Source organism: Anabrus simplex, chromosome 4, assembly GCF_040414725.1.
Source record: "Anabrus simplex isolate iqAnaSimp1 chromosome 4, ASM4041472v1, whole genome shotgun sequence".
Taxonomy (NCBI): Eukaryota; Metazoa; Arthropoda; class Insecta; order Orthoptera; family Tettigoniidae; genus Anabrus; species Anabrus simplex.
The window spans coordinates 413,735,258-413,807,346 of NC_090268.1; positions in this window are offsets into that span (position 1 = coordinate 413,735,258).

The window sequence follows — 72,089 nt, forward strand, 5'->3', positions numbered from 1 at the left end:
GCGATTCCAGAAAAACACGCAGATATCGGAAAAGTGAAATAAATAAATAAAGAAAGAAAGAAAGAAAGAAAGAAAGAAATAAAGAAATAATACTAATGCACTGTTTTGGCGTAGAATATGCCTATTGTTTCGGAAACGTACGTGGGCCAGTAAGTGTTTCAAAAACTTGAAATATTTAAAATCGAAATCATTTCTAGACAATGTAGGACCAAAGTGCTCAATATCTCATCATAGAAAAGAAGGACCAGTTCATCTAACAAACACAGGCTGAGCTCGGTTTTAAGCCATCGGATGATCCAAAGCGCCACCAGCATAAAATACTAAAATCGCCATACCAAACTGCTCATAATTAACGTAGCTGTGGCTTCCAGTGTTGTGGCACATCGTGTGAGGTGTCGTTTGACTTCTCTATGCGAGTTATACAAGTATATTACAAAAGACATCAAATAGTTGTTATATGAGATAATTGGGGTGTGAGAAGTTGCGAAAAATATTCTCTTGCGCAAAATATCGCGACATATAGGCAATAAATGGCTTCACAATTATCGAAAATGCATCAATAAGGATAGAGTAGCTTGTTAGAATTCCAAAAGGTACAAAGTCTTTAATGCTAAACATCAATAATAATAATAATAATAATAATAATAATAATAATAATAATAATAATAATAATAATAATAGTATTTCTACGCCCTACTGAATACGTTTGATGGTTTTCAGAGACGCCGAGGTGCCGGCATTTTGTCCCGAAGGAATTCTTTTACGTCCCAGTAAATCTACCGACACGACACTGACGTATTTGAGCACCTTCAGGTACCACTGGGCGGTATCGAGTCTGCCAAGTTGGGGTCAGATGGCCAGCGCCTCAAACGCCTGAGCCACTCAGCCCGGCAAAAGCGTTATCGAGAGCGACTCAGAGTGAAGGTGGCCGAGTGCTCCGTGCTATTGGAGCTCCAGCCGAACAACTCTACCGCTCTGGTAGACTTGTAACTCCCGGGTGTGGATAACGACCACAATTGTGCGATAGTCTTTCCCTGAACATGTGTACATATGTTTAGAATATTGTATTATTAATAGTTAACATACTAATGGACCGGTTCCGCGGTTTAGGGGTAGCGTGCCTACCTCTCCCCCCGAGGCCCCGGGTTCGATTCCAGGCCAGATCAGGGATTTTTACCTTGATCTGAGGGCTGGTTTGAGGTCCACTCAGCCTACATGATTACGATTGAAGAGCTATAGAGCGGCTCCGGTCTAGCTCATTCGCTGCCTGATCGAGTACGTACTCGGACTCTCCAGTATCGCTGTGCGGTGTGAGCCCGAATACGTACTCGGACTTGTGCATCTTGGCCTTAATTGATGTGATAGCCTGTATACTGCATATAACGTGTTCTGCCCTTAGGCAGGTCTTCACACAGCCCCTCTCCATGCAGTCTTGTCTGCAGCCATCCTCTGAGTTTCTTCGTAATATCCTGCTATTTTAACACAGTCCACCATCTGGTACCTTCTCCGTCCTCTCTTATCCTTCCGTTTACCGATCCTTCAAGAGCTACCATTCAAACACTCTCTTCGTAGCTAGGTCCTCTTCCTTGTATGGATGGTTTGTAATAGCTTCCTTTTTTCTCCGACTCTCTCCAGTACCTGGTCGTTCCGTACCGTTTTCACTCAGGAAGTCCTTTCCATCCTTCTCCAAAACCACATCCTAAATGCTTCTAGTCACTTTTCATCTACCGTCCTTAGCGTCCAGGTCTCTGCTGCATATAGTGCCACAGTCCAAACAAAACATTTCGCCAGACTCTTCCTTGATCTCAAGTCCAATCTTTCACATAGAGTTTCTTCTGCGATGGAAATGCGCGTTCTTACCTCTCTACTGTTCCTCAGATCATCCGCTATTATGCTTTCTAGATATTCCAAGGTTAACACTTGTTCATATCCTTCTGGTTTATCTTGACGTTTACCTTGTTCTCTCGTACGCTCATCTCGATACTCCTTGTCTTGTCCTTATTAATTTTTATTTCATATTGCTCACAGGTTGCATTCAGGTCTTCTAGCATTCCGGTTAGAACACTTTCATTCTCTGCTAACAACACCATGTCATCCACAAATCGAATATCATCTAGTCACCAGTACTTATTCCTCTTCTTCTATCTAGGCATTTCCCAATATCCTCCAGGTAAATGTTGAATAGAATGGAAGATAGACAGCATTCTTTCTAACGCCCTTTCCAATTCTGCTTTCCTCGGCCATCTCATTCTGTACCTTTCTTCCGACCTTCTCTTGTAAGGAAAGGCCTTTTATTAGTCTTCTACCCCATGTGGGTGGGGAACGCAGACAAAGAATACGCACACGGTATTCCCTGCCCGACGTAAGAGGCGACTAAAAGGGGCCCCAAGGGCTCTCAACTTGGGAGCGCGAGTTGGTGACCACGGAGCCCTTAGCTGAGTCCTGGTATTGCTACCACTTACTTGTGGCAGGCTCCTCACTTTCATCTATCCTGTCCGACCTCCATTGGTAAACACTCGTTCGTTTCTGACCCCGAGAGTATTAGAGCAATCGAGGCCTCGAGAGTATTTCATGTTCACGCCCTTCGTGGCCTTTGCCCTGCTTTGTCCGGTACTTCAATTTTCGAAGTGTCGGATCCCTTCCTGTTTTCTTTTCCCTGACCCCTGTGGGTGGGGGACGCAAATTAAAAATACACGCATGGTATTCCCTGTCTGTCGTAAGAGGCGACCAAAGGGGGCGACCAAGGAATGATTGAATTAGAACCATGAGACTTCTTGTGATTAGTACTGCACCATATCCTGCCTTTCGATCCGACTACCTCAGGAGGTGGAGAAGGTGTAGTAAACATTCGTTAACTGGGCAAAGAAAAACTCTGACTAAACTTATACTGAAGAGTATATTGACAGGATAAATAGTGATATATATTTTGAAATGAGAACATAAAATAAGGGGGTAAGATGGATTTATTGTATCCATAAAAACATAAAAATTGGTCCATGCTAACTTGAAAATTCAGATAAAATGGAACAAATCGACCTAAAATAGCCGTGGAATTGCGATATACACATAAATGAACACTTTATATTAAAAGAATTAACAAAAGGTAAACGAATGCGAGCAACGACCCCGAATCAAAATAAATTACAATGTCACTTTACAAGGCAAAAACGTTGATAGTTATGTATTAATAGGTAATTGCTCTGGATAAGTGCGGATATCCATAATTTCCCGTGGGCTTCGACGAAGAAAATCGTTCCTGTTATGAACCGGTGAAAACTAATACATTGGTCCAATAGCTATAACACAATATTTACATTCCGGCTATACATGAATAATCACTATGGCATAATGTGGTTCCCTATCCTAGCTTAAAAATTAGCACTGAATCTACCATGAGCCCGTGCTCATACAAAAATATACCAGGCAGAACTGGTTATCAATAAAACTCAGCTAACGAGCTGATAAACCAAAATTAAACAATGCATGACAACAAAATCACAAATATCACAACAAAATCACACCTGTGGAAAAAACATACATATATACAACACATAAATAAATCAGAGATATCAGGGATCGAACCTGACATCGGCAGGCTACTTTGGTTATGCGTCTACAAGCAGACACAAATGGTCTCACATATTTCCGTGTCTTCAGTCGGTCAGCTGTAATAGAAGCAAACAAGTATTGGCAGGCAGGAGAGGTCGTAGTCAGGGAGACTTAACGGGATTTCCTTACACAATCTCTTGCCACGAGAGGAAGAAACAGCTCTATCAGCTGAGCATCTTCACTCTCAATGAAGCTCAATGGGGCAGGCCCTTGCCTATACAACAAATATTCATTCCTTTCTCCGCTCGACCGTTGCATTTATTGCAACTTCACGGCCGGCTATTTATTTCATATTCAGACATAGCTCCCATTAATAACATGGCATATCTTGCCTAATCACATATACATGGCCCTAAAATCATCCCTCTGGCATTTCAAGCCTTTCACATTATATATCATAGGTTCAATCCCCTGCCAGTTTCCCGGACTCGCCTTCCTGCTAAATTATATTAGCCTTTTATATCCCAACGATATACACATTGTCACTGCAGATTTAGTAGTAGCTGAAATAATACATTCCGCATGCATAGAAAATACCTGACTGAATTTATACTGTAAACTGACGTAAATATAACCAACGCAGAAGGCGTATAGCTGGCTTGAAAATAAGGACTTTTACCCGAATATCTTCAAAATAATGACATGAAATAACACAGACAACACTACATTAGCAAATTCAATAACTACGTAATTCCTAGCATGTTCCCTTGATCCATCTAACTGTAATATATATACAAATAGCCTGGGCTAAGAACATGCATGCCAGCCTTAGCCATCATTTAACTTTAACTGAAATTAAGACAAATCTCCAGCAAAAGGGGCTGACATTTAATTTTATGAAACACAATGAAAAATTCCCTTACCTAATGTACACTGACTGACAGTGACAATGCAACACCAAGGAGGAGTGGTTCGAAAGGGATGAAAGTTGGGGAAAAAACAGAGACGGCACGGACGAATAATTGATGTTTATTTCAAACCGATATGCAGGTTACACAATGCGCACGGCATCGACTCAGTAGTATGTAGGACCACCGCGAGCGGCGATGCACGCAGAAACACGTCGAGGTACAGAGTCAATAAGAGTGCGGATGGTGTCCTGAGGGATGGTTCTCCATTCTCTGTCAACCATTTGCCACAGTTGGTCGTCCGTACGAGGCTGGGGCAGAGTTTGCAAACGGCGTCCAATGAGATCCCACACGTGTTCGATTGGTGAGAGATCCGGAGAGTACGCTGGCCACGGAAGCATCTGTACACCTCGTAGAGCCTGTTGGGAGATGCGAGCAGTGTGTGGGCGGGCATTATCCTGCTGAAACAGAGCATTGGGCAGCCCCTGAAGGTACGGGAGTGCCACCGGCCCCAGCACATGCTGCACGTAGCGGTGGGCATTTAACTTGCCTTGAATACGCACTAGAGGTGACGTGGAATCATACGCAATAGCGCCCCAAACCATGATGCCGCGTTGTCTAGCGGTAGGGCGCTCCACAGTTACTGCCGGATTTGACCTTTCTCCACGCCGACGCCACACTCGTCTGCGGTGACTATCACTGACAGAACAGAAGCGTGACTCATCGGAGAACACGACGTTCCGCCATTTCCTCATCCAAGTCGCTCTAGCCCGGCACCATGCCAGGCGTGCACGTCTATGCTGTGGAGTCAATGGTAGTCTTCTGAGCGGCCGCCGGGAGTGCAGGCCTCCTTCAACCAATCGACGGGAAATTGTTCTGGTCGATATTAGAACAGCCAGGGTGTCTTGCACATGCTGAAGAATGGCGGTTGACGTGGCGTGCGGGGCTGCCACCGCTTGGCGGCGGATGCGTCGATCCTCGCGTGCTGACGTCACTCGGGCTGCACCTGGACCCCTCGCACGTGCCACATGTCCCTGCGCCAACCATCTTCGCCACAGGCGCTGCACCGTGGACACATCCCTATGGGTATCGGCTGCGATTTGACGAAGCGACCAACCTGCCCTTCTCAGCCCGATCACCATACCCCTCGTAAAGTCGTCTGTCTGCTGGAAATGCCTCCGTTGACGGCGGCCTGGCATTCTTAGCTATACACGTGTCCTGTGGCACACGACAACACGTTCTACAATGACTGTCGGCTGAGAAATCACGGTACGAAGTGGGCCATTCGCCAACGCCGTGTCCCATTTATCGTTCGCTACGTGCGCAGCACAGCGGCGCATTTCACATCATGAGCATACCTCAGTGACGTCAGTCTACCCTGCAATTGACATAAAGTTCTGACCACTCCTTCTTGGTGTTGCATTTGCTCTGTCAGTCAGTGTATTAGATTTACCGGAACATGCCTAGAAATGAATTATCGTACTTATCTATTAGGTGTCATTCAGCACGGCCCACATGGCCGCAGTGTCTCAGTAGTTTAGCTCATCATGATGATGGTGAGCCGGGGTTGATTGGTGCTGGCGTCGACTCCACGTACAGCCATGGTCTTCTTTACGTCCCTGGAACTCTGTATAATTTGTTGATTACAATCACTTCTTCACTTCTTTGCGTGCACGAGTACACAAATTTGACTCTAATGCTGGACTGTAATTTGCACAGCCCACGCTCAAGTATTAGTCCGACTTCGGTGTCATTAGATCAAGGGTCTAGGCCCCGTCAATTTAAGTCCTTCGCAGCGGTAATGCATAAGCGGAGCGCACACGATGCATATATGTCTCTCGATCGCGTACCGATATGAGATACTGGTCAGTGTCCGAAATGTGCATTTATCTCATCCGCGAGTCTCGAGCAAACATTACTCTCGGATTGACAGAGTTATTAAATCCGCAGTACCAAACCGCACGTGGTCTATCAATGTTACTCGAATCACATTATTAGGATATGGTAATTATCCTGTAAACTTCGGCTCGAGAATAAATATTAACGTGCACATAGCGTGTAACCGTTTTTAGTCAGTACAAAGAACTTTCACCACTCGTGCACAACGTGCAGTTCTCACCAAGTACAACAGATGAATGGGCTCGCTCCCCCACCACGGGTCTTCAGGTAAACTCACTGTCCCTTGTTGGCAGCATGTGAATCCCCGGCAAACATTAGAGGCTGTCAGTTAACGGACTCGGGCTTGGCCCAATGGCTTTCCATTCAAATAGAATTACTCTGTAAGTACACAATTAGTCATTGTTTTTATACATGAGTGATTAATAAATATGTATGCAAGTGTCATGCAGTTCGGACCTGTGGAATTCTAGCTTAGGGGCGAAAATAGCTATGTAAATGCTGAGATCCCAGTCCAGTAAATTCGAAGTTGGTCATCCTGAAGTGCTGTTGAGGGGTTCCCTATATTTGAATCTAACCTCCCCCAAGCTCGAATCACTTGAATTTGAAAGTTGGAAGGGGGTTGGCGTGCGTAGTTACCAAGGCAACGACTCGCTTTGAATTCAAAGCGCTCGGTGTTTACTGGAAAAATACAAAGTGCGCCTTGCCTATAACGGCGGTTAACTGCCCCCTTACTTTGTACCCAGCTCTCTGCATATAATTACATACAGTAGATATGTCCATAGTGTTATCATATTACATATTGAGGCATCCTGGGGATGGTTCAGTACCATCACGCGTGGAACACCATGGGTCGACTGTATTTGCCAGCAGTACCACTATGTGAGGCACACAATAGTTTGTGACTTGTAGCAACATGGGCGGATCACTATGGGTGTACAGTACTCGTGATTAGTACCACTATATTCGGAACACCACGGGCTTACCTTGCCTGTGATTAGTACCATTATGTGAGAAACACCATGGGTCTGGGCGTTGCCTGTGATTACTACCACTATATTCGGAACACCATAGGCTTACCATGCCTGTCATTAGTACCACTATGTGAGGAACACCATTTGTTGGCGTTGATTATGAGTAGCGCCATTATGCGAGAAACACCATAGGTGTGCGTTACCTGTCCGTAGTACATTACCTATGAGTAGTACCGCAATGAGTGGAACACCGTGAGTCTACGTTATTTGTGGTTAGTACCGCCACATGGGAAATACCGTGGTTCTGCTTTATTAGCGATAAGTACCATTGTGAGGCGCCGTTGAGCTTGATTTTCGACCCCATTAGACCATACGCATCATCGATTCAGGATTGTGCTTTGGAAGCAGCCCCATGGTCAGTATATCCATTGTTTGAAGTTTATTTCTACGAATGTGAGGCATTGCGGGTCGGACCCACTGATTGTTTTAAGTTCATAATCACTGTTCATCGTCGCGTTTTTTTAATTCTAGTCGGTGTGCTGTTTTTGGAATTATGTTTAACTTTCAGCAATATGAGTTGGATCCGCTGATTATTTTAAATTCATATTCATCCATTCATTCTTCATCATAAAGTTTTTAATTCTGGCCAGTGGGTGAATTTTGGAATTTTAAAATTGTCTTTACATTTAGTGTCATTTCGTACCATTAGGGGCTGAGACCTAAATGTTAGGCCCATTTAAACAACAATTATCATCATCATCATCATCATCATCATTATCACTGTCACCACCACCAGTCTTCTGTCATTCCAGTTCACTCCTTTCCTCATTCAGCTTATTCCATTGCACTCTGTGATCGCTTTGATTGTAGCCAAAAACGAACTCGAATGTGATCTGTTGCACACTACTGGAATATCACTGCTCTAATTATTTATCCGCCTTACGTGGCCGAGCTAGAGACAAAAGAATGACTCTATCCGCCGTTTGTTTACACTATGGCTTCCTCATCGTGTGGTGTTTCGTGTTCTTTGCTAACTGATGATACTGAAAGAGAATTGTATCGTGATAATGATTTATGTAATGATAGCTGGAGTTTAAGCGAACGGACGTCGGCGATGTGTGCAAGAAATCCCAACGTCCGTATATACGGACGTTGCGTATATAATGTTTCGAAAATATAATACGCTCTCAAATATATGCGTAACATACACCAAATTAATAGGAAGGAAATGTTCTATTCATATCAACCGCTTGAACAAACTTTAATGTAGTATACAGTGCCGAAAAAAGCGAGCGAAATCTAAAAGGCATTGACCTTGTGCGCCAGCTGAATACGTTGTTGGAGGGAAGTGAACGGTGTTGTTTTTAGTTCTGCAATTCTGTAGTTCTTAAATTTATTGGTTTTGTTCAGAAATTTTTTTAGTGATATGGGTGGTTGGAGGCCAGCTACTTTTTGTGCGTTTGAAATTTTGAAGAAATGTGAAAAAATTAAAAACTCCATGATTTGGTCAGTAGATATTGGAAAAATATATATATTTTTGCATTACTACTTACTTTTAGCATTACTATCTTTTACAGTATGGATTTACAAAGAAAACATTTAAAAATTGGTCAATTTGGACAATAAATAAATATGCATATTTTAGTAATATAGGCTACTACAATAAAGCAAGAAAAGGGCCTGGGATTTCTTAAACATACCCTGAAGAAAAGTCTGGGATCGAAAGGGCTAGTGATGATGGAAATAAAATTATGATAAAGGCGAGAGTTGTATTGTGATTTTGTTTTACCAACAACAGATGGTGGTGATGACACTTCACACTACCGTAATTTGCCCCAGATTTGTAAACTCTGTTCCTAAAACTCGATAATCTACAATATTCACTGGGCAAGCAGGTTTAAAAATAGATATTTCCGAAAATGTTATGGAGCTGGACTTCCTCGAATTAATTTTTTCGAATGACTTCTATAGTTTTTAAAAATAATTTTCTATATATGTCTGTATTTTTGTTTATGTCCGTGATTTTTAGAACATTGTGGAGAAAGCAAGGCAGTCTAACAGAGTGAAAGAGGTAGAAAGCCAAGAATAACGGCCAAGAGGATTCGTCGTGCTGACCACACGACACCTCGTAATATGCAGGTCTTGGGGGCTGTTGCGCCATTGTGTTTGGTTTTGATTTATTTACTAAAGACGATGCCCTGTCGATGCAACCGTGTCTTTCAGCTTCAGGTTTCATTTTATGACAGGTGGTATTTCTAAGATTTAGCATCAAAACGTGAAAATATTTGGTCTATGACTTCCTCGCCCTTTCTTTCCCCGAACTTTTCCTTCAGTAATGTTGATCACGAAGCTGTTACGTCTCAGGATAGTAGAACAACTAGTACGTCATCTGTTTAAGAATATACTCAACCCTCTACCCTTCCTGCCTTTGAAATGTGGTGCCGGCTCGAGACATCCCAGGGTCGCTGACTGGGTACTACCCTCAGAGATATCTTCAGATATTATAAACTAACCTTAAATTAATCAAGCGGGAAGGATAAAAGAGAAGAAATAAAATAATTAAATAAAAATCCGAATGAGAACATTTACGAATGCAAAATTTATTGAAAAGGCTAAACTTTGGCAAAGCAAATATACTTCTATACAAACAATAAACTCTTCGGACCAAATATTGTTCACACCCTCTATCACCCTCGACTATAACATATCAACCTCATGACTCATAGATTTCAAATCCTTCTAAACACATTACTTCATCTTTATTACAATTCCCTTTCATCTTATTCATCAACTCTACTTCAGTACTTCAAAAATTTTAATCCAATTCCATTCCACTCATATTTTGGTACCACCATATTTCAAAATTTTCAATAATAAAATATTATAATAATCTATCATCATGACCTTTGTTAATTTGTCAAAGTACCTTTTTAAAATGTTAATACAACCAAAACTTCTTCCGTTCATTCTTTGAATAACAAATTCATATTTGCTCTCCATGCCTTTAAGTTATTTCCTCACCATTATAAACCTTGTAGTTACCATTCACTAGATACCAAATTATTTATTTAAATACACTCTTAAAAATGAAATGTATGAGGCTGTGTAAATTCATTAAGCAACATCCGCCGTGTAATTCACAACTCATCTTTTAATTAATTAAATCCATTAAATTCATTATAATTTACAAATTCGCAGTTATCAATGTCGGTATAATTGTTACCTTGAAAATCATAAATTTATCCAATCACGTTTGTTAGATTTGGTAATTCAATCCAAAATTTTATATATCATAAAATTATTCATCACAAATTTTATCTAAAAATAATCCCTATTATTATTTGAGTCCGAAACTATTTAACTTATTCTTTCTCGGTACCATCCTCCCCTCATATAATACTGATAATATGGAACGCACGCACGAAATCGAAAAGTAACCCTGACATAAATAAATTAAATTAATTTACCGATTCATTAAAATGATAAATATCTCACATATGCTTAATTAGCTGTTTTATCATACACAAAACATATGCCTACCCTGTAGCAAGAAACCCTATACTATAATGTTAAATACATCTTAACCTACACTGATTCTACAGACAATGGGATGAACCTCATTGCCGCAAGTATAAACAACCATCGTGAACTGAATTCAACATCACAAGAAATATTGCAACTGCAAAATCAAAATTTGCATTGCCCACATATTGAAGAACATATAACATAAACAAACACAACATAATTTCAATCATATAGTCACAGGGGAAATCCTTATCCACTGACTCGGCCGGGCAACGAACTCCGACCCTCAACATGGCACCATTACAGTGACCTATCATTACACTTGCCGCAATGATCTGTCACGAAGTCTAGCTATCATTATTTAATCTAATTGTGCTGTCCTGAGTTCCACAAACAGAATTTTCTTACGGATGAATGCGATATTTTGTTACTTATAAGACCTTACTACAGCTGCCATAGCCTCTCTAATACACAACGCGCCGTCCTGGTCTGCTGCCTTATCTCACGTCCGACTCATTTCATTGACACGGCATTCTAACATGTTCGCACCCACTTAAATTCTCTCTCTCTCTACTCTAAATGAAGCCATATGTTCCTCCACAATATCATGCGCCTGTGCGAACAGTTACTAATTATATAATACTCTCAATATATTTTATTCATTTCATATTTCACGTATTATTCTACATTTCTCACTCCATTATCAGGAACACGTATATCATTATGCCGGTATTTACATATATATATGGCGCTACACAATCATTGGTTCGACTCTTGCGGTCGGCATTTTGTGTCTTAGAGGTCCCTATTTCAACACTAGCTAACTACTTCTCGGAAAAATTTTAGGATGACAATTATTCCCTATAGCACAAAATTTCTCATGATTAACGGTGCACGTTACTTACTAATGACATATATTTTCCAAAATCACACTGTAATGTGCCAGACAGTCCGGGTTCGAAACTTGGGTCAGTGAAAATTTTCTTGACGAACTTTTCATGCGACATGCCAGGTTAATCTATCTATTCCCTCTAACTAATCCTTACTGATGCCTCCTACGTCATTAAATATTCACACACGCACACGCTAATATTTGCTAGAAGATCACGCACTGAGAAAAAAAAAACCATGTTTCACACCCGTAATGGAAAATCATTATTTACACACATTATTTCCACACTCGCGAAGACCATATTTTAACACACGCTAATATCACAATATGTACACCCCCCTGGGCATCAGCATAAAATAAAACCTAAAAAAAACCTAACTATCCTTGCTACAGTACTTATAAAGGAAAATAAACAAATAATCATGCATTAATTTATTTACAGTTAACAGCTAATCATGCACATGCTAGATAATGAATCAGGGTACTTATCGACTCGGCGACGCTCCATACTCAGCTCCACGGCCTCATGGTTTCAGGTCGGCCCCATGATGTACTTAAGCCATCATGCTAACGGCCTCAAAACCTGAACCCATACCATTCTCCACAACCATGGTCTTCACTCTCGTTGCTTTCATGAAATCACACGCTCATCACTTCTTACTACACTAAAATACATATTAAAAAAAACACAGATATAGTTAAATTATTCTAGAACATACACTTATTCACAATTGTAATATACACTTTGTCTCTGCTTTCCGCGAGTTTACACGTGGCACTGCGATGCGTCCTTGTTTGATCTCGCTCCGATCCTAATTTTTCAGTTAATGTTGTAAAAATTCACCTTCTTGAATTTACAAAAATTTCGGTCATTATTGAGTTAAATGCAAAGTCTATCGGACCCGTAGTATCTTCGACAGCTAGTTATTTGATAGGAAATGCTCTAGATTAGGGTTCTCGTGAACCACATACACGTACGTCCGACACGTTCAAATTTCCGTAGCAGAGTGCCTGTTCTTAGCGGCTCGCGTCCTCACCATGCACGCCGGATTCTGGATATGGAGCTCGGGGAACCCCATTAACAATGATGTAACATCCCGTCACATATGCCTGCGATTATTTATTCCAATAAATTGTTGCAAATACGCCGTCTTTAATTATTGTTCTCAAAATGGTTTAATCTTGTTTTCACCTTATCCCCTGGTGGATTTAATTATTTTAGAAGTCATTTATGTGGCACCCATCTTTAATTTACCCCCATCATTCCAAAACCTGCTCTGCTGCGATTCGCTGCCTGAAAATGTTGCCAACTTAAATCTGGTGACTTTTGTCATCACACCTCATGGAATATTCCAATGCTTTCCATTTCATCACAAGATGACCTTGACACGTGGAACTATCTTTAAACCTGGGCAAGCGAAATGGCGCCACACATTCGGCCTACAATGTAACTGCGGCTATTCCCTCATATGCCATTTTTTTAATTTCTAATATTTTTAAAGACAATGATATGAGCCAATTGGGCTCATCTTTCCCCCACTTTCTTTTTGGAAAAATTACTGACAAGGGATTTTTCCTACCACACATCTTCCAAATATATCATTGTCTTTCCATTATTTACTTAACAAATCCAGATTTTAGACTCAAATTTTCTTCCTTAAGACGAGTATTATTCATTGTTAACTTAGTAACCACCTTCTCCATCATTCCTCTTAATTCAATTAATTCTTCACAGGCACATTCTCCGCCAGAACTTTCGTTTTCATCCATTTCTCCTCTGGGCATCTCGTATGTAGTATCGTAGGTTAACATAACATCTTCTTCTTCTTCTTCATCTTCCATCTCATCGTCTTCTCCACCATCTTCTTCTCCTCCTTCATCTTCTTCAGGATGTCCTTCAAGATCGTCTTCGTCAACCATTGTTTCCTGGTCAATATTTCTCCTTGTGGGATAATATAATTTCAAATTTCCAGCATTATAAGTGCTTTCGACTCCTGTCTCTAAGTTTTTGACTTTATACGAATTATTCTCATAGTCCTGTATGACTTCATATGGCCCAATATAAAGTTCAGCAAATTTATGATAAAATTTTGAACTAGGATTTGAGACTGCAGGTTTCTTCACGAGCACCAATTCTCCCACACGTAAACTTCGGTGGAACCTCTTATTACGCATTCTTCGTAAACGTCGTTCAGCTTGTTCCTTGAGATGCTGAGATGTATTCTGGACGCAAAGCTCGTGTGAAGGTCTTGGATCACTTGGTAACGGGATTATACCTTCCCATGGTCTTTTTGGATACTCATTATGGTGTACGACAGCGGGTATCTGGCCAGTAGATTCATGTATCGTTGAATTAATACTCTCAGTTATGATTGGCAATACTCTGATCCATTTCCAATGTTCATTCCGACAATAAATTCTACAAAACTTCCCAATCTCTCTCATAATTCTCTCAGCAGGATTTGACTGGGGATTTCTAATTGAACTGAGTACATGTCCTATTCCCAAATTCTGAGTATCCCTTTTAAAAATTTCGGACGTAAACTGAGTCCCATGATCCGTTAGTACAAATTCCGGCTTTCCCATCTGAGGTATAATTTTGTTCTTTATTTGATTAATAACGGCTTTCGTAGTTGCTCTTTGGATAGGGCATAATGTCACAAATTTTGTGAACACATCAACGCATACCAGAATGTATTTTAATCCTCTACTTGCACGTGGCAAAGGGCCGTAGAAATCCATTGCAAACAACTCTTTAGGCTTAGAGGGTAGCACTGGCCTAGGAATTTGTCTCATTAAAAATGGACAAGGTTTAATTCGCTGACATATATCACATGTCATTATGACTTTCCGCACCATGTCTTTCAAATTTGGCCAAATAAAGGTTTCCTTAATGGTCGCCGTCACCTTATCAATCCCAGCATGTCCTATCGAATGATGTGTAAGCCAGATCAATTCACATCTCAACTGTGGTGGTACAACAATTCTCAATTTCGTGTGCTCTTCATCAATGAATTTGTGAAGTATGCCATTGAAGAAACTGTAATTTATAGCTTGTTTTTCTGCTTCTCTATATTCAACTGTTCCCGACTGCAATTTCTTCTGAAAATAATCCCTCAATTTCTTGGTCTCATCCCACAACTCTTGTGCTTCCGAAATGTTCCTAAGTTTTTCCAAAAACTGATTATCCTCTTGTGTAATTTCAATCAAATTTACTTCTGCTTTTCCAGATTCAGGATTTCTACTCAACGCATCTGCAATCACATTTAACTTGCCAGCACAATGTTCAAGGGTAACATCATACTGCTGAACAAATAAGCCCCATCGGCTAACCCTCTCGCTTGACATAGTTGTCTTGAAAAGGAAGGTTAAGGCTTTATGATCCGTCCGAATGATAATAGGATAGCCATAAATATACTTCCTCCAATGTCCCAATGCTGTAACAATGGCAAGCATCTCCAACTCCGTCGTAGTGTACTTAATTTCGTGAGACCGCAATTTGCGACTCATAAAAGCCAAATAATTTGCTTGGTGATCTTTGTTTTCCGACTCTTGATATAAGACCGCTCCAATTCCCACAGCTGAAGCATCTGTCTGAACTATAAATGGTTTTCCGAAATCTGGGTACCCCAATTTCACACTATTAGCCAATAATTCCTTCGTCTTCAAAAATGCATTTTCACAATTTTCATCCCATTTCCATTTCTTATCCTTCTTTAACAAATCCTGAAGAGGTGCAACAACTTCCGTATACAAAGGACAATGGTCTGAGAAAAAGTTACACATTCCCAAGAACTGACGAACATGTTTGATTCTCATGGGTCTGGGGAAATTTTGTATTGATCTGATCTTTACAGGACTAGGTTTGACGCCATTACCGTCCACAATATGACCTAAAAACATAATACTTCTTTGACAAAAGTGAGACTTTTCAAGATTTACTTTAAAATTTGCACGATTTAAATTTTCCAAAAGTTTGTGCAATACATCAAAATGCTCTTCCAAAGTCTCCGTTGCAATCATGATATCATCTACGTATCTGACCGTAGAATCTTTGACTTCCTGCGTTAAATTCTTATCTAGGGCTCGGATCAAAGCAGAACCAGCTGTCTTCAAACCAAAAGGTAATCGGTTAAAGATATACGTCTGTTGGTCGAACAGAAATCCTGTCAAAACCTTAGTAGCTTCATCCAACTCAATATGGTGATACGATGACGTTAAGTCAATAGTCGTAAAATAATGTTTGCCTCGGAATTTTCTCAACAATTCCTTGATAGGAGGGGCCTTATCGTATTCAGGCACAAGTCGTTGATTTATGGCCCTTGCGTCCAAGCACACACGGATGCTTCCATTAGGTTTTTCAACAATCACCAAAGGATTCAAAAATGGTGTAGGTTTTTTAGATATTAAACCGTTATCCTCCATTTCCTTGATTACTTCTTTAACTTTAGGGTAAAACTTCTCTGCTACTGGATAAGGTCTTTGTTTAAACGGTTCCCAACTATTTACTTTCAGCTCATATTTATAATTTGGAATCTTCCCCGGTTTGGATCCGAATACTGTTTTATGGTGGCCTAAAATCCCCTTTAATTTTGACTTATCTTCTTCTCCTATCATGGCTTCTGATACTTTATTTTTGACTTTGTCCCCGAAATCTGGTAACTCAGTCTCCCTTTCCAATGCGAAAATCATTTCCTCAAATTCTTCTAGAATAGCATCCTGATTTTGATGTATGTTTCTAACTATCTCTTCCACCGATTGTTCTGCCAACCAAATTCTTTCTTCTCCCTCAACGTTTGGTAGTTGGTTTAACTGAATTTCTGACTGATCATCACTGAGATTGAAGCTTATTACATCCTTTTCCATATCAATAACTGCCTTAAATTCTCGGAGAAAGTCAGCCCCTATAATCATGTTGAATTCCATTCGGTTCATTATAATGAATGGGTGAGACATGACATTACTTCCAACTTCTACATCTACATAAGCTTGACTTTTACATGTTGTAACTTTGTCTGGTATTATGCCTCGAATTTTAACTGATGCTACTGGTATAATTGGTATTTGACATTTCTTCTGCAATTCATCAACTAAAACTTGTGATACCACACTAACGCTGGCTCCAGTATCCACCAAACACCTGACCCTCAGACTCCCAACTCTGACATAAATGACAGGTAACTTCTTTATTTCATTATTTACAAATCTATCTTTATCCTCTACAAGATCTTCTGGTCTAGCTATCCAAGAATCAATGGTTGCAATTGCCCATCCATGATTATCCTGATGGCGACGTCCTGCGGTTGCACTATCTTGGAATACTACATTTCGGCTTTTTTTTAGCTCCACTTCCCTCCATTGAAAACCTCGGGGCATTTATATTTAATCCACCAGATTCCTCTCTACGTCTATGAGCCTGATATTCCCTACTCTCAGCTCCATGACTTCTGTCCTGATTCCCTTGTTGAATCGCACTCTTCCACTGGTCTGACGATACTCCTTTCGTGGCCAACTCCTCAACATATCTTCTAGACTCATTCCTGCGTTCTTGAAGATCCATTCTGTCATTTTCTTCTCTTCTTGGTCGACCTCTTGCATCACCTGATCTATTATATGGTGGATATGGTCTTCTCATCTCTCCAAACCTTCCATATCTATATCGGTACCCTTGTCTTCTGTTTCCTCCATAATTCTGATTATAATTTGACTCATAACTTCTATCGTTGACTCGTCCTCTTCCAAAGGATTGAGCTTTCCAATTTCTTCCCTGGTATCCTCCTCGATACTCTCTGTTCTGATTATCATCGTTCTTATTGTTGTACGTGTTGGTTCCCTGGGTCTTCTTCTCTGATGAATTCTCTTCCTTGGTCAAGTCAATAGTATGGACTGCTTCAATATTCCGATTCCTAGGATGATACAAGTTCGATGTTTGATCTAATTGCCTCAACAATACTTCGGCCTCTACAGCTGTTTTCACGTTCGCAGCTATCAATGTCCTTTGCACATCCACAGGTAACTGTCTTTCGATTGATGCGATTAACTCTTCTTCTGGAGGCGGACAGTCTAACTCCCTAAGCTTCAAAAGTTGCCCACTGAAAAAGTCTGCGTATCTCGTGGGTACTGTGCTCTGGTATTTTCGTGAATACAGTTCAAGTCTGAGTCCTTGTTGAACCTCCTGACCCCAGTATTTTTGTAAAAAGGCACGCTTGAAACCTTCGTAGTCATCAAAACAATATTTGAATGCTTTAAACCAGATCAATGGTTGTCCATCTAGAAATAGCTCTACAATCCTCAACTGTCTATCCGGATGAATTCTATTGTCCTGAATATATTCTGTCATCTCTCTAAGGAAACTTTTCGGTGTTATCTCGGGTCCGCCAGTGAATTTCCTTGGCTTTCCCTCTGATAATCTCATCAATTCAAAATATGGAATTGGTCCCATAATCTGTGGCGTTGAAGTTCGTTCTTCAAATGGTTGGTTGGTAGTTTCAGGTAAACGGGTCTGATCTACTCCATTTCCCAATCCTACACTACTAGAATGGCTTCCTGCTTGCTCTAAGACATTTTGTTTATTTATCATCGATCGCATGAGCAGTTCTCCCTTAGTCTCCTGTAATTTCAATATCTCGACATCTTCCTTAAGTCCCTTGATTTGTCCGATCTCCTCTTTCATTTCTTTCATTAATTCTTCATGTATGTCCACCTTCACTTCCGTCTTATGGCACTTATGAGCCCATTCACTAATTTGCTTCGTTACTTCACAACCTTCAGCTCGAAGATCCGCTTGCACTCCATTTATTTCCTCCAAGAGTTCCTTCCTATTTTCAGCCATCTCTTCTTTCAGTTGGTCTTCTACCTTCTTAACTTCTCCATGGACATTATCTCTCAATTGCAACAACCGGTCATTGAATCCCTCGGCAGTCTTAACAAACGATTCATGTGTTTCTATTTGTAACTTGGTAACTTTGGCGTCTGTCAATACAATAGCTTCCTCGATATCAACCATCTTATCCTTGATCGAATTTACGGCTTTCTGTTGACCCTCGACGTTTATTTCGACTTGACTCAGTTTCTCCGACAACCTGGCATCTACTTGCGATACTGTTAAAGCGACCTGATCTATCTTTTCTTCCAACTTGTCACTGCGGGTAACTGCTTCCATTCGGACCTCTTCTATCTGCTTCTCTAATCTTTGAGCATTCCTATCACAGCCCTCTTTAACTATAGTTATCTCTGTCGATAGCTGATCCTTGATACTGACCATCTGGTCCCTGACTTCTTTAAATTGTTCATTGACACCTTGAAATTGTTCATTCGCACTCTCCTTAACTTCCCTAAATTGTTCATTCGCACTCTCCTTAACTTCCCTAAATTGTTCATTAGTGCTCTCCTTCGCTTCCCTAAATTGTTCATTAGTGCTCTCCTTCGCTTCCCTAAATTGTTCATTCATGTCCTCCCTCAGTTCATTCATGAGTTCGGTCATAAGACCCTTCATCACCTCCACATCTACCATATTATCTTTCTGAGAAAACGGGCCTTCCCTCTAACCATGTGCCGTGGATATGAGAAAGAATAAGTTCAAATTTCCATAATTATTATCATATAATTTAATTCCAGCTTCTTTACTTTACGTTACGTGGATAATATCAATCAAAAATTTGGCCAAACATTGCCATCTAGAAGCTGTCCCTATTTCATCTACATTTTGCCAAAGTTCTATACAAAGAAAACTAAACCCGGAAAAAAAAATTCACAAACCACTAATTAACACAGCCCCAAAGAAATTTAACATCGAACCACCGAATATCGCGCTACTATCATTGGGCTTTCGAATTATTAAGTACTTCACATACAGTACATGCCAGTATACAAACACATGCCCTCAGCATTACGGCGGATATGACCGAAACAATGGTCCATATCGTCGTAAACTGACACCATAACATTTGTCACTGCCATTTTCCACAACTTGAGATCGAGGTCATCTCATCCTTCCACGAAAATCTACAATTATTCTTAACTATTGCCCCTGGCTGAATTTATTTGAAGAATAAACCAGACATTTTTAACCTCGTTTGGATTTAACACAATCCCTCTATTCTTTTGGGCATTTCTATTAAGTGACTGTCATGAGCCTATGTCCATAACAATGGTACTCACGATCTGTTCTCATTCAGTTTCACAAAATAATCTACATTTACATGTCACTCATAAAATATCTAACAAAATCGTGAAACCCGAAATTTAGGATTTTTCCAAAAAATTTTCCAAAATTTCTATCATCACCATGATCAACTTGGTTCCACTTAATGGGTAAACACACAATCGTGCCCCACGTCACGGGCGACAACTCAACCCTCTACCCTTCCTGCCTTTGAAATGTGGTGCCGGCTCGAGACATCCCAGGGTCGCTGACTGGGTACTACCCTCAGAGATATCTTCAGATATTATAAACTAACCTTAAATTAATCAAGCGGGAAGGATAAAAGAGAAGAAATAAAATAATTAAATAAAAATCCGAATGAGAACATTTACGAATGCAAAATTTATTGAAAAGGCTAAACTTTGGCAAAGCAAATATACTTCTATACAAACAATAAACTCTTCGGACCAAATATTGTTCACACCCTCTATCACCCTCGACTATAACATATCAACCTCATGACTCATAGATTTCAAATCCTTCTAAACACATTACTTCATCTTTATTACAATTCCCTTTCATCTTATTCATCAACTCTACTTCAGTACTTCAAAAATTTTAATCCAATTCCATTCCACTCATATTTTGGTACCACCATATTTCAAAATTTTCAATAATAAAATATTATAATAATCTATCATCATGACCTTTGTTAATTTGTCAAAGTACCTTTTTAAAATGTTAATACAACCAAAACTTCTTCCGTTCATTCTTTGAATAACAAATTCATATTTGCTCTCCATGCCTTTAAGTTATTTCCTCACCATTATAAACCTTGTAGTTACCATTCACTAGATACCAAATTATTTATTTAAATACACTCTTAAAAATGAAATGTATGAGGCTGTGTAAATTCATTAAGCAACATCCGCCGTGTAATTCACAACTCATCTTTTAATTAATTAAATCCATTAAATTCATTATAATTTACAAATTCGCAGTTATCAATGTCGGTATAATTGTTACCTTGAAAATCATAAATTTATCCAATCACGTTTGTTAGATTTGGTAATTCAATCCAAAATTTTATATATCATAAAATTATTCATCACAAATTTTATCTAAAAATAATCCCTATTATTATTTGAGTCCGAAACTATTTAACTTATTCTTTCTCGGTACCATCCTCCCCTCATATAATACTGATAATATGGAACGCACGCACGAAATCGAAAAGTAACCCTGACATAAATAAATTAAATTAATTTACCGATTCATTAAAATGATAAATATCTCACATATGCTTAATTAGCTGTTTTATCATACACAAAACATATGCCTACCCTGTAGCAAGAAACCCTATACTATAATGTTAAATACATCTTAACCTACACTGATTCTACAGACAATGGGATGAACCTCATTGCCGCAAGTATAAACAACCATCGTGAACTGAATTCAACATCACAAGAAATATTGCAACTGCAAAATCAAAATTTGCATTGCCCACATATTGAAGAACATATAACATAAACAAACACAACATAATTTCAATCATATAGTCACAGGGGAAATCCTTATCCACTGACTCGGCCGGGCAACGAACTCCGACCCTCAACATGGCACCATTACAGTGACCTATCATTACACTTGCCGCAATGATCTGTCACGAAGTCTAGCTATCATTATTTAATCTAATTGTGCTGTCCTGAGTTCCACAAACAGAATTTTCTTACGGATGAATGCGATATTTTGTTACTTATAAGACCTTACTACAGCTGCCATAGCCTCTCTAATACACAACGCGCCGTCCTGGTCTGCTGCCTTATCTCACGTCCGACTCATTTCATTGACACGGCATTCTAACATGTTCGCACCCACTTAAATTCTCTCTCTCTCTACTCTAAATGAAGCCATATGTTCCTCCACAATATCATGCGCCTGTGCGAACAGTTACTAATTATATAATACTCTCAATATATTTTATTCATTTCATATTTCACGTATTATTCTACATTTCTCACTCCATTATCAGGAACACGTATATCATTATGCCGGTATTTACATATATATATGGCGCTACACAATCATTGGTTCGACTCTTGCGGTCGGCATTTTGTGTCTTAGAGGTCCCTATTTCAACACTAGCTAACTACTTCTCGGAAAAATTTTAGGATGACAATTATTCCCTATAGCACAAAATTTCTCATGATTAACGGTGCACGTTACTTACTAATGACATATATTTTCCAAAATCACACTGTAATGTGCCAGACAGTCCGGGTTCGAAACTTGGGTCAGTGAAAATTTTCTTGACGAACTTTTCATGCGACATGCCAGGTTAATCTATCTATTCCCTCTAACTAATCCTTACTGATGCCTCCTACGTCATTAAATATTCACACACGCACACGCTAATATTTGCTAGAAGATCACGCACTGAGAAAAAAAAAACCATGTTTCACACCCGTAATGGAAAATCATTATTTACACACATTATTTCCACACTCGCGAAGACCATATTTTAACACACGCTAATATCACAATATGTACACCCCCCTGGGCATCAGCATAAAATAAAACCTAAAAAAAAACCTAACTATCCTTGCTACAGTACTTATAATGGAAAATAAACAAATAATCATGCATTAATTTATTTACAGTTAACAGCTAATCATGCACATGCTAGATAATGAATCAGGGTACTTATCGACTCGGCGACGCTCCATACTCAGCTCCACGGCCTCATGGTTTCAGGTCGGCCCCATGATGTACTTAAGCCATCATGCTAACGGCCTCAAAACCTGAACCCATACCATTCTCCACAACCATGGTCTTCACTCTCGTTGCTTTCATGAAATCACACGCTCATCACTTCTTACTACACTAAAATACATATTTAAAAAAAACACAGATATAGTTAAATTATTCTAGCACATACACTTATTCACAATTGTAATATACACTTTGTCTCTGCTTTCCGCGAGTTTACACGTGGCACTGCGATGCGTCCTTGTTTGATCTCGCTCCGATCCTAATTTTTCAGTTAATGTTGTAAAAATTCACCTTCTTGAATTTACAAAAATTTCGGTCATTATTGAGTTAAATGCAAAGTCTATCGGACCCGTAGTATCTTCGACAGCTAGTTATTTGATAGGAAATGCTCTAGATTAGGGTTCTCGTGAACCACATACACGTACGTCCGACACGTTCAAATTTCCGTAGCAGAGTGCCTGTTCTTAGCGGCTCGCGTCCTCTCCATGCACGCCGGATTCTGGATATGGAGCTCGGGGAACCCCATTAACAATGATGTAACATCCCGTCACATATGCCTGCGATTATTTATTCCAATAAATTGTTGCAAATACGCCGTCTTTAATTATTGTTCTCAAAATGGTTTAATCTTGTTTTCACCTTATCCCCTGGTGGATTTAATTATTTTAGAAGTCATTTATGTGGCACCCATCTTTAATTTACCCCCATCATTCCAAAACCTGCTCTGCTGCGATTCGCTGCCTGAAAATGTTGCCAACTTAAATCTGGTGACTTTTGTCATCACACCTCATGGAATATTCCAATGCTTTCCATTTCATCACAAGATGACCTTGACACGTGGAACTATCTTTAAACCTGGGCAAGCGAAATGGCGCCACACATCCGGCCTACAATGTAACTGCGGCTATTCCCTCATATGCCATTTTTTTAATTTCTAATATTTTTAAAGACAATGATATGAGCCAATTGGGCTCAATACAAAGTTCATATGTCTATTGCTAGCTTGGTGTTGCATTTGTGAGGGAACGGCACACAAACACCCAATCCGCGAGCAGAAGAAATTAATCATTTAAGATTAAAGTGCCTGACTTGGCCGGGATTCGAACCCGGGGACTTCCGATACAACCCCGTTCGAAATTTATGTGAGACGCGACAAAGAAGAGCTGAGATGAAGAGTACTTCTAAAAGTAAACTGATTGGCTAAAGATTTGAGGAAGATGACGACATCTGGACCACCAAACTACAAATTTAGAATTTAATATCCGAAAAAATATCTCCCTCGGCGACGAATGGAGTTTCGAAGTGGTGTTTTTGTTTCAAGTGCCTTTCCAAGATATCCTGCCTTCTTAGATCACCAGCCATGGCGTAGTCCCGCTGTCTATCACGACATTCACCCATACAACAAATACGGAGCTTTTACAGCTAGCGGGTAAGGTTTCATCACGATATACAATACAGTAGGTACCACCCTGCTCTTACAGAGTGATGCCAACCAGAAATTTGACATTTATCTTAGTACCACATAGTTCCGGAAGGCTAGGCTAGGTGGTGCGGTATGGAGGTTTAAGAGGTGTTAATAACTTCAGGGGAAGCCATGTGGTACGTCACACATTTTAAGTTCAGAAAATCACTTCTTACTTGCGAATTCTGGTTGTGATTTCAATACCAAGCTAATGAAAAACGGAAGTCTAGCATCAGTCGATTTACCGGCACGACATTAAACTATATCCAACACCTCGGTACCCCCAAAACCGGATATACAAAATATTATCCGCACCCGCATTAGCGAATGATTATCCACGGATATTGAAAATATTTAACTATATGTGTTAAGATAATAGGTACAATACGCCTGACCCCCTAGAGTCACAGGTTTATGAGGGATTTCCCCTTGCGAAAACTACCAACGTGTTGAACGGTTCCCTTTCACAAACATTGTTCCTTCCTTCCTCTAATTGTGGGCTAGACCCAGTTAGGCTTAGGTCAGATTTACGGCTTTATGGACTCAAGGCTCTTTATATATCACCATTCTCGCATATCAATGTCAAGGTTCATTGGCTGAATTGTAAGCGTACTAGCCTTCAGTTCAGAGGGTCCTGCGTTCAAAATCTCGGCCGTGTCGGGAATTTTAACCTTCATTGGTTAATTCCAGTGGCTCGAGGGCTATGTGTTTGTGCTGTCCCCAACATCCATGCAACTCATAGACCACACACAACGTATAACACTATCATCCACCACAATAACACGCACCGGGCGAGTTGGCCGTGTGGTTAGGGCCGCGCAGCTGTGAGCTTGCATCCGGGAGATAGTGGGTTGGAATCCCACTGTCGGCAGCCCTGAAGATGATTTTCCGTGGTTTCTCATTTTCACTCCAGGCAAATGCTTGGGCTGAACCTGAATTAACCTGAATTAAGGCCACGGCCATTTCCCTTCCACTCCTAGGCCTTTCCTATCCCATCGTCGCGATAGGACCTATCTGTGTCGGTGCGACGTAAAGCAAATAGCAATAACACGCAGTTACCTACACATGGCAGATGCCGCCCATCCTCATCGGAGCGGGCTGCACCCGACTAAAATAGCCACATGAAATTATTATTATTATTATTATTATTATTATTATTATTATTATTATTATTATTATTATTATTATTATTATTATTATTATTATTATTATTATTATTTCAAGTTATTAAAATGTTGGAGTTATAAAATCTATATTTATATTTTAATATTATAAAGAGGAAAAATTTGTTTGTTTGAAACGAATAGACTCAGAAACTACTGAACCGATTTTAAAAATTACTTCACCTATAGAAGGCTACATTGCCAGTGCGTAATACGGGCTGTATTTTATTTTCAAGACAATTCGAGGTGGGGGCACGGGGGGGGGAGATATAAAAATAATAGGCTAATATAGGCAAAATATCGAATTTGTCGTATAAGGACGAGACAAAGCTCAATTTAATCCCCTTGACGCAAAGAACAAAACTCGGTAAGCCCGACGGGCCCGAAAACCATGTTTTAAGACCCTAAAACCAACCGTTACGGAGATATTGGCACCACACTACCCCTGCTCTAGGAATCGGATAAAGTAATGAACTGCCGTAAGCATGGCAACGTCAGCTCCAGGATTCTACAGCAGCGAAATTATCTACAATAAGTCACAAGGACCTAACATGTTACAGACATGAAAATTGATATTTTGAATCCCATTTAAAAGTAAAAGAACACAAATATTTGTTTTCAGAAAATCCACTTAATGGCGGGAGGGGTGTATGAAAAGAAGTGAGGAAGGAGTTGAATTATTTAGGCTATATGAGGACACATATATCTCAAAAAATGAAGATGTTACAGACATTAAAATTGGAACTTGGAATCTCCTATAAGAATGGACACAGTCTTTTTGGAAAATCCACTTAAGAGGGTGAAAAGAATAGAAAATCGGGTGAATTTTTAAAGTGAGTATCTCCTTCTTCTATCGCTTTACCCACACGTGTGGGGTTGCGGGTGCGAACTGTGTCGCACATGTAGATTTGACCATGTTTTACGGCTGGATGCCCTTCCTGACGGCAACCGTATGTGTAGGGATATCATCTATACTTCTATACTAATATTGTAAAGAGGAAAATTTTGTATATTTGTTTGTAACGGATAGACTCAAAAATTACTGAAACGATTTTAAAAATTACTTCACATATAGTACATTGCCAATGAGTAACATGGGCTGCATTTTATTTTCAAAACAATTTGAGGCGGGCGACGGGGGGAGATAAAATATTAAGATAATAGGCTAATATAGGCGAAATCGAATTTGTCGTACAAGGACGAGACAAAGCTCATTTTAAGCCCCTTGACGCAAAGAACAAAACTCGGTAAACCGTTCGGGCCCGAAAACCATGTTTTAAGGCCCTAAAACCAACCGTAATGGAGATATTGGAACCACACTACCCCTGATCTAGGAATCGCATAAAGAAACGAACGGCCGTAACCATGGCAACGTCAGCTCCAGGATTCTACAGCAGCTAGATTATGCATGTACGTTTGGGCATAGCTGCCAACAAAAACTGATACACATACGTCTTACTATCTGGAAAAAATGACTGTTGAGTAAGACGCTCATAGCACTCCTTTGGGCGGGGATGGAAAGGGAGTGAAGTATAAAAACAATAGGCCCGGAGATCTCCGTAGTACAGCGACCAGCGGTTGCCGACGGGCCTCCGTTTTTACGTACTGGCTTAGGTTTCAGCATTTTTCGGAGTCTGTTACCTATAGTTTAAACTATTTTCTGTCAAATCATGGAGTAGTAGGATCACTGATGTTATTAGTGCCGATATTCTGGTCCACTTTTACGATCATTGTAACCATGAAAATAACCTATATACTGTACACAATTTATACTCAGATTCATTATATGATGTGCGACATGAGTGACAAGCCCTGAGAAGTATAATTCTCGATAATTATAGTAGTTTCTTTTATGCATCGCGTATTTCCTTGATCATTTGTAATAGTTACGAAATGTCGGATCAAACAAATAAATTCAATAATATTTATATTTGTGGTACTATCTAGCGGATGTATACTTACACTAAACCTGCAGCTTTGTGAAGGGAGCAGGTATATCTATGTGGAATGAAGGTAAAACATGGTAGCAAAAGATCTTAGAGGTCGACGCTAATTAGGAACTAATGTTTAGAGGCCACATGGAGAAAAGAAGAAGATACATTATAATTATGACAAATAATTTCTACGTACTTAATAAATACACCAGTGATATAAATATCTAATGAAGTCAGTCACGCCGATAGTATGGGTAACCAAAACCAGTTTCTGATAACCCGTACGAAGAACGGGTTTTCTGCTAGTATTCAATAAATATCGAAAATAAGCTCTCGTAATGATGTGTCCGGTACAATAAAGCCATTCCAGTACTTACACTGTAATAAAATGATGTGTCTGCCTTATAAGCTGGTTCCGTTACGAGCGGTTTTATATTAGGACGCTGTAAAACGCCAGAGCTGATAAATAACCATGGATAGCGGTGGTTCTCCTATTTGAGCGTTACGGAGAGTTTATTGCTTCAGAGAGTGGAACGTGTAAAATGGCTTTCTGAGCACTACCAGATATAATTTTAAGACTGGTAAAATGTATATTAAGTACAGAGGTAAAGATTATCATTCCTTCGTCTTTTTCTCTTTCATTTTCTTCTACATCGTCTTTTTCTTCATGTTGCTAGACGTTGACGATCACTATGACAAATACAGCTAGAACTTGTCAGGTGGAAAAGCTGTTGAGTGTTTTAGGTGTCTGTCCATTTCTCCGTGTAATGGAACCATGACTTCCTTCTGCATACCACTCCAGGACGACCAACGATTTTCCTTTTGAAATGTAAATACCTCATGGAAGGAATTACACTCACAGTGATCAGCGTGGCGTCCGACTACGGACGCTTAATGTTCGCGGTTACTAGCGTCTGACTAGAATTATTGTCCTTAGTGATCCGCATTCGGTGCTGGAGGTACCAGACGCATACCGAATAGGACAGTGCTCGTATTTATTTCCTCCCACAATGTGACGGAAATATTCCATTTTCGTGCATTTTATCAATAAATTAAACTAACTGCTTCACACAATAGTGCTCATCTCATGTAATCACGTTAGGATTAGACACGTGTACTGCAGGGTTATATAACTGTCAGGGCCTATATCGAAAAGGTGTTAGTATATTTGTTATTATAAACTGAATCACGTATAACAACGAGCTTTACCAACATTTAGAGAGCATATCATCAGCCATGAGAAAAAGGAGACTTATCTTCTACGGCCACATAGTCACAATGGACAACAAGATACTGACCTCAAACATCTTCAACAGATTATCTAGAGGGAAGGGGCCAAGCTAAATGGACTAAACTGGTTCTAAAAGACCTAGAAATTTTAAAAATTTATTCCAAGGATGTATTCAACAGGGATACATTTAGAATGTTGATCAGGACATCCGACACTCTCCAGTCACTGACAGCTAAAACATTGTGTCCTGGAGTGAGAGTGAAGTGGACTCAGAAAAGGAAAACAACCCACAGATCAAAGATGAAAGAATGCTAGGCTAAGAAGAAAGCTCACCAGAGTTAACAACCACGTGGTCCAAGGGGCCCCAACGAAGTAAGAAGAAACTGAACTTTATTATTCTGACATACATATTTAAATCATTTATAATCACGGTTTTTCTTTTCAGTTCCTGTGTTGCGTTTATAATTATGATAAATAATAGCTTAAGTACATCGTGAGCTACATATTAGTACCTGGTGGGCCACATGCGGCCCATGGGCCGAGAGTATGAGATAGTTGTGACCTGTCACTGCGTATGGTCATCAGAGCAGAGGCAATCCGATCTCGGATGTCATTCCATGTTACTGGCAATGGTGGTAATTAAACAGTGTTTCAGTGTTGAAAACATCTCTTAGCAGACGAAGTAGGGGTTCCCCATACTACGAAAAACGTGAAATTAAGCAATTTCCTCAATTGTTCCCGGAAAATGCCAAAGAAATACGAGAGACTTATCTGGTCTCTTTACATGTCTGAGAACTTTTTTTTTTGTACAATATTTCATCGTATATATCTACATGAAGATGTTGTAGTTTGAGTCATCAGTCCATAGGCTGGTTTGATGTAGCCCTCCATGCCACCCTATCCTGTGCTAACCTTTTCATTTCTACGTAACTATTGCATCCTACATCTGCTCTAATCTGCTTGTCATATTCATACCTTGGTATACCCCTACCGTTCTTACATTTGAAGGAATATTTTCCTTGCCACTGGAGCAAAAGGCACAAACATAATTAACAGAGGAGCTTAACATGACTGTTTTAATCGTTTTCTTTTTTATTCAAATCCTAGCCAAATCAACTCATTTGTATAATTATTTCGGTAAAGTGTCCCTTGTTTCAATACTCTCAGGCGTTTATTTGATATTTTGAAAAATGTCCACACTAAATGTACACTAACTGAGGAAATGTCATGGGATAGCGGAGCACTGATGCGCAGGTGTATTGTCTGCGCACCGCACGCCCCCTGTGCCAGCGGTGGGCCACATGCGGCCCTCGGGCCGAGAGTTTGAAACCACTACTGTGACACCTCTCTATGTTCATCACAGGAGAGGTAAACCGATCCTGGATGTCATCCCATATTACTGGCAATGGTGGTACTCAAACAGTGTCTTTTACATACCCCAAAATAAAAGACCACATACAGTAAGGTCGGGAGTCATAGGCAGCCATTGGAACAGCACAAAATCATTCTCAGCACGGCGTCCATTTCACTGTATCATTGAAAACACTTGGTGCTTTTCCGTTTTCTGAAATAACCTTTGTCCTTCAGCTGCCGATACCATCCCAGAATGCTTAGATGGCCTCGAGGCTTTGTTTCGTGCTGCCGTCGAACCGCACGTTACGCGGTAATACCAGATTGGCAATTCTCATATTCTAACGTACAGAACGCTTCCAGCTGCGAGTATGCCTTTTTATAAGGGGTTCTCAATTGAAACTGGTGGTTTGTGTAATGGTCTATTGTTCGGAACATGTGAACATTCGGGAAGTAGAGTGTGATGTAAATCAGTGGCATATGCTGGGCTACCGCTAGACTTTTTCGATTGTTGGTTTAGTGAACGTGAAGCCCTCCAGCCAATACCCAACGGAGAAGCCCACTGTGTTCTCAAGACTGCTTCACAAAGTACTGCCCTGGCCTCTGCTACGTAACACCTGATCAGCGGAGACGGTGGACGAATATTTAGCAAATTAAAGTCCGGCTTTGTGGCTAAATGGATAGAATGTTTGCCTTTGGTCCAATGGCCCCGGTTCAATTCTCAGAACCAACACCTCGTACTGTTGATTCCCCTGGCTTGGGGGACTGGCTGTTTATGACGTCTTCAGCATCCATTTCATCCTTATTAGGTCACCACTAAGCCTATACTGATGTCATGCACCACATCATTATTATTATTATTATTATTATTATTATTATTATTATTATTATTATTATTATTATTATTATTATTATTATCATCATCATCATCATCTGTTTACCCTCCAGGTTCGGTTTTTCCCTCGGACTTAGCGAGGGATCCTACCTCTACCGCCTCAAGGGCAGTGTCCTGGAGCTTCAGACTCTTGGTCGGGGGATACAACTGGGGAGTATGACCAGTACCTCGCCCAGGCGGCCTCACCTGCTATGCTGAACAGGGGACTTGTGGAGGGATGGGAAGATTGGAAGGGATAGACAAGGAAGAGGGAAGGAAGCGGCCGTGGCCTTAAGTTAGGTACCATCCCGGCATTCACCTGGAGGAGAAGTGGGAAACCACGGAAAACCACTCCCAGGATGGCTGAGGTGGGAATCGAACCCACCTCTACTCAATTGACCTCCCGAGGCTGAGTGGACCCCGTTCCAGCCCTCGTACCACTTTTCAAATTTCGTGGCAGAGCCGGGAATCGAACCCGGGCCTCCGAGGGTGGCAGCTAATCACGCTAACCACTACACCACAGAGGCGGACTATTATTATTATTATTATTATTATTATTATTATTATTATTATTATTTTCGTTTCAGCCATCTATGGGCTACGATTACGCAACTTCATTGCTCTCTCAAGTTCTTTCTCCTTCCTCTTTCGCCAGTATTCCTTCATCCGTTGGCTTCCTCGTGCTTGTTCTTCTGCCGAGAATACTCTATTCTTCCTCGTTTTCTCATCAGTTATGTCCTTCACCTCCGCAACTCTCTGCCTGAAGATTTTTCTGTTTGTTATATCTTCTGCAGTGATCCCACATTTTTCTAAATCTCGGTGGACTTCTTTTACCCATGGCACTTGTGTCTTCCTGTTCTCCTGGAAGGTGAGGATCCTGTTGGCGAGTCTCTCCGATCCCATCCTTTTAATATGTCCGTAGAACGTCAATCTCCTCTTTTTCATTGTGGTGGTGATGTTTTCAAATTGTTGGTATAGTTCTCGGTTTGGTCTCATGCGAAACGTAAACTTGTCTGATGATTTTACGGGTCCAAGAGCCTTTCTAAGGAACCTCCTTTCTTTCTCTTCCAAATCTGAGAGTCCCTTCGTGGCTATTATTATTATTATTGTTATTAAACAAAATGTTTGAATTTTACGGCATTACCAGTGGTCATACCCATTGTTCACTGGTTTATTAGCTTCCTCGGGAGAGACCAGTAGTAGTGTCCAACCCATGATCACGGGTTCGATTCCATCCAACAAAAGAAAACACTAAACCTGTAAGATTGCATTTCATTTTAGCAGATCTACCTCTAAAAAGAAAACTGTATTACTCCTATAACAGTAGCCCTGCAGTGTCTTCCTACAAGGATGGAGAAGTAAACGGGAGTGAAATACCAGTACTCTGTCACCGGGCGATTTGGCCGTGCGGTTAGGGGCGCCCGGCTTTGAGCTTGCATCCAGGAGATAATGGGTTCGAATCCCTCTGTTGGCAGCCCTGAAAATGGTTTTCCGTGGTTTCCCATTTCTATGCCAAGCAAAAGCTGGGGCTGTACCTTAGTTAAGACCACGGTCGCTTCCTTCCAACTCGTAGGCCTTTCCTATCCCATCGTCGCCATAAGACCTATCTGTGCCGGTGCGAAGTGAAGCCACTAGCAAGAAAAGAATATGAGGTGAAGATGTATATACGATAAGGAACGGTGGGTGTTAGGAGTGGCGATCTGACTGAGTGAAGCCCAGCACAATTATCCCCCTGTCCCCGCACCGATCGGACATTCAGCAGGGAGTCGCGTCAAGTGCGACAAGGGAAGAGGGGCGCAGAGCGTGGACTTCAGTGTTAGTCTCCGATGAATCGCTCTCAGAAATTCATAAGACGTTTCTTCTCATTGCTTTCATGTTTTGTAAATAGAACAATATGTCAGATGCCTACATGATGATGTGCTTTAGATTTTCATCTTTCTAATTTGAGGTTTGGGCTTCACTGATAGCCTTGGTAGCCCTCAGAGTACGCCACTGATGTAAATGTAGTCACGTTGTTGGTTCAAGCAGTGATCTAACGGTCCAGTTGATGACGGATGCTCCGAACAACGTCCCTGATTGGCGATGGAATCATTCTTCAACAGCGTCCCGCTCTCAACCATTGCTTGCGAACCGTTATCCCTTGATGGTTTGTTTTTGATTTTCTCACCAGGATTTCTACTGTGGCTGATCTAGTTTTTCATCCATGATGAAATTCTCAATACCATCCGAACACTGTGTCCTGTTATACTATTATAACTACAAAAGCCCACACCAAACCCCATGGCACTACAGCCCTTGAAGGGCCTTGGTCTACCAAGTGACCGCTGCTCAGCCCGGAGGCCTGCAGATTACGAGGTGTCGTGTGGTCAGGACGACGAATACCCTCGTCTGGTTTTCTTGGCTTTCTAGACCGGGGCCGCTATCTCATCGTCAGATAGCTCCTCATTTCTAATTGCATAGGCTGAGTGGACCTCGAATCAGCCCTCAGGTCCAGGTAAAAATCCCTGACCTGGCCGGGAATCGAACCCGGGACCTCCGGGCAAGAGGCAGGCACGCTACCCTTACACCACGGAGCGCGGATTATATGTAATTACATATTCTGTTCCTATATGTGTAGTTAAAAGAAAAGCTATAATGTCGGCGAATCACACTAAAAGGATCATTATTCCAGAAGTTGAAAGTTACATATTTTTACATATTTCGGGGCATAGTACATATTTTGATAAATATTACATATTTTACATAGTTTGAAGGATATAGCGTATTTTCTGCCCCTCCACTTCTAATTCACAACCGCCACTCCTGGTCTTTCACCTTGTGTGCCCTCATAGTCTCATTGTTCGAGTGCTTCCCTCTTGGGCGTGTTCACGTAAACACTAAGCCTCTAAGACCAAAACATCGATCAATCAAATCAACTACCAAGTTGACGGGTAGCGCTAACTAGCTACAAGATTTCATGAACACGTCCGAGGGCTTAAGTTGCAATTATCAGCACACTACCGTGCGGCGCTGATGTATGTCACTGCTACTGATTAGATTTCTGACGGCTGGGGATTGTCAACACTATATCAGGAGTCGGTAAGCATGACTGTGTAACACACGTGTGTGGTGGTGCGACAAGGTATTAGGAGAGCAGTTGGTCATCCTCTGCGTCCACAATATCTACTTCCCGCCTGGATAAGCCAGATTCCAGTCCCGGTTCTGCTACAAAGTCGGGCCTGCATTGGGTGTCTGGAATTATGTACATTAATTCTCGATAATACCCGGTAGCAAGACTGGAAATTAGAAACCATGCAGGAACACGCGTTCGAATAAATACATCATGGGCATCCTAAAGGTAATCGCCCATTGCAGGGAACCGCGCCGCGCCGCGCGGAACAAGCTTGTGGAACATTCCAGGGGCCATTTTCCGAGACTTCGCCCATACAGTACACCTCACCGCGCCGCGCCGCCTCTCTCCAGTTGGGGAAGTGCAGCTCACACAGAAATATGAGTTCCAGTTCCGAGGAGAACTTATTATTGGCAGTTGCGATACTTGCAAATGAGGAAGAAGAAAAACGCGAAAGAAAAGTTTGGGCCCACAACATTTATGAGAAAAGGGAAACGAACGGAGAGTTTCACCATTTATTTCCTGATCTACTAAAGGACCGAAGAAAATTTTCCCACTGCTTTCGTATGTCCCAAGAAAAATTCTATGAACTATTGAACCTAGTTAAGCAGTGTGTACCGAGCTCGAGAGCTGCAGTCGCTTAAGTGCGGCCAGTATCTAGTGTTCGGGAGATAGTAGGTTCGAACCCCACTGTCGGCTACCCTGAAAATGGTTTTCCGTGGTTTCCCATTTTCACACCAGGCAAATGCTGGGACTGTAACTTAATTAAGGCCACGGCCGCTTCCTTCCCACTCCTAGCCCTTTCCTGTCCCATCGTCGCCATAAGACCTATCTGTGTCGGTGCGACGTGAAGCAACTAGCAAATAAAAAAGCCGTGTGTAGAGCGAGAAAATATCACCTTTCGCCGAGAAAGGCGTACAGTGCACAATACCACTAAACGCGTGAAGGTACGAGCGTGCTGGCACTAGTCGAGGACTCATGAAGACTGCCGAAACGGCACGAAACCACATTCTTTCCGTTATTCCTTCCTTCTACCCTCGCCCATACAAGCGCGCCGAAAGGAAAAAGTCCCGTTCCAGAAACCTGGGGGCTTCTGGTGCGGAAATTCCACAAGCTTGTTCCGCGCGGCGCGGCGTCCTGCAGTGGGCGTTAAGCCATTTCATTTCACAAGAAGCAGACCACGGAAATTTCTTCTCGGCTGCGCTGCGCTGCGCGGCGCGGTGTAGTGGGCGATTACCTTAAGTAGTATATACCAAGCTAAGGAAACCGGAAAAGAAGTTCATATTGTGTGGATCAAAGGCTACACTGAAATTATACACAATGAGACAGTAGACCAACTGGTAAAGCAGAGCATTACAGAAGGCCAGTTCCAAGCACTACCCTTACCATACACGGACTTCCAAAGCCACATCAAGGAACAGGCTTACAAAGAATGGTCAAATTACTGGACAACAACTCAACTAATCAATGGCAAGCATTACGCCGCTATCCAGAGACACATCCCACAGAAACCATGGTTCAATCTACTAACTCGCCGCCGTATCATATCAGTTATCCTAATGAGACTTGGACATGCATCTTACCCAGTCATCTGTTCAGACTCAAAGTTATCGACTCCCCAAATTGTCCCTCTGACCCCAATCCAGAAGCAGACCTCAACCATACAATTTTAGGATGCACTAGATACAAGCCACAAGTAACCAATTTATATCAAACGCTTATACAACTCAAAGTTCCATTTCCCACTTCCGTGGGAAACCACGGAAAACCATCTTCAGGGCTGCCAACAGTGGGGTTCGAACCCACTATCTCCCGAATACTGGATACTGGCCGCGCTTGAGCGATTGCAGCTATCGAGCTCGGTCCACCTTCTTTTACTACCTATATCAGTTTTGTTGGTAAACTGTCCCCTACATTTGCCTCTCATGAAATCCGCTACCAAATCCGATTATGCGTACATCTTTATCCAGCGTGTTTATTCCTAATTTTCACTTCACCTCTTCATTACGAATGCTTTCTAATATTGTTCCCAACCGTTTGTTTCATCAATCATTCTGACCCTTTTCCGGACTGTTGACTCCAGCATATGAATATGATACCACGAGTACACCGAGTTTCTACGCCCGCACAGAGAAGTAACGACATATTACCATACAGGACAATCGCCGAGAAATGTGACTCATTTATTCTTGTGCCGACGGTTTTCCTCTGTGATATGTCTATGACAGTTCCGACCAGGGGGCAGCGAGAGTTTAACAGTGCTTGAATTAAATTCAAAATTAATTAGATGAAACCTGTTTTATTTTCTTTCGTTTTTATCCCAGTTGCATAATTTCCGTATCATACGGAATCAAATATAGCATTTCTGTCGCACAAAATGACCTTAATATCAAACTAAAGCAGACTCAATTATGTATTTATCATTCAAAACTAAACCAAACCACATGGCGCACCAGTCGCGAGGAGCCTTGGCCTACTAAGCAACCGCCGCTCAGTGCGAATTCGTGTAGAGTACGAGGTGTCATGTGGCTGGTACTACTAATCCTCACGGCCGTTATTCTTGGATTTTTGACCGGGGCCGCTATCTCACTGTCAAATAGCTCCTCAATTGTAATCACGTAGGCTGAGTGGACGTCGAAGCTGGGACCTTCAAGTAACAGGTAGCACACTACCCCTACACTACAGGGCCGGCATTGATTATTATTCAGCTTATTATTATTATTATTATTATTATTATTATTATTATTATTATTATTATTATTATTATTATTATTATTATTATTATTATTATTATTACAACGATACAACTATGGGCTACGGCTATGCAATCCACCTGACATTTTTCTTTACAGCCGGGCTGAGTGGCTCAGATAGTTGAGGCGCTGACCTTCTGACCCCACCTTAGCATGTTCGATCCTGGCTCAGTCCGGTGGTATTTGAAGGTGCTCAAATACTTCAGCCTTGTGTCGGTAGATTTACTGGCACTTAAAATAACTCATGCGGGACTAAATTCCGTCACCTCGGCGTCTCCGAAAACCGTAAAAGTAGTTAGTGTAACGTAAAACAATATTATTATTATTATTATTATTATTATTATTATTATTATTATTATTATTATTATTACTTAATTGTAGCCAAAGTTTCTACAATCGCATGCTTGTCTTTTGTCGCTCTTCCGTCGATATGTTTCGCGGCTTTTCAGGATTTCTCTTAAGATTCTCCCTCAAGTTCGAAACTTTCTTCTTGAGAATGGCGCAGTCTTCAATTTCTTTCGGGCTTACGCCTCCTTACTTTAGATAGTGGATGCGTCCTCCAATTTTATTGAAGAGTGAGTGTTCTATAGGCCAATCTATGCGGATTGATTATCCTTAGGTGTCTGTAAAGGGTCAGCCTCCTGTTTCAGTTCGTCGCCATTCTCTTCTCTATTCTGTCGTCCAGTCCCCTGATGGATCTCATATTTCACTCGCTCACCTTCTGAGTCCCAGGCTAGCATTAATCTCAGGGTTGTCGGTTCATTTTTTATCATCTAAATAAAAAATCTAACCATAAATATAGAGCGCAAATGAACACGGGGATGAATGGAGCATGCAAAAATAAAGTAAGGGAGGCTCAGTTATAAACTCTCCTAACGATCGCAGATCTCAGAGATATTAGCAGATATCGCTCTTCAATATTTTGCGGGCTAAACAGCGTCTCTCATAGCCTGGTCACTTTCCGGCCAATAACGTTCGAGATGCCCCAGTTCCAGGAATTTCATTCTTCAATTTATTAAATTTACAACTTTCTTTTACGCATGACATCACAAAAATTCCTTGATTTAATTCATATAATTGCAATATTCCAATTCATTTCTTTCAAGATGGTATTCCTGGGTGGCCATATGAATTTTGTGATAGGGCTAGAGAGAGCGGTTCATTTGAATCTTCCTCCGTGACAACTTAACACACATCCGCCCTGAGGCGCTGGGCTCTCCAATCTCCAGTCTGCGAGAATTTGTGACGTAGTGGAAAATTCTGCCTGAAAAAAATACATTTTCGCAGCGCTCATGTTGTAACATATGCCATTGTCTCTGGCTGACCTTTCTCTTCCTGTACGAGGCACATTGGGGACGTCCAAATCTTCTAGTCGGTAAACTAATGGGCACCCTACTGGGAGAGAGAACTCTGGCCATTGTGACAGAATAATATTTACGGCTCCAATCCGTCGCGCAGCCGGCTCATATATTTCCACACTTTCCTCGGCCAGAATATTGTTAACTGATTCTTCGCATTTCATTATGTGTAACTATTCTCCTTCTGATATCAAATCATGATTAAATTATATGCTATACCACCCGGATACAATATAGATTGTAAAATGTTCCGAAAATTTCTTGGGTCCCAGAATTTTCCTCAGAATCTCCCTTTCCATTTTCTTTTCTTCAATTGTGTGATTAATTTTTTCTAGTGTGTCTACAAGGGGCTGCCTGGCCGAGGCGGTAAAGGCGTGCTCGGTTCGCCCGGAAGGACGTGGGTTCGAATCCCGGTCAGGAAGTCGTAAAATTTAAGAAACGAGATTTCCACTTCCGGAGATGCATATGGCCCGGAGGTTCACTCAGACTACACCACAAATGAGTACCAGGTTAATTCCTGAGGGCAAAGGCTGCCGGGCGTAGAGCTAACCACTCTACCCCATCACGTGCCGAGGTTAACAGTGGTTGAAGCCTTTACCTTCCACTCCTCCAAGGGCCTTCATGGCCTGTACGGAGGTGACTTTGCTTTGGTGTGTCTACAGCTTTGAGAAATAATGCTCAAACTGATCCTGCTTAATCCGCGCCTTCTTGGATGATACTCTTACAACGACTCAGTATTACTCTTTCTCTTGCTTCTCCTTAATGTTTGCACATGTAATGCGGAATATTTCTTTCTTTTGTTCTTTCTTTCTTTCTTTCGTCTTGCGGTAATAATAATAATGAGGTGTGGACGTCGGGGTGGCCTGGTGCATGTCTTACAGGCAACCTGCACGTCTGTGGGGATGGGGCCCTGCCTACGATGAATTGTGATGATGAAGACGGCACACACAGCCACGCCGAGCCATCGGAATTAACCAATAAAGTCAGCCTCTGTGGTGCAGTGGTTTGTGTGATTAGCTACTACCCCTGGAGGTCCGGGCTCGATTCACGGCTCTGCCATGGAATTTGTAAGGTAGTACGAGAACTGTAACACGGTCCACTCAGCCTCGATAGGTCATCAGAGTACTGTATATGGGTGTCGCTTCCTACCTCAGCGATACTCGAAGTGGTTTCCCGTGGTTTCACCATCCTTCTCTAGATAAATGCTGGGATGGTACCTAATTTAAGGCCATGATCGCTTCCTCCCCAATCCTAGCCCTGTTCTATCCCATCTTCACCATAAGACCTATATGTGTTAGTGCGACGTAAAGCAAATTTTAAAAATTAAAATGAAGTTTAAAATCCCCGCTCCGACTGAGAATCGAACCCTGGACCTTGTGGACCAAAGGATAGCACGCTAACCATTTAGCCATGGAGCCACAAATTTGCTTGGAAACGCAGAATGCGTAGTTCATGGTTGGTTATCTTCGATATCTTCTTTTATCCCTTGACGCTAACGAATTGCTTCTACCACGTCAACCCGGACCGCTTTAATTGGGCGGGTCGCGCAGAAATGGAGAGCCAAAGTTTGATGTCTATGTGAATTAACCCGCAAAGCGGGTTTCGGGAGATAGGCCTAGAAATAAACTCCAAAAAATGTGTTGGAGTATGTTTTGAAAAGGGAAAACTTGTTGAAAGGACGCTGTCAACCAGGGTAATTGTAACTATTAAACAAATTGAACAGTTTCACTACCGTGGCCTTCCCTTCAGCGATACGATACGATTAACTTTAAGAGATAAGTTATGGAAAAACCTACACGGAAAAGCAGGCGTGCTTACATCTTCCTCTCTACTTAATAGCACAGCAAACCAAAACAGTCCATAAAGGCATTGGGTGAGGTGGAAGGCAAAAGCTTTCACTATTCGTAACCTCGGCGCATGAAGTTTAGAACTTGCTTTACGTCGGACTGACACAGATAGGTCTATGGCAACGATGGGAGAGGAAATGCCTAGGAGTGGGATGGAAGTTGCCGTGCCCTTAATTAAGGCCTGGTGTGAAAATAGGAAACCACGGAAAAGCATCTTTAGGGCTCCCGGATGCAAGCTCAGAGCTGCACGCCCATAACCGCACGGCCAATTCGCCCAGTGGCGCTTGGTTTGGTAGAGTGATCAGCTCTACACTTGGCAGCCTTTGCCCCCAGGAATTAACCTGGTACTCATTTTTATTGTAGGCTGAGTGAACCTCAGGGCCATGTGCACCTCCGGAAGTGAAAATATATTTTCTTTTTTTTTACTTTCTGATCGGAAATCGAACCCACGTCCTTCTGGGTGAACCGGACACGTCTTTACCGCCTCGGCCAGGCAGCCCCTCCTCTACTTAATGCTGAATAGAAATACGTTGTTATGAATGCAGTGACATGTTCTGCACTTCGTATCTCTCCGTTTCGGACTGCTTAGCTCACAAGTAGATATATAACCTCTAGTTTCCTCAATGATGCTGATGAAGTAACACGAAGCTTTTTGGAAGACATTTGAAACTTGCCTAGTGACGTACCAGATTGTACATTACCTTCTGAAATACGATTTAGGTCTTTTCAAACATGGGAGGTAGTACTTCAACACATTTAAGGCTTGCACTGATCTAATCAGAGCTGCAGTAACATATGTGTACGCTATTCGGGAGCCATTCGACGAAATTTGAAGGTGTCCTACGTTCTTTGAAAATAGTTAAAGATGATAGCATTATTAATCAGCGCAGCAGTCTGCATGTCTGTAGGCCCGGGTTCAATTCCCGGCTCTACCACGCAATTTTAAAGTGGTATGAGGGCTGATACGCGGTCCACTCAGCCTCGGAAGGTCAACTGAGAAGAGGAGGGTTCGATTGCCACCTCAGCCACCTTCGAAGTGGTTTTCCGTGGTTTCCCACTTCTCCTCTAGGTAAATGCCGGGATAGTACGTAACTTAAGGCTACGGCCGCTTCCTTCCCTCTTCCTTGTCCGTCCCTTCCAATCTTCCAATTCACCCACAAGGCTCCTGTTCAGTATATCAGGTGAGGCTGGCTCCGCAGTTTCGTCCCTCATCCAAAGTCTCACGCTCGAGGACACTGCCCTAGAGGCAGAGATGGGGATCCCTATCTGAGTACGAGAGAAACACCACCCCTGGAAGGTAAATGGCTTAAGAAAGAAAGAAGGAAAGAAGGAAAGAAACAAACAAAGAAATAATCATTAAATAAACGCAGTAGTCTCCATGATGCAAGGAAAATACGTCAAGAGATTCGAGACGTGAAATGACCGTCTGGTATCTCTGCCTCATTAAGGTATAGGAGTTGAATATAAGGATTATGCGTCTGCCAGTGATTGGATGAGACACCATGAAGCCCTCTCCTGTAGTGAATAGCGAAATGCAATTAAAATAACGGCTAATGTCACTGCAGTAAGAGTTCTGCCGAGTAGATCTTTGGATGGTAACCTCTGCCAAAGATAGAAAGAAAAGCTGACCCGCGTCCTTGGACCGTGCCCGCATAGTGAAATACAAAGAGATAATCGAACTAGCGAGTTGGCCGTGCGGTTAGGGTCACGCAGCTTGCATTCGAGAAATAGTGAGTTCGTACCCAACTGTCGGCAGCCTTGAAGATGGTTTTCCGTGGTTTCCCATTTTCAAACAAGGCATATGCTGGGGTTGTACCCTAATTAAGGCCACGGCCGCTTCCTTCTCACTCCTATCCCTTTCCTATCCCATTGCAGCAATAAAACCTATCTGTGTCGATGCAACGTAAACCAAATGTAAAAAAATACATATAAATCGCCACCATCGGGTAAGATCTTGAATCGCACATGAACTTCGGAGGAAAGGTTAACGGTTTATGAAGAAGTTTATGGCATACCATCAGATAGAAGCACTACACGCATAGACATGATTGCTCGAAAATAACAAGGTTATATAATAGACCCGACCATCTGGTTTGAGCATCATAAAGGCCAACCAGAAGAAGAAGTAGACGCTGAGAAAAAAGAAGCATTTACATTCCTCGCTGGCCGTGACCATTTATCTCTGCTCCAATTCGAAGGAAATTGCATTTCTCAGCCAATGTTCTTCAGATAAATCGACATTTGTACTCAAAAACTTTTCTTTGCATTTCACAGTATACGTTGGATATAGTCTCCAAAAAGCAGCAAACTAATAATAATCTCATTGTTTTTACGTCCCACTAACTACTTTTGACGGTTTTCGGAGACGTCAAGGTGCCGGAATTTCGTCCAGCAGGAGTTCTTTTACGTGCCAGTAAATCTACCAACACGAAGCTAACGTATTTGGGCACCTTCAAATACCAGCGGACTGAGCCAGGATCGAACCTGCCAAGTTGAGTTCAGAAGGCCAGCCCCTCAATCGTCTGGGCACCTCAGCCCAGCAAAGCAGCAAACTAGACGTTGCGTCGTGAAAATAAATTGTTATTGACAAGCATCAAATACTTTTTTGTGATATATCTTGTTTTACAACTCTGGTCAAGCTTGCGTATTAGGCCCTCAGGTTCTTTCTTTCAAGCTATCCAGCAAATACAATCCGAGGAATCGATAACACTGCCACTGCCTGTGTGCGTCTAACGAATTTCTTAGAGTGGCAGTTTGATGTGATGCCTCTCTGTATTTTATTTTAAATTGTAGGACCATTCTGCGAACAACTAACCCATATGGCACCTTGTCATTTGTAAAATCTTAATCTCTAGACCAGACATTATCATTCGATACTATAGAGAAAAAACACATGGCAATCTTTTGTTATGTTAAGCTCGGATGTCGACAAAACATTCCCTAGACTTGTAAGCTACCACGCACGCATCGTGACTAATACCTCTCATCACTCCATATCGTCCCTCTCTAAGAACATAGCCTCGGTGAGAGATTGGCCACTGGGAATACACACTTGTGTGTTAAGTGTAGTACAGGCGCTCCAGAAAGAAAAAACACATGGTATTATATTATGTTCCCCGCTTTTAATAATTTAATGTTTCATTATTGTCAAAATATAATTATATAAGGAGCATTGTTTCCTATTAAATGTTCAGCTCATAATTTTAAATAAAAACGTTTTCCTTCCTAACCAAATAAGATATTTCAAAATTCTAAACGGAAAGATCTAGGTATTGAGGTTATTTTCCGGAATCAGTTATGATTAAAATCATTTTCCAATACATAAAGGCTCAATTCTAATTACAAAATTTTAATTAATTCTTTTTGAACCAATCCACTGAACAAAATACGTTTTGGCACTAATATTTTTTCAGATAATACGATCTGAAACGTTCATCTGATACCAGAGTAAATTTATTGAATTTATTGTTGGATACAGTGTATCATGTACAATAAATAAAGCTATTATTAACACATTTTTGATGCTATATGGATATTTTCGCCAATAGAAAAAGTCCTCCCAGTTTTAATTATTGTGTTGATGGGGAACGTTAACATTGAGAATGATCTTCATTGGGGTAATCATATTAACGAGGTAGTTAAGGAAGGTTAAAGATCTCTTCACATGGTTATGAAAGAATTTATGGGTTGTAGTAAGGATGTAAAGGAGACCGCAGGAAGAGTATGGCTCTAATGTATGGGATTCTCACCAGGAGTACTTGATACAAGAACTAGAAAAAAATTCAAAGGAAAGCACCACGATTTGTTCTGGGAGGTTTCCAACAAAGGAGTAGTGTTACTAAAATGTTGCAAATTATGGGGTCGGAAGATTTGGGAGTAAGGAGACGAGATACTCGACTATGCGGTATGTTTCGAGCTGTTAGTGGTAAGGTGGTGGGAAAGGACATCAAATCAAATCAAATCAAATCAAATCAAATCAAATCAAATCAAATCAAATCAAATCAAATCAAATCAAATCAAATCAAATCAAATCAAATCAAATCAAATCAAATCAAATCAAATCAAATCAAATCAAATCAAATCAAATCAAATCAAATCAAATCAAATCAAATCAAATCAAATCAAATCAAATCAAATCAAATCAAATCAAATCAAATCAAATCAAATCAAATCAAATCAAATCAAATCAAATCAAATCAAATCAAATCAAATCAAATCAAATCAAATCAAATCAAATCAAATCAAATCAAATCAAATCAAATCAAATCAAATCAAATCAAAATCAAAATCAAAATCTCTTTATTTGCAAATGAGGTGTCTACCTCGGTGGCAAATGGTACACTAAAATACATTGTTATCAAGCACTAAATATTAAATTAACAAGAGAATAAACTTTTCCTATAATACAATATTATATAATTTACGCTAACAATTTTTTCTATTGAACAAACAGCTCATCCTTAATAAATTTACATTGTTTACAAAATTCTACTTATAATATCTCCTGTACTACTTACAAATATAGTCAACTATATACAGTATGTGGAATTACTTCAAATGATACTGTACAACTGGTATAAGATTAAAATTTACATTGCATTTATTTACTTTTTCTTTTCTTTACCCATTCTAGAACCTAAGTAGCATAACGACCTGCTGCGTCTTAACCAGAGCCTCTTTTACTACCACTTTTCAGAGCTCCTGAAGGGTCTTCAGAGCTACCGTAGCGGTCCCAGGGCCCTCGAAGTCCCCACTGTACTTCACCCCTAGCGGCAGTCCCCTACTTTGGCTGTCCAAACTTCTTAGACCAGGGACATATGTAGAGAAATAATCTTGAGTGGAGCTTGTAAAGATAGGAAAGACCATAATATGAAGATAAAGTTGCAGTTCAAGGGGACAGACTGGGGTAAATACTAATTTATATTACAAGGAGTAAGAGATTGGAATAATTTATCAGGGGAAATGTTCGATAAATTTCCAAGTTCGTTGAAAATATTTAAGAAAACGCTAGGTTGCAATTGATAGGGAATCTGCCACCTAAGAGACAGTCTTAAACTCAGATTATTGATGAGTGAGTTTTACAGTCTGCAAGTAAGCCTTCTTCCTCTTGCAAACAATCACAGTCATCCTCGTCATGAGTCGACCAGCCAGTATGAATCAGGTAAAGCTCTCGGTTTATCAATTACGGGAGGTTCATGTACGTGGTCCAGTCAGATGTCTCGTTTCAGAAGTGTTAAAAATCGCTTGGAGGGGGTCATCAAAACTGTACGTCAGCTCCATCTTTACTGTTACATGGGACTGACCCCTTTTATCACTTTTCTTCAGAATCACTCTCTTCATTTCTTTAATACCGTCGAAATTCTTAAAATGCTTGGCGAGCATATTGTAGTCCCTTACAACCCACTGTTTGCCTAAATTTTTTGCAGACCCCACAGAGTGATAGATATCTCGGTTTTCCTCGGGTCGCACACTTAGGAGGAGACTTTTCTACAACACCAGAAACCCTGTCTGCGGGTAAAAAGGAATGTCCTCTTACAGGAAATATGATTTTACTAATAGTGACCATTCGTAACATACATCAGGAGTGTTTACTTACCGAGCTCCCTGTTCACGTTGTTGTTTAGTTTTCGCAACTCTAATTCGCTTTCTAATTTGGAACGCTTTTCTATGTGTAAGTAGCCCTCCATGGTAATCGAAAGTGCATGGGCATGCAATCAACACTTCACTGTAAACTTTCTTTCTTAATCTGTTTAGTCTCCAGAGTTGGCTTTTCCCTCTGACTCAGCGAGGGACCCCATCTCTACCGCCTCAAAGGCAGTGCCTTTGAGCATGAGACTTTGGGTCGGAGGAATGTAACTGGGGAGGAGGACTAGTACCAGGCGGCCTCACACGCTATGCTGAACAGGAGCCTTGTGTGGGGATGGGAAGATTGGAAGGGATAGACAAGGAAGAGGGAAGGAAGCGTCCATGGCCTTAAATTAGGTACCATCCCGGCATTTGCCTGGAGGAGAAGTGCGAAACCACGGAAAACCACTTCGAGGATGGCTGAGGTATGAATCGAACCACCCTCTACTAACTTGACCTCCCGAGGTCTTATGGCGACGATGGGATAGGAAAGGGATAGGAGTGGAAAAGAAGCGTACGTGGCATCAATTAAGGTACAGCCCCAGCATATGCCTGGTGTGAAAATGGGAAAACACGGAAAATCATCTTCAGGGCTGCTGACAGAGGGGTTCGATCCCACTATCTCCCGGATGCGGGCTCACAGGTGTGCGCCCCTAACCGCATGCCCAACTCTCCCGGTCGAGAAAAATGCACGCTGGGAAACATATGGTGAACATAATATGTTTCAAACCGCTCGCCACGGTGCATATAATACGATTTAATCTGAATAATGTTTTTCAGCCTTAAATTTAAATGGGAAAGAATACGAAAGGACCTTATGTAACTCAACAGCGTTAAAGAGCATGTATTAATTGGCAGGAAACCGCATCAAAGCGTATTCTGGCCTCGAGTGCATTTAATACGTTTTCGAAACGATAGTCATCAGTCCGACTCATTGGCTGAATGGTAAGCGTTGAGTCGTTCGGTTCAGAGGGTCCCGGGTTCGATTCCCGGTCAGGTCAGGGATTTCAATCGCCTCTGATTAATCTGGCCTGGGGTCTGGGTGTTTGTGTTTCTCCCAACACTTTCCTCTTCATATTCAGACAACACACTACACTACCACCCACCACAGAAACACGCAATAGTGATTACATCCCTCCATATAGCGATTCCACAGGCGTGGGAAAAGCGGAAGAAAAAGAAGAAACGATACTCCTCATATCTACAGTTGTTAAAGCCGAGGGTAAGACTGAGACAGGTCTAAGAAAGTAACAAAATTGATCTAGCCTATACCAGATGACATAGTGCACTGTAAACACTAGTCCCACCAGCAAAGACCTTTGCCAATATGGACGTGACTGAGGTATGAAAATGCTAGTAATACCATTCCGTATGCAGCCAGTCGCTGCTATGAATGGTGTGAAAATGTTCATCGTAGGTCGGATGATGCATGCATTTCAGTGGGCTTGGCAGACTGATATGAAATAGCATCTTCTGGCTGTGTGAGCAAAGCAACGGGAAACTACCTCAGTCCAGTATGCCTCTTCAGTGATGCCTAGGCCATCTGACAGCTGATGGCGGAGCTGTTGAGGATCAAACCAGCCTTAGGACTGAGGACCGAATATACATACATAACTAAAATATGATATTTTGGTTTCAATTTTCATTGTTGTGATTATTTTTAAATAATTCGGTGCGGCTCTTTCGTGAGGAGCCTGTCGCGGTGGTGCGAGATATGGTAAGGGTAAGCAAGTTTGTAGCAGTGCTGTGTTACATTCAATACAATAAACTGCTGTTAGATGCTATCAAGTGGCAATTCATTTACGTACAAATTGTGAAAACAAACTATTTTCACTGATTCTACAAAATCACCCTAATTATTTCCGCGTAGAGTGACATTAGGCTAGATTATATTATTTTTGCTGGAGGTGACCGCGGGGCCCCTTAAAGGCCCGGGCCCGGCTGTATTACAGGCTCTGCAGGCCCGAACGTTATGCCCTTTGAATGAGGGGATGGGAATATTCCCTCCCTTCGTTGTTCAAGCATTTCCGGCACCTGCTTAGGAAATTATTCATTACCATCTGCAGTTCCCTCTGAGAAATGACAGCAATTTCTTGACGAATGTTATTTCGAAGTTCATCTAATGTGTGTGGATTTTTTTTGTACGCTTTCTCTTTCAATGTCCCCCAGAGATAAAAATCGCTGGGGGTTAAATCGGGGAACTGAGGAGGCCATATACTCCCCACTCTGGCAAACTAGTGAAAGAGACAAACTAGGGAATCTGTACTTCTGTAGTTTTGGTGTAGATTTTATTGGTTAAATATTGTCTACCCTCTGACAAAGTCTCGCATCTGCAAACTCGTTCTTTATGCCTAACATATGAAACCAATCATTAAATATAAAAATTGATTTGACATGAGTAACCACAACTTCTTTCAGCTGCTCTAACCTTTTAACACTTTCGAAGATTCGCTAGTTTGTCAGAGTAGGGACGATATGTTAATGATAACTACATCTGCATGGATTTCCTGTAAGGAGACGTGGGCTGTATATGCCGTCGCAGACTCTTTCTGGAAAAATGACACACTTCTTTCCCTTTCAGATAATATCCCAAAAAACGGCTGCAAAATGATTTGGACATATTGATAGTTTCCGAAAATAAATATGGCCTATTATTCTCTCGCCACTAACAGCGCACCACATTCCTATTTTTGCATCATGCAGGGGTACTTGGTGAAGCTGATTAGGCTTTTCAGTACTCCAATAACGATTATTTTGTGCATTAATATGCCCACTTAGATGAAACTATGATTCGTCCCAAAAGAACATTAGATTAGGTTCAATTTCTCCATCATGTATCGCCTTCGAAACCCACTCACAAAATCGCATTCGTAATGCAGGGTCACCCGGTTTAAGTTCTTGCACAGCAGTAATTTTATACGGCTTTAACTTCATTAACTTTGTACCCGTTCGAACAGAACCGTACGAAATTTCCATTTCCTGAGCAAATCGTCCAAGTCACGGGCCGACTCATTCACTCAGGAATTCCCGCGCACAGGATGGAGCGGTTCCGCTTTATTCTGCTCTTTCGGTATTATATTCTATTCTACTTATTTCTTTTCTACTCCCTCACTATCCTTCCTATAATTGTTGATCAACAAGCAATTTACTCACTATCACTATTTCTACCTTACTTCCGAGGGGAAATTGTCTTGCTTCTAGTATCTTCTGAGTTATCGTAAGCAGATGCAAGCGTTTTCTCATCCACTTACCCGATACTTCACTAACGAGACCAGGGTATCTCTCTCTCTCTCTCTCTCTATCACACACACTCACTCACGCTTCGTTTGCGTACTCCAATTGGTCGTTGAAGAGGAATTTCATTAACAAGGATTCTTTAAATAAATTTAGTACGGTCTATCGGAGCATTTTCAATACGTGCTTTCGCGATTGGAATTTCTTTCCACTGTTACGTTACGGTACTGCTCCCTTTATGAAAATGGATTGCTTGAATATTCTTGAAATTTACCAATATTCTGGAAGCCACCAGCAAGTAATTTGTCTAATGAAGCTAGGTTGAAGTACTCTTTACCTTGTACCTACAAGGCCGTTTTTGATCACGATGAGACTGCTGAGGGGCCACTGGAAACAACAGGGTAGAGAGTTATGCAGTAACAGTAGCCTGAAAAGTTCTATTTCTTAGCTAGTTTTACATAATTCTCAGGTCACTGAAGACAGTTGGCTCATTCTAAGTTTAACGAAAGCTAATATATAGTTATATTTAACCGTAGATATCGTGATTATAGTCATGGGGCCTCCAGGTTAACGTTGAATCAGAAACAGAGGAGCATGACTTCTCATTTTAAAAATTCCACGTGCTCTGTCTAGGATTCCAATCACAGCCTCATTTGCGAGGCACCTATGACGATACCACATTCTTATTAAGATAGGTTAGGTCTTGGCCTCTGTTTTAAGATTTCTTGAAAATGTGGTTTTTCAAGTGAAAGAGCTCCAACTCGGTGTCCGCTGCTGAAAACCAGCAGTTATTCAAAGGGGTCAATCACGCCGTCCGTCTCTATGTTGCATGCAGTGGTACGTGTGATTAGCTGCGACCCTCGGGAACCTGGGTTCAATTTACGGCTCTGCCACGAAAATTGGAAAGTGGTACCAGGGCTACAACGGGGTCAACTCAGCCTAGGGACGTCAACTGAGTAGTGGGGGATTCGATTCCCTCCTCGGCCATCCTCGAAGTGGTTTTCCGTGGCTTCCCAATTCTTCTCCAGCCAAATGCCGGGATGGTACCTAACTTACGACCACAGCAGCTTCCTTCCCTCTTCGTTGCCTACCCCTTCCAATATTTCCGTCCCTCCGCAAGTCCCCTTTTCAGTACAGCAGGTGAGGCCACCTGGGCGAGGAACTGGTCCTCCTCCCCAGTTGGTTAAAATTCCATCCCCTAGTGACAAGATATTTCTAATGTTATAATTAAGTGGAAATGAATTACTTGGAATGCCTCTCAGAGGTGAGATGTGTTCATTGCGATGTCCAGGAACCCACCATCCCGCCCCAAGAACTACATTTACTTTTATAGCCTAATGAAGAGTATTACAAGCCATTTTCATTTCTGAAGTAGCTACTTGCATCCTACTGGCCAACGTAAGTGGCACGTGATCTCATTCCCGTCAATAATGTCAATCATAATCCGTTACCAACCCCAGTGCAATATTTATTATTATTATTATTATTATTATTATTATTATTATTATTATTATTTGCTATTTGCTTTACGTCGCACCGACACAGATAGGTCTTATGGCGACGATGGCACAGGAAAGGCCTAGGAGTGGGAAGGAAGTGACCGTGGCCTTAATTAAGGTACAGCCCCAGCATTTGCCTGGTGTGAAAATGGGAAACCACGGAAAACCATTTTCAGGGCTGCCGACAGTGGGGTTCGAACCCACTATCTCCTGGATGCAAGCTCATAGCTGCGCGACCCTAACCGCACGGCCAACTCACCCGGTCCCAGCACAATAAAAGCGCAAGGAAATGTAACATAAACCTAACTCTAACCCCACTTCGCTCGTCCGTATATCACAGGTCTTGTCGGATCCTATCCTAACCGTCCACACGCCAAGAACCAGTCCCGACCAATCGTGTAACAATAACCACCACCAGCTATCAAAGCACCACTCACTCGTTAGTTCCTATGTACAGAGGTTGGCAGCACTGAGCACCACTTGATAACATCCTTCCCGAGAAGGCCGCACGAGTGTAAACAAACGACACTCATTCCGCGGGTGTGAAAGTCTTGTCACTAGGGCTGAAGTAATGATCCCAGTTGTATCCCCCCCGGTCCCAAAGTCTTGACGCTACAGGAACACTGTCCTTGAGGCGGTAAAGTTGGGATCCCTCGATGAGTCCGAGGGAAAAACCAAACCTGGAGAGTAAAAGGATTAAGAAAGAAGAAGAAAGAAGATAGGTTAATCACGCCTCTATCGTCCTAATAATAATAATAATAATAATAATAATAATAATAATAATAATAATAATAATAATAATGGTACCGGGTGTTCATCTTCTCCGTTCAGTTTGTAACGGTTCAAATCCCGTTACAAGATGATATCTGTATTTTTATTATTTTTTCTGTGTTATTATTATTATTATTATTATTATTTTATCTGTGAGATTACTATTATACAATTATTATTCAATTCGATTCTGCAATGCTTGTCGCTTGCGTGATTGTAGTTAAATGTATGTATACATACGTTTGTGTAGATTAATACCAAATACATGTGCAGTAAAGAGTTGCTGTATGTCAGATGTGGATGTGACATTGTTACATTGGGCAATACTGCTGGCGTTTCTGCCAAGTCATCGCTACGTCATGGCGACGTCATCGTGCTCATTTTGCGGTGCGCTCACGGTCTTGGAGATACCTGGGTGCCCCAGGTTATTTCACCATTGTATGCAATATCTGTCGCGAAGTGGGAGTAGATAATAGTTATTTCTGGAGATTACGTAGGTGCGTCAACCAACGTCTATATAAGGTGGCTGTATCTTGTAGCGTCAGTCATTATTCAATTGGAAGCAGAGGTCTAAGTCGGTCAGTCAACGAGAGTCAACGAGTGTGAACGAGATGGAGAAGACTCAGTGAGCCATTAGTCTTTGGTCATTGAGAGAGTGAGGCCAAATTTGGTCGGTCACCTAGTTGAAGATACGGACGCAAAGGCTTACCATGGAGTCATAGAAGGATACCACTTGCAATGAAGTAATACCATCCAGACTTACAAAGAAGTCATATGATATGGAGAAGAAGCAGCCATAGGGATACATCACCAAATTAGGCGTGACACATCTACAGTAAACACCAGATCTAAGGAATACGTCGTAATTACACTCAAAGTGTTGAAGGTACAGTCAAGTGAAACAGTGAGGGATATATTTCGTATAAATTGTTAAATGTCCGGTCAAGAAGAATTCAAATTCATGCCTAGTTTCTTTCAGTTGCAATGTCATAATTTCATATTCTCATCGGTTTTATCGCAACAAGACTTACTATTTTTATATACAATTTAAAGAATATATTTTGTTTTATCAAATAAATTCCTAGTATTATTTCAATGACAGAATTAGATAACTTCAAATTTAATGGGGAAACCGAACGCCAATCTCCTTTTCCCAGAACCTATATGGTATGTTGTCAAGAGTAAGCTTATTACCCCACACTCTAGAGATAGTCAAGATTCTCATTCTGTCATTGCTGCACTGAGTGGTAGCTGGCGCCCTTCAAATAACGTATAAGTAAGCAGGTAGAGTACGAGGTCCAACGATTGTGTATTTTATTTAATGAATATTAATTTTCATATTTTACATGTTAAATGTAGATATTTGACATTTTTCAATTTAATTCAGATTAGTATGTTTGTAAATTCAGTAGTAAGAGAGTAATGAACACTAGAAGTTGAACTGCGCGCCTTCTAGAAGGCCATCTGTGCTGTGAATCCTAAACTATGTATCTGAAGAACATGGACCTTTAATTTTAAGATGTCTCTACTATCGGCCTATGCCCCCCCTCTGGTAGGAGGACGAACGATTAATTTTTAAGAAAATTTTCTATTTTTTATACTGTTAAACTGTAGGTTGTTTTATGTGCTAAGGTTGCCAGCATTTCTTCGACTTCCTTCTTCCTTAAGTTATTGACCAATTAGGAATGTTTGTGTATATTTTTCTAGCTAGTTAACATTGGAGGTGTGTACAGTCATTCTGCCTAGCTCAAAAGAGTTCTGGAACTTTCCTCTCTGAGTTGCTATAAAAGCTGGGCGCTTTACGGCCCTATTATCATCTTCATCGCTCCGGTCTAGTGTGTGTGTACGGCGTAATAGGAGGCCGGGGCAGCCTTGCCATCGTTGGAAAGCCCAAAAACTCAAGGTAATGGCAGACATCTCTTAATATAGCTCAAGGCAGATAACTTGAGGGGAAGGTTTGAAACGCTTTTTCTTAATGTAATATTCTAAAGTTTTTGTTTCATTGTAAATTTTCGGCAAGTCTAATGACTCTGTTCAAATCCCTCTTGGGAAATATTTAAATTTAGCGAATAAAGAGTGTTCACCCTCAATTAATTCCGACTCAACTTGGTATGGGGTGACTTAGATTTTCTAAACCATTAAATTCTTAACAGTATTTTGGAAAATATTTCGCATCTAGTCACCTTTCTGTAGTATAAGCTTAGCCTTTGCAAATTAGGGCCGTAAGCCCACGTAAGATTTTAAGTGTCTTTCAAAACGAGTGTAAGTGTTCGCCTCGTAGCATTTTTTTCATGGCTGATCGTCTTAAATCTTTTATTTTGTACCTTAAAGCCATTTAGAATAGACACTCATTGCCCCTGCTTAAATTGTCATTATTTATCGACGAGCGTGTAACAGACTATCGAGCAGAAATGACAGTAGCACAGGTTTTGAAGTATAAATTTGGCAAGAAGCTTGCGCCTCTAAGACGCACTTTAGTAAAATTTTGGAGCTCAGTCTCCTACAATGAAAATGTGTAGAGCAAAACTGTTCTCGTAAAATAGAGTACCTTTCGAGCTACAGTGCTCACTTCTTGTAAACTATTGTGTCTATGATCTTTTCCATTGTACCTGACATTCTTTTTACTTTAAGGCATTGTCATTGTGGAGCTGACAAACTCATATCCAACTGTTATTTTTGTTGTTGGTTTAGATTTTCTAACTACCAAATTTGAAAGAAAGGAAAGAAATAAAATTTCAAAATTTAGATTTTTAACTTATGCTCTGATCTTTTGTCTGCCCACCCATTCACAGCAGCACCTTCTTACACCTCTGTAAACCACGGAATTTCCGTAGCAATAATAATAATAATAATAATAATAATAATAATAATAATAATAATAATAATGTGTAGAAGTCGCATACGCAAGAAAAGGGAGAACATGAAGAGAATGCTAGGACCCATACGAAAAGAAGATGCTACCTACAGGATCAGGTACAAGAATATTTACTTTATGAACACCAAAGACATTCTCGTCCATGAGCAGGGCTGAGTAGCCCAGATGGTAGAGCAACACCAGCTTGGCAGGTTCGATCCTGGCACAGTCCGGTGGTATTTGGAGGTGCTGAGATACGTCAGCTTTGTGTCGGTAGATTTACTGGCACGTAAAAGAACTCCTGAGAGACAAATGTTGTTATTGGGACGTAAAACCAATAACATTATCTCTTCCATGTGGACGGTAAGTCTTCTACGGACACTCGACCCTGCATGAAGTCCTGTCATGTTTGTGAAATTAATAACTGGTTCGATAGAAGGCAATTCGGTTTTAGGAAAGGTTATTCCACTGAAGCTCAACTTGTAGGATTCCAGCAAGATATAACAGATATCTTGGATTCTGGAGGTCAAATGGACTGTATCGCGATTGACCTGTCTAAAGCATTTGATAGGGTGGATCATGGGAGACTACTGGCAAAAATTAGTGCAATTGGACTAGACAAAAGAGTGACTGAATGGGTTGCTGTATTTCTAGAAAATAGATCTCAGAGAATTAGAGTAGGGAAAACTTTATCTGACCCTGTAATAATTAAGAGGGGAATTCCTCAAGGCAGTATTATTGGACCTTTATATTTTCTTATATATATAAATGATATGAGTAAAGGAGTGGAATCGGAGGTAAGGCTTTTTGCGGATGATGTTATTCTCTATAGAGTGATAAATAAGTTACAAGATTGTGAGCAACTGCAACGTGACCTCGAAAATGTTGTGAGATGGACAGCAGGCAATGGTATGTTAATAAACGGGGTTTAAAGTCAGGTTGTGAGTTTCACAAATAGGAAAAGTCCTCTCAGTTTTAATTACTGCGTTGATGGGGTGAAAGTTCCTTTTGGGGATCATTGTAAGTATCTAGGTGTTAATATAAGGAAAGATCTTCATTGGGGTAATCACATAAATGGGATTGTAAATAAAGGGTACAGATCTCTGCACATGGTTATGAGGGTGTTTAGGGGTTGTAGTAAGGATGTAAAGGAGAGTGCATATGTCTCTGGTAAGACCCCAACTAGAGTATGGTTCCAGTGTATGGGACCCTCACCAGGATTACCTGATTCAAGAACTGGAAAAATCCAATGAAAAGCAGCTCGATTTGTTCTGGGTGATTTCCGACAAAAGAGTAGCATTACAAAAATGTTGCAAAGTTTGGGTTGGGAAGAATTGAGAGAAAGGAGAAGAGCTGCTCGACTAAGTGGTATGTTCCGAGCTGTCAGCGGAGAGATGGCATGGAATGACATTAGTAGACGAATAAGTTTGAATGGCGTTTATAAAAGTAGGAAAGATCACGATATGAAGATAAAGTTGGAATTGAAGAGGACAAACTGGTGCAAATATTCATTTATAGGAAGGGGAGTTAGGGATTGGAAGAACTTACCAAGGGAGATGTTCAATAAATTTACAATTTCTTTGAAATCATTTAGGAAAAGGCTAGGAAAGCAACAGATAGGGAATCTGCCGCCTGGGCGACTGCCCTAAATGCAGATCAGTATTGATTGATTGATTGATTGATTGATTGATTGATTGATTGATTGATTGATTGATTGATTGATTGATTGATTGATTGATTGATTGATTGATTGATTGATTGATTGATTGATTGATTGATTGATTGATTGATTGATTGATTGATTGATTGATTGATTGATTGATTGATTGATTGATTGATTGATTGATTGGAATCTACAGGATTCTCACCGTGACAGGTAGATGGAAGGCCTCCAGGAACAAGTGGACCAAGCGAGTTGGCCATGCAGTTGGGGTCACGCAGCTGTGAGTGTGCGCTCGGGAGATAGTGGGATCGAACTCCACTGCCGGCAGCCCTGAAGATGGTTTTCCGCAGTTTCCCATTTTCACACCAGGCAAATGCTGGGGCTGTACCTTAATTAAGTCCACGGTCAATTCTTTCCCACTCCTAGCCCTTTCCTATCCCAAATTGTCAAAAGGAAAGAAAAGTGGATGAGACCTGGAGCAACTGGAGATTCCATTAGAGACCATACTGTAGAGGACCGAGCCCAATTCCTACATATCATCGTATAGGGTGTCTTCCCACTGTCCCTCACCAGCACGAAAATCCCAGGGAGCAACAGGCACAAGTGGGCGGAAGAGACAACTTTGGCACACAGCCAGAAAATGAAAGTGTTCTGGGTGAAGACGAACCAGAAAGTCCTAGTCAAGAAGAGCTTCGTGGTCTTCAAATAGGCCACAACTATACGAAAATAATAATCTGTATACAAAAGTACAATATCAAAGTGATTTCAGGAAAGGGAGATAATTACAGAGCAGATTTTTGGGCACAAGAGGATAATAGAACACAGACATAGGAATGACACGATAGTGACATATGTAGATTTCGCCAAAACCTACGACTCAGTAGACAGGAATATAATACTGGACAACCTGAGTGCCTGAGTGGATGAAACAAGACTTGCATTAGTAAGGAACACTCTAGAATTCACAACTTCCCGAGTTAGACCCCAGAATTCAGTGTCTGACACCTTCGAAATTAAAACAGAAGTCCGACAAGGTGATGAACTTTCACCACTACTGTCCAATGGTTCTGGATGTGGTGGTGAAACAGAGCAGTCAGTTGAACAAAACAATGGGTATCAAAGTTGCACAGATTGGATACAAGATCAAACACAACGTCACAGTGAACTGCTTGGCCTTCGCAGATCATATGGCATTGCTACACGAGAAGGAGAATAATACGAGTGCGGGAGACAAAGCACAACTCCTACATAAACTACAATTCACGGCCGAGACGACTTATGGGAAGAAGAACCTGTACCCCCCCCCCCTTTTAACAGAAGAGAGCACATAATACAAGATACATATAAAACACGTTATTATTTGATCATGATAAATAACAAACCTTAAGGAACATCAGCCGATGATAAACCAGGGAAACATTTTAATTTTTACCAACACGTGGCTTCGCAGGATAACCAACATGACAACTAGAGAAAGGAAGTATGGGAATCAGGCCGGGAAACCCTACGGAAGACGAGAGAAGCAGCCCTCTCCTAATACACATCAATGAGGGACGCAAAGCTCAACAGGTGTGCACTAAATTGATACGGAATTACTGGAGGCAACTCGGAAGAAAAAAAAATTAAGCTTTACATATTCACAAAAGGTTAATAAAAGGAATTGCCTCCAAAATAAAGGATATGCCTAGCTGACGAACTAGGGCATTACAAAATCAAAAGCGGTGAAAACCAGGGTCTAAGGCAAACTCAGAACGAATGAATTTACATTTTAATTTAACACTTGAGAACAGAAAACACGCTTACCCCGGGATGGCTGGAGCAGGTGAGCGGACCACCTTACAAGGTGCGTCCGATCGTTACGACGTACGAAAACCAAAGACGCTGAACAGAGCCTTGCTCTTACTAAGGAGCGAAAAGGCCGGAAATTGGGAAATACTCAAACAGCTAATCAGGGAAGCTACCTATGTTTCGATCCGAAGTTTCATCAATACAAATTAGTGTTATTTTCACCAATAGAATTACAGCACCATATATGGTAATGTGGGAAATTCATTCTAGAGGTTTCGATTGCGAAACTCAGCGATTTCGTGATCGAAGCCTCCACGTGGCACTACAGGGTGATACAAAAACTGGGTTACAAACAATCATATTACTGGAGATCTCCAATATCAATGCCAATGATTAAGTAAATAATTGTCTCTTCAGTGAGTCTTGAAAATACTTTAAAATACAACTTCATCAGAAATAAAATACACAAGTTTTTACAACAAAAAAAATTTTAGTCGAATTCTTAAAAAAATGTCAGTTCCTTAGTTTCCTTTGTCAAGTCAAAAACGATTTCGCCGACTATCAACTCACCACCGGTGACAGAACCTATCGAAGAACGTCTAACTGCGACACTATACGATGACCATCTGGAACGCTCCAAGTACCTGCGCAGTGGCCTCCATGGTGTGCACTAGCCATGCGTTTTGGTACGTGTGCTGTTTACCAACTGATGAGCCCAACTTAGCACACTGGGGCAAAACGCTGTGAACCAGGAATGAGTTGGCTGGAAAATGTATAATGTCCAATAACGGACCAACTATATTGGTATTACTAATCTAATACATGTGTAAGAAATACTGATTTTTTTTTTCAAGTGGAAATAGCACCATTTGAACGGACACTCCTCAGTGTGTTTTATGATTGAAGTTAAGTTCTTTCTGTTGGTCGAGATATCCTTAAGAAAATGATAGTGTCAACGCTCTAAGCAGTGGGACTGTGATCTCTACTTACAAAGAACATCAGGGTTCTTTTACAGCCTACATGAACACTATGCGGCCTATAAATTTCCTCAGCATTCCCGTCTAAAAAGAATGCAGGAACTTCAGCTGGTTTATAACCTGCTAATTATTCAGGCTAATTACTCGGCCACACCACATGAGTTGGAATTTTAATTGTGGAAACTACTTAATCCGTGTGTACAGAGTAGATATCCAGGACCGCACCGGGTAAATCAGGCGGTAGAGCACAAGTTGGAGTGTTTGATTCTGGCTCATGGCGGTGGTATTCGAGGTGCTCAAATACGCCATTCCAATGACGGTAGATTTACCTCAACGTAAAATAACATTTGTGGGGTCTTCCAAATCGTAAGAGTAGTAAGTGGTACGTAAACACAGTAACATTATTGTTAGATATCTAGGCATGATACCTTGAAATTCTCCCCGGGGAGGGGGGGTTCTCAACTCGAGAACGTGGGTAGGCGACCACGGGACCTCACACTTTCACGTTCCCTAGCTGACTCACCTTGGTCATAACGTTTTCTCTTCTGACGCCGTCTGTGTTATGTTTGCGAGTCCTAGACTCTTTCATTTACACATTCTACCAGGCTCTTCATTTTCCTTTGTCCATATCTTTTTCAATCGTAGGAATGTCACACTTCATGCACTTTGTTTTCTGATTATTAAGATAGGTTAATTTACTGGTTATACTTTTCCTTAAAATGCAACAGCCGGGCTGAGTGGCTCAGACGGTTAAGGCGCTGGCCTTCTGACCCCAACTTGGCAGGTTTGATCCTGGCTCAGTCCGGTGGTATTTGAAGGTGCTCACATACGACAGCCTCGTGTCGGTAGATTTACTGGCACGTAAAAGAACTCCTGCGGGACTAAATTCCGGCACCTCGGCGTCTCCGAAAACCGTAAAGTAGTTAGTGGGACGTAAAACAAATAACATTATTATTATTTAAAATGCAACAGTCACCGCCCCACCACTATTTACTTTCCGAATGATTTTCAAGTTCATCTCAGTTCCAGCTTTTGTGGCTTACCGACACTTTTCCTGTAATTGTTTCGATGGAAGTTCAACGCCAATATTATCCACATTTATTTATTTATTTATTTATTTATTTATTTATTTATTTATTTATTTATTTATTTATTTATTTATTTATTTATTTATTTATTTATTTGTAACTAGTTTTTGTGTACTTATCGATGACCGGTTACTTTCCGTTATTGCAGCAGTAATGCAGTCTAGCGGTTTAGACGAAATCCGGTTTTGGAAGGCAAACATATGTCATTTCATTTATGCAGGGCGTAACAGAAAGGTACTTTCACGATACATTCCTTACACGTAGAAGAAGAAAATATGTTATATGACTTGGATCAGGAAACGCTTTATTTCCATGTTACAGCTCATTTTCTGCATCTCAAATTGTACATTAATTATGGGAAACACAATGAGGGTGAGCCTTGAGTCACTACCTATCCAGTGTCTAATCACATTCACTTATTCAGTGTTCACTAGTCTCTTAATAAACGTTCATCGTCAGAGGCCCCCGGGTTCAATTCCCGGCCGAGCAACGAGTTTAACTGTGTATGGTTAATTTATTGAATGGGTGCTGAATGTTTGAGTTCGTCTCACACGTACAAGTTGATCCTGCCACGGTGACTTACAATTAACATAGGAAATTACGTATGCAATAGTCGAAAATAGCATATACTGCTGTAAATGTACAAATGCTTCATTAACAACTATAAGAATAATACAAATAGAAACTGACTACATGGTCGAATAAGACGAGAAGCAAACATTTTAAGAGAAAGATATTTGTAACTTTGTTCGAGAGAAAGTGTTAGTTCTTTGCGTTCCCATTGAGTGTGCTGTATTTGTGAGCGTGATCTGTGTTGTCAATGCAACATAGACAATTCGTGATAGCACTTGAACAGTAATTAGAGCGTGAGCAATTTATCAAGAAATATGGGCTCTTCTACAAGAATATTTTTATTTTATTTTTCAGATAGCTTTACACTACGTTGAACAAAGTAATGAAGCTAGGCCATCAGACGTCCTCCTAACAAAATGATGTCTCATTAAAAGGCTTTGAAAAGAATATTCAGAAAAGTTTCAGATTTCTTTCTCGAGGATAAACACAATCTAGTAGTGCTGAACTAGAGAATTTGCTGAGGTATTCTTTCTCTTGTTGATTTTTTGCCTACCCAAGTCCCGTTTCCTCATACGGGGTCGGTGGTGAGGTGAAATGGATTTCTATGGCATGTTTCAAGTCCGTATGCCCTTCTTGACGCCAATCTCAGTCGAGGAGATCATGAAATGAATGACGATGAATGAAAATGGGTGTGGAGGGGGAAAGAATTGGTTGTGTTCTGTTGTAGCTGCCCCGGTAGAGAAGTGGAAAACCACAGAGAACCGTTCACAGGACAACAAACCGTGTGGGTCGAACCCGCCCGTCTCCCTAATTTAGAGCTTGCCTCCATAGCTGTAACGCATTAAGACGCGTGGCCGCTCCGCTCGATGCTTGGTTACGGTAGTAAACAACGAAATTAAACTAAAACATGAATTACGTTTTAATACTAAGAATATAGTATAAACAATTCCACATAACATGAAGAGAAACCAAGTGTTGTCGGGTTTATCCGAACTTTTCTGGAACATAGATTGGAACTCAGTACTCCATTTTTTTAATCAGAGCGTACCCTCCGCAGAGTTCGATGGCTGGCGCTGCTACAAACCTCAGTGCGCCATTTTTAAAAGGTCAGAGCGTACCCAGCAGAGTCTGATGGCTGACACTAGCACACAGCTTGGTGCTCCATTTTTAAGAAATCAGAGCGTACCTTCCTCAGAGTTCAATGACTGGTACCTACCACATATCTTGGTGCTCCATTTTTGAAAGATCAGAGCGTACCCAGCAGAGCTTGATGACTGGCACTACTACACAGCTTGGTGATCCATTTTTAAAAGATCAGACTGTACCTCCCGCAGAGTTCGATGGCTGATACTGCCACACAGCTTGGTGCTCCATTTTTAAAAGATCAGAGCGTACCCAGCAGAGTTCGATGACTGGCGCTACCATTCAGCTCCCACTAGGTCGATCTTTATAATTGGATTCTCTCCCAGTTAACAAGTACCGGAAGGTCTGAGCGCTATGATAGGCGTGAAATGAAAATGTTTATTACTGACGGAAAGGGCTGCAAGTCCGTTCGTTTGATCTCAGTGCCCACAAATCACTGTGAAATGGACGTGCAGCGAACGTCAGTGGTAATGTGAAATAGTCACTAATTACTGACCGCGAGTGAAGGGAACGTCCCCAGCCAAAGACCTAGGAAGCGTGTCCAGGGTGGTGTATTCCTCGTGGAAAGATATCCCACCACCACCACCACCACCACCACCACCACCACCACCGCCACCACCACTGCGCGTTTGTAGCACGAAGTGTTTCCGATGTAAATGTTACCAAAACGATAATTGTGATTAATGAGATTCTTCTTCTTCAAAGTACCATACCAGGTTCCCCTGGCGTTGGCGATGACTGTGGCGAATATTGCGCGATCTCTTGCTAGATGGAAAAGTCTTTCAACACTGTAAAATCCAGTCCATTCTTTGATGTTTCCAAACTATTGTGTTCGCTTCCTCCTGACACCTCTTCGACCCTGTATTTTGTCTTGTACAACCCGTTGTAAGATCAGGTAACGGTCATCTCTGAGGATGTGGCCAACATAAGAAACCTAACGGCGCTTTATTGTTCGAATAATCTCTCGACTTGACCTTGTGAGTATTTCTTGGTTCGTTAGTTGAAATCCTCAGTATCCTCCGAAAGGTAGGCGTTTTAGAGGATTCCAAACGTTTTAATGACTGACCATACACACGCGAGCCCGTACTCGACCGACAAACATTCGGTTGGTATACGAGACGCGTGGTCTCTGGTGACTCATTGCTGAGTAATTGTGTTCCGCTTCGTTTGTTGCTCCAGTCAACATTGTACTTGCATTGCACTGAAAATAGTAAATGCTAGTTGTTGACGGACGCTGGGGAGTCGGAATTTCTTCCCACAGAGTGTTTTAACGTGCCGGAAGCCAACGATGCCGTGATCATGGTGGTCGACATTTTGAACAATACCTGTAAGGTAACAGTTTGTGATGTTTGAAACATCACTGTATATTTTTAATTATTGAACTATATATTTAATTGATAAGATGTATATATTTAATCACTGATAGGTCATTTTTAAATTAATATATATAGGGTTTTTATCATCCATTTCAATCATCATTTCATTTCTTTGTATCGCGGCTATAACGTATTCTGAACGAACAAATTATTGGGTAAAGAATTTCAACATCACGCATATTTATAACTTGCAGTAAATTTTCCAATAGCCGTTGTGAGGTGACCAGAGTCAGCAGGCTAATTTCAGCCCAGTTCCAGGAAAAGTACGTCATCGAGGTTACGAGAGATATTACCCTCTCCACCTCATGAAGAGACAGTTGATACATTATTAACACCTACTTTTCAAACTCCGCTTCGAGACGCTTTATTTCAGCGGGAAAGTTCAGCCTATGTGAATGAACGTAATGAAGCAACGTGATGGATTCACAGCAATACAAGGGAGAAGGGATGAGACATCGAATCTTACTGGACCATGTGATATGGCTGATGGAAGGAGACTTTTGAACCGATAAATACCACCGACAAGGGCTGGAGAGGACATTCAGATTCTCATTTATATTCTTATTCATACTCTTACTACGATTCTACGTCTACACATCGGAGAAGATTTTAACTTAGTTCACTTCGCATCTGAGTATATTCTACTCAAAAGTTACTCTCATTGGGACTTGTTATCTCAATGACGAGAGGTAGTCAACGGGAGACCGGCTTTGACTAGTATAGGGCAGGAGAGCTCTTATTATGAATTTAGCTACGCTACTGTTCCGTAATACGGAAGAATACGAATGTATTCTCTCCATGAACATAACCCATGGTGGTTTTGCACTTAAAATTAGGACTCATTACGACTTTATGTAAGGAGTACAGTAGGAAGTGTTAAGGACAGGAAATGTAGAAGTAGGACTGGAATCCAACAACAGAGAAGGCAGCCGGTACGAGATCCACATATCATCAGCTTCAAGACAACAGAGTCTACATATGGTGAGCTTATGGCATAAGTTACTGCAAGTCTTCGCGCAACAGTTCATTTTTAAAATTAATTTCATTCAATTTTTCTTTTGCTTCCGTAAGTTCAGATGTCGTTAAAACGCCGTTACGTCACGTTTTTCATCTTAATAAATAGCTGTTTTAATTTGTATTTTAATGAAATGATTATTAATGATCCTTAAATTCCAAGTTAGTGTACTTAATGATTTGTGTTCCGTTCACCTCACCCCTGGGAGTTTTTTGAGTCTCATTACGCATTATTATTATTATTATTATTATTAGTTATCTACTTTTGTTTTCAAGCTATAAGCTTGGTTATTGTATATTACAGGCTTTTTTCAGTGTTATGAAGGTATTTTCACAGAAACAAAGATGATTATAATAACAAACCCTATGAATCGTACTTATATTATTACTCTGTAAAGAGATACCGGAGACCACGGGTCCCTTATACCAATATACTCAGAGGAGATATCCCGAATATCCTCCGGAAGCTTGTCGGTGGAGTTTGGTTTCATCCTGTATACGAGTACCAATTGATCATCCTTTGACTAAGTTTTAAATTTAGGTAGTCATTACAAAAGAAAGATTTATTTTTTGTAAATAATCTTCGTGCGGTTGCTATGTTCTGCTTCACTTATTTTAACTACACCTCGGATTTTTAGGTGGTAATAGGTTAGAATGCGAAGTAATTTGGTTTGTAGGAAGTGTGATGCAACCCCTTGTACCATATTGTAGGAAGAGTAGAATAAATTCAAGGAGTTCTATAAGCTGTACCCCTAATATCCATGCAAATCTCATAGCATAACCGTTGTACAGTGTAGGGTATACTTGTTACTGGAGTAAGTTTGCATTCTAACCTATCAGTACCTAATAATCAGGACTCTAATTATAACATTGTTTCTTCATCGTATGGCAGAGAAACAGCAGTAGCATAATTCTTATTCTTGCAGTTCCCCCTTCTTATAAAACGCTTTTGAATCTATATATTAAAAGAGTTAACTGAAAGTAGCTTTAGAAAATCCGTCTGTCCGTTCTACTGGACGGATTTGCTTCGCTTTTGTTTTATTCTCTCCGGAATTCCCTGCCGGTCAATTACGAGGCATTGACAGGTCTCTAAGTCCAGCCAACTTTGAATTATAATAAAATAAAATCATTAATGATCACTCCAATAATTGCAGGCGAAGACTTACTCTAACCCGTAATACATTCTGTACTTAGCAGATTGCTAAGCGACTAACACTTTCATTAATGTGATTTTCATCCTTAATAATGTGTTTGCATGCAGCCATATTTTATTACTACCTGTCAAGCCAGAAAGTATACAGTACATTTCCACTGACCATCGAAGAATATTTTTATGTTCTATATACTCTTGATTCTGTGACCGTCCCCAGCTTCTGAATATTCTAACAGTTGGCAGAAATTTCCTAATAACTTGCATGCTACTAATGGAAAACATCGACGTACGCACAGATGGGAAGGTATCAAGTCCACTAACCTTCTGAGTGATCACTACGTAATAAAGCGCAGGGACAAACTCTTGAAAAAGTGGGTATCTACTTACTCGAACCAGTATCCAGTCACAGCTAATTGTATGCGGCACTATCTCGGGTAAGATCGTTTGAAAATGTTAAGATCCAGATACGACCGAATGGTCGAAACACAGTGATTATTGTATGGAAAGAAGTGTTATTATAATACTTTATGCAACAAGACTTTAATGGCAATAATTAAGACATGAGTGTGTTTATAAAACGAGCGAAGCGAGTTTTATAATTTCCATACGCGTGTCTTAATTACCATTATAGGAGAATTGCATACGACTGTTTATGCTAGAAGATAATTATAACTCTATTTTTTTTTATTCGTAAATTTCTGTGGAGATGTCTCTTGACAGTTGCGCTTACTGAACAGAGCGCAGAGTGCATGCGCTGGGTTATTGACTTTCCGTGAGTGGATCAGAGACCTTGACAATTTCGTGTTTTACAGCTAGTTGCCCTTTCTACAACTAAACTTATAATATGAAGTGATGTGTTCACTATTGACTGTTTCTGCTATGGTAGGTAGTGTAGTGTGTTGTTCTTTCTCGCTGGCCGTATGTGTGCCTACATTGGTCACTCCCAAGTATCACTCAGGGCCGGCTCTTCTGATCCTTGGAGAGTACTCCCTGCGCTTGGAAATCTCCGCCACTGGAATGCCGTTTCTATTCTAGGCCTTTTCGGCTGTACGCCGCCATATTGCCTTCTCCTTGGTTCCTCGACTGCAAGAACTCTCTTAAGGGCATGATCTTCATCTCGACGTTGTACCCGTCCGTACCAGCAGAACTGCCGCTCTTCCAAAGTGTCACTGATAGGGGACTTATTAAATGATCCTCGTACTCATTGGGCACACGGTCCAAGAGCATGACACCCACTGGCGACAGGAGCATCCGCATTTCCGTTACATGCGTTTGCTGATCATGCATCCTTTGCCGTGTCCAACACTCGGAGCCATAAGTGAGGGCAGGCCGAACGACAGTCTAGTATATCTTACCTTTGAGCTTTATAGACATCCGCCTGTCACGTAAGATGTCTGTCAGCAAACGCCGTTTGGTCCATCCAACGTTGATGCGATGCTGCGCTCAACCAAGGTACTTAAATTTATTCGTCACTGCCAGTAGTTCACCCGCTAAGAAAATGGTATTGGGTGCAGCTTAAACTTCTGTCTTGGAAAATTGTAGAACATAGACTCCGTCTTCTTACGGCTTAGTCTGAGTCCATTTGTCTCGAAAGCTTTTCTCCGAAGTTCTAAGTCCGCCTCGACCTCTTCACGTGTTCTGCGGATAGAAGGGTCGATAGTAGTTGGTAGTGGTAAATAAAAAGGTGTCTGTTAAGACGAATACCTGACGTGCTGGCCGTGCGGTGAATTGTGAGCTTCCATTCGGGACATAGTGGGTTCGAAAGATAGTCTTCCGTGGTTTCCCATTTTTACACCAGGCAAATGCTGGGGTAGTACCTTAATTAAGGCCACGGCCGCTTCCTTGCCACTACTAGCTCTTTCCTCTCCCGTCGTCACCATAAGACCGTTCTGCGTTGGTGCGACGTAAAACAAATTGGAAAAAATAAGATGAAGACAAACACCCAGTTCCCAAATCTGAGGAATTAATCGGACACGCTGAAAATTCCCGTTCCGTCCGGGAATCCAACCAAGGATCATCGTATCCGAAGGTTTCTATGCTGAGCATTCAACAATTGAATCGAATTTTTAAATCGATTCTGAATATAATTACTTTTTTTTTTTTTTTTGCTAGTTGCTTTACGTCGCTCCGACACAGGTCTTATAGGTCTTATGGCGACGATGGGACAGGGAAGGGCTAGGAGTGGGAAGGAAGCGGCTGTGGCCTTAATTGAGGTACAGCCCCAGCATTTGCCTGGTGTGAAAATGGGAAAACACGGAAAACCATTTTCAGGGCTGCCGATAGTGTTCGAACCTCCTATCTCCCGAATACTGGATAGTGGCCGCACTTAAGCGACTGCAGCTATCGAGCTCGGTAATACAATTATTTAACCATATAACTGGAATATAGATCTTTCAATGACTCTAATCTAATGTCCTCGTTTTTAGATGCGAATTCCGGTTGCATGAAAAATCTCACTGGTACATGGAAAAGCATATAATCATGCATTATGTTTTGGGCTCAGAAGACGAGAGAACGAATACAGATTCTGTGGTAGTTCCCCTCTTAGTAGCCTCTTACGACGTGTAGGGGTACACCTAATGAATCCTTTCACTCAACCTCCAGGGAGAGAAGAGAGTTCCGAGACATCGAAAGGAAATCACTGTATGCACAAGAGAATGGAAAGGCTCACGAATTGTGGGAAAATGAAAGACATTCTAGAACTCGCAAATATCCAGATATTTAAAACACTAGGGTGAATTTCGTTACACCGATTTTGAGAGAACGCCGGAACCAATGGACATCGTAAAGCATTCTGATGAAATCTCTTGGCCTGTAATTTTGCAGAGTGTCTTTACACGCATAAACATTTTTAGCTGTATATTTCTAAATGATTAAAGAAAAATGTAGCATTCACTTTGGTCAGTACGCTCGCCTAAACCGTGAGAGCGCTGAGCAGGTGGCACGATAGAGGAGGTGGAAAGGGGCACGCACGCATGCGCAGTCAAGCCGGGTGAATCACTCCTCACTCAGCGATCATAACAGAGCTATTCCCGCAGCACTCGTCATTCGAAGATGCACATACCGGGTGCGGCACCCTCCCTCTTTCTTCGTTAACGAGGAAACTTTTTCCATCCCGTTATCATTGTGTAGCATTCACGACAAGATCGCGTTGTATTCTTTAAATGTAACATTTTTAAAGGCAGATGTTCGTAGTTATCTGTGCAGATAATGGTTACATAGAGTAGCAGTTGTGGTGATGAATTTACAGTAGCAAGCAAACTGTACAGAAGGTATAGCGCACATCCAATTAATAAGAGACGGCAGAAATTCAGCGAATTCCACGATTATACAGGAAATGTGAAAAGACCCGTAGAAATTCCCCGACTATTTAAGATTGTCAATGCAGACATTTCATTGTCCGACTCCTTGACTGAATGACCAGCGTTGAGACTTCGGTTCGGAGGGTCCCGCGTTCGATTCCAGGCCGTGTCGGGAATTTTAATCGCATGTGATCAATCCTTCTGGCTCGAGGTCTGGTTGTTTGTGTTTGTCCCAACACTCTCCTCTTCACATTCAGAGAACACAACACACTACCAACCATCGCCGAAACACGCAATAGTACTTACATCCCTGCACATAGGGCTGGCGTCAGGAAGGACATCCAGGCAAATGCTGGGGCTGTACCTTAATTAAGGCCACAGTCCCTTTCTTCCCACTTCTAGCCCTTTCCTATCCCATCGTCGCCGTAAGACCTATCTTTGTCGGTGTGACGTAAAGAAAATTGTACCGGGCGAGTTGGCCGTGCGGTCAGGGGCTCGCGGCTGTGAGCTTGCAACCGAGAGATAGTAAGTTCGAATCCCACTGTCGGCAACCCTGAAGATGGTTTTCCACGGTTTCCCATTTTCACGGCAGGCAAATGCCGGAGCTGTACCTTAATTAAGGCCACAGTCCCTTTCTTCCCACTTCTAGCCCTTTCCTATCCCATCGCCACCATAAGACCTATCTGTGTCGGTGCGACGTACAGCGACTAGTAAGAAGAAAATTGTAAGAAAATAAAGTACTATGAATGTTGTATATAAGGAAATCCTTCAATAAATATTTACCCCATTGACCATCATGTCCTGACGGGTTTCAGCTAGTAGTACTAGTGGTCTAGGGGTAGCGTCACAAGGTGTTGGGCTCGTTTAACGGCCTCTTGAAGTATGCTTCATTGTGAACTGAGGAGCAGAACGGGGTTCACTTGTTAGGATACTTTTTCAAGCTCTTACGTACAGAAAGAAAGCACACAGTGAGAAGACGACGCTACTGATCTAGTATACGTAGACGAACACTGGTTGTCATTGTTGCAATGGTGTCGGAAAACTGAGGATGTTAATTCCAGACAGATCCTCAGCCCCCAAAAACAAATGCACGTATTTCCAGTTGTTGTTCCGTTTCTGTACCGGGTTGAGTACAAAGTGATGTAAATCCTCGTAGTGAATTTTTATGACCGGATGCCTTTCCGACATCAACCTTGCCAGAGGAGTTAATGGGACGGGGAAAGGAGAGGTTGAAACTCGGTGCCGGCAGATAGACTACTACTATCAATGCTTTAACGTCTCCATCGGACGGACGAATCACCATCAACAGCGCCATATGACCTCACTCCACTGTGGAGAGGTTTGGAATTAAATCCAGTCCTTTGGCACGAAAAAACTAGTGATTAATATCACCACCTCTCCTACTCCGCCGGCCAACATTATTATGGCGAGATATGTTCGAGCAACGGAATTCGAACAGGCTAAGCACGACAATGTTAAAGTTTATAAGACTATTTGTGATTTTATTTTGAATCCACTATGTTTTTGTTGATTATTGAAGGGTGGTTCAATTTTTTATGTTTTTCATAGCTTAGTACTTTTTTCTGTATCAGACCATACAAACATTATGGCCATCAGGCCGACCATGTTATTAATTCTGAATATTATTATTTAACCACGTATGTGGAATTTAAGTCCTTCGGTCATGTTTCTGTACCGGGTTGGGTATAAAGTGAGGTGAATCTTCGTAGCGAGTTTTTACGACCCGGTGGCCTTCCGACATCATCCTCACCCGAGGAGTTAATGAGATGAGGAAGGGAGAGAGTGAAACTCAGTGACGACAGATAGACTACTACAGTCAAGGCATTAACGTCACCGTCCGACGGACAAATCACCATGAACAACGTCATATACCCCCACTCCACTGTCGAGAGGTTTCGAATTTCATCCAGTCTTTTGGCACGCAATGTAGTGATTTGAAATTTTACACCATCACATCTCCTACCCCACCGGCCAACATTCTTATGGTGGAATATATTCGATCAACGGGATTCGAACAGCCGGAATATTATTATTCAACCACGTTTGTGGATTTGAGGTCCTTCAGTGACGATAATCTAACGTCCTCGTTTGTGAAGAAGTTATACCTGCGGATTACGGTTACAGAAAAACAGATGGTCATATTTTCTGATATTGAGACTTTTGCGGTGTATTTGTTAATGTACCTGATCGTTACCTGTGAAGAGGATAAAAGCCTTTTAGTCTGCCCGAGACTGTGACCATATTCTCTGCCATGTCCACACTTCCCAGTCAATTTTCTTCCTTCATGCTGCATGAAGAGCTCATGATTAGCAAAATATAGTTATGGAAGCTTCGAAATACAACAACAACAACAACCTCTACTCTTAGTTTCCATTTGCATTTTAATTTTCTCTTCATAAGCAAGTTTTGATGTTGTGGGGTCTCTTCATGGGAGTGCGAAGGCTTTAATTTTGTTACCTTTGTTAAATCAATTCCGAGAATGAAATTTTAATGCAGTTGTAGGAGAAGCTTGAGTTGTAACTTTGTCGGTAATGAGCGCTCTTGTGGGGAACCTCGCTTCTTTCTAATGGAAGTACTAGTTTGTCGTAATTGTGCGGAGCATATTAAAGCTGAGAATATCGCGTATGTCCTTTAGTTCTCAGTGTACTTATTTTTTAAAAATATTTTATCCCTGAGAAAGCTAAAAGGTAACCTGCAAGTTTGTTTCGGTTGTGGAGAGATGGCATTACAAAAATATGTTGAAGTTTGGTTGGTTGCATTATGTGGGACTAGTTTCGCTGTATGTAAAACCCGGCATTCTTTCAGCTCTAACTAGTTAAGTAGTTCGTAATGAGGAGTTACAATATGTGACTATTGTGTGTTATACTCAGTAAAAAACGTACTCACACATTCTACTCCTTGGAGACATATGCTCAGAATGTTAGAAAGAAAATATAAAATGTGGAAAGCGTATTCTAGAACTGGGAGTATTAAGAAGTAAACCAATCAAATTCAAAGATACTAAAGTGCAGTTATGTCGCAGCTTGTGTATCGTAGGAGATACTTTTTATTATTTCAAGATACTGCCACTGTGATCCTAACTTGGCAGGTTCGATCCCGGCTCAGTTCGGTTATGAGTAGGGTTGACAGGTTTTTGAAATGCCAATAAAGGACAGTTCATGTCGACACGACGTCTCGACATTTTCTCAAGAAAACACTAAGATATAATTTACTGTACCCTAATAACATTGCAGGCACAAAATTTATTACAGCATTTTTTCCGTTTCAATTTCTATATAAAAGGTTAAAACCCGTATTTCTCTTCACTTTTAGCCTTTTACAATAATGCTGGATATCCTTAAATCAAGTCATGAAATTTCTGACAACTATGATCAAAATTAAGTGAGACTTCTGATAAAGTCGCTCTCCGTATTTTCCCATCCCGTTTTAGCATTGTCCCTTCCTTCTATAGGGGTTGGGTACAAGTCCGAAGCTGAAGGTTCTGAGACGAAATTTATTTTTGAAAGGAGAGACTCTAAACATTCTCAGGGGTAGGGTGAGAGGACACTAATCATAAAGTACTTCTGAAGGAACAAGGATAACTGATGTAATCCGGATCAAATTTAAAAAGAGCATAGTAAACAATTTATTGATATTATTGGTAAAATGACAATTTCGCACCATGAACTGAGATATTAATTGAATTAAACAATTGAAGTCAAGCACTAAATTAATCATGCGGTTACTTGCAACCGTTTGCTCATAGGGTCACCAATTGTAGATTCTGTTATCTGGCTTGTTTCTGTAGTTCTGGATTTCCTTCACATCTTGGCTGATTCCGTGGATCCCAATTCCCCGTAGTTCTCAGCTACTCATCATACTACCATTCCCGCCTGCTGAGTGCTTCAGTTCCTAACTGATAAGACGACTTTTAGTTTGCTAGTGGCTTTACGTCGAACCGACACAGATAGGTCTTATGGGATAGGAAAGGCCTAGGAGTTGGAAGGAAGTGGCCGTGGCCTTAATTAAAGCACAGTCCCAGCATTTGCCTGGTGTAACAATGGGAAAGCACTGAAAACCGTCTTCAGGGCTGCCGACAGTGGGATTCGAACCCATTATCTCCCGGATGCAAGCTCACAGCAGAGCGCCTCTAACCGCACGGCCAACTCGCCCGGTAAAAAGACGATTTGTTTAACCTTAACGCTCTCTGTTACACCAATATTCATAATGCGAATGTTAGTCCTGACAAAATATAAATCACCATGGGTTCATTATAGAGAAGAAAG